Source organism: Heteronotia binoei, chromosome 13, assembly GCF_032191835.1.
Source record: "Heteronotia binoei isolate CCM8104 ecotype False Entrance Well chromosome 13, APGP_CSIRO_Hbin_v1, whole genome shotgun sequence".
Taxonomy (NCBI): domain Eukaryota; kingdom Metazoa; phylum Chordata; class Lepidosauria; order Squamata; family Gekkonidae; genus Heteronotia; species Heteronotia binoei.
In genome coordinates, this window is record NC_083235.1 from 34456125 (window position 1) to 34527970 (window position 71846).

Below are 71846 nucleotides of genomic sequence, written 5' to 3' on the forward strand. Positions count from 1 at the left end.
ACAGGTTTTGGAAAGACTGAAGGAAAGGCAGGAAAACCCAGCAGGTACATGGAAGCATCACAATGCTGTGAGGAAGTGGGGAAAACAATCTTGGTTGCCAACCTCCAGTCGGGGCAGGGGATTCTCTGATTTGAAGGCCCTCCCTCTGCTTCAGGGTTATAAGAAAGGGAGGGGGGGTTGAATGTCCACTTGGTAGGCCATAGGACATAGTGGAGAATTGATCCATGGGTATCTGGGGCTCTGTGGGGCTGTTTTTTGAGGCAGATGCACCAAATTTTCAGCATAGCACCAGATGCCTCTCCTAAAAAAACAAGACAAAAAAACCCCTGAGTTTCAAATAGTTTGGATCAGAGGGTCCAATTCTATTAGCCCCAAAGAAAGGTGCCCTCATCCTCCATTATTTCCAATGAAGAGAAGGCATTTAAAAGGAGTGTGGTCTATTTAAATGTGATGGTCAAAACTCTCTTTGGAGAGTTGTCAAAACCTTGTTCCTGGCTCCACCCCCAAAGGCTCCTGACTGCATCCCCAAAGTCCCTAGTTATTTTTTGAGTTGGACCTGGCAACCCTATTAAAGGTCCCATTTTATTTTATTTTATTTTATTTTATTTTATTTTATTTTATTTTATTTTATTTTATTTTATTTTATTTTATTTTATTTTATTTTATTTTATTTTATTTTATTTTATTTTATTTTATTTTATTGTCTTGCTGTAGGAGGCACTTCAGAAATGAATTTTCAGTTGCATTATACACCAAGGCAGAAATTCTAATCTTACATTCTAATTGCCAAATTGGCCAGCTAGGGATACTTAGATCTGGTGACCGGAGCTGTGAACGGGCAAGACAGATCTTTCTAAAAACTTGAAAATGGCCCAAGGTTTGCAGAAAAATGTGAAATCTTTTTTTAAAAATACACTAGAGAGTTTTTTTTTCAAAATTCAAAATGATAAAAGGAGTACCTGTAGCTTTAAAAAATTATTCCCTCAGTGACTTTTGTTAGGCAACCAAAGCATTCCAGGGTTCACTTTCTATGAATAAAAGGGAGGAGGGGAGGGAAGGGACCTTTATCCTGAGGTGGAATTTATGGCATTATACCCTGTTGGTTTTGCTTCCTTCCCCAAACCTCACTGTCATGAGGCTTCACCCCAAATCTCCAGGAATTTTCCAACCTGCAGCTGGTGACCCTAAGGGAATTGATCTCTGTAGTTGGGAGATCCACTGTGATTCCTGGAGAGCTATCACCACTACTGCTGCTGTGGTGGGGGAGCAGGTGGGTGGCTGGGAGCACCACTGCCGTCACTGCTGATGTGCAGGGAGGAGGCAGCAGGCGGGAGGCCAGGGGAGTGACGGGGAGCAGAAAGAGAAAGAGTAAAGGTGTGGGGGGCAGAAAGAGAAAGAGCAATGGCATGGGGAAGCAGGGGAAAAAGAGAGTGATGGGGTGGGGGTCAGAAAGACAAAGAAAGTGACAGGCATGGAGAAGAGAGAGAATGAGAAAAAAGGGCAGAAGGCGGGAAAGAATGAGAGACTGGGAGAGGGGAGGAAGCATAAGTAGGGGGAATGGGCTAGCCACTCTCACAAATTTTTTCAGTCCTCCTTTGTCAAGAGTTCTAATTCTGCTTGGAATAATTTTCATGTTCAGCCACTTCTGGATCTACTTTTTTTTAAAAAAAAATCCAGATGACACAGAGAGAGAGAGAATAATTGGGAGTCTCACCTTGTCAATAAAGCAGGCAAACTGATTGTTGAGGGCCTTTATCTGCTCCATTTCATGTGCTTTGATACGATGGTCATTTGGGTCGACCCCCAGAAAAAGAGGTTGCAAGAGATGCTTGTTAACACAAACCTCACGGATGCCGCCGTTGGATCTGCAGCTGCAGTCAGAACCTTGGAAATGGTGACCGGCACAGCAGGAAATTCTTTGCCTCTCACCAAAGTTATGGAAACTCTGGCTGGTGTTGTTTCCTCTGACCGTGCACGTGGCTCCCATTGGCTGACACATCGGGGGCTGGCTGATTCTGAATCCTCTGCTGCCATCAGTGGCTGATGCTGAAGTAAATGATCTTCTGTTACTGGGGCAATTGAAGATTTGTTGGCTCATTGTGTTCTGTTGGGCAGCTTGGCAGTGCTAAAAGAACCAAGTGACTCGAGAGGAGAGGAGAAGGAAGGAGCTTCTTCGAGGCCAGACCTGGAGCTCCTCCTTATATGCAGTAGGGCAGGCAGGCTGGCAGTTTGAAACCGACAATGTTAATTTTGGATATTACTAGGTTTGCTTTGCCTGGCAGCAAGACATTGACCTCCTATGGTTGAGTGAGGAAGAAAATAGTCCCAGACAAGGACAGGATCATACAGGAAACATTATTTTTAAATCACCATTTGCAAAATTCACTCAGAAGATTTTAGGTTCCATTAACTAAATTGGCAGCTCTTTAGCTGGGTAGCAAAAATCTAAAATATTTGCTCCTTCCTTGTGCATGCAACTTTCCAGTCTCTCTTTCCCTGTTGCTGATGCCAACAAGAAGCCATTATAAGTGTGTGGATTTTTAACATGGATGGCTAGGGTTGCCAGCTCCCCTCCACACCGGCCACTGGCTGGAGATGATGGTTGCCATATCCAGACTGGGAAGCTCTGGAGATTTGGGGATGGAGCCTGGGGAGGACAGGGTACAATGGTACAATGCGGTATAATGCCATAGAGCCCACCATTCTATGGACCAGGAGCCGAACCACAACCCATACAAACTGGGAGATTGGTTCGCAAACTGACCCAGTTTGGGCCATTCAAAGTATAAATCTCTGCTTTCTGGTCCCTATAGCTTTTCATGGGGAGTAGAAAGTAGAGTTTTCCAAACAACTCCAAGCTATGAGCCATTTAAACCAAACCCTGAGCAGCTGAGAGCTACCTACTGCTCAGCTGTTTTTTGTGAAGAGCAGAAAGCAGGGGTAAATTCCTGCTTTCTGCTCTTCACAAACCACCAAAATTTATGGAAGTTCATGGCTGTTCTTTAGTTTGCAAATATTGCTTCATGAACCACAAACTAGCCAAAATTCATAATGCAGTTTTGTTTGTCAGCTGATTTGTGCCCATCCCTAGATAGCTTCCATCACATTCTTTTCTCTCCACGGTCATGAGGCTGGCAATATGCCTACGTGGCCGTCATTCTCTTTGCTTGGTGGAAGAACTGGCACATATGCTCCTCTCCATCATGCAGAGAATGTAAGCTAGGGAGACCTACACATGTGATGTCCCCAGGTGAGGTGAAGTGATACGTGTCTCCACTTTTCTGGCATGAGAAGAAGTTCATTGGGTGAAGTAAGCATGCAGTCTGGCCCATTAGAATGTTTGGATTGTTATGAATGGAAGACTTGGCAAATACAAAGTGAAATCCATGACTAATATGCAAATACTCCTAGCTGATTGTTTTATATAGTGCTTGGAAGAATACATTCAGTGTCCCCAGTTTTGTGAGGTCCATGGTTGGAGCAATTGAGAACAGGAATTATGACAATCAGAAGTTTAGAAGGCAAGAAGAAAGAAGGAGGCGATTGGGCCCATCACTCCTACCATTTCCTCGCTAGCAATTGCTCCTGTCCTGGGTTCTGCTTTCCCCAGCTCTAGCAATCGATCCCCCACCAGTTGCTGTGTGGGTGCATTTTGACCCTCAGCTCCCTTCAATTTCCCTTGCAAAGGAGCTGTGGGTCAAAATGTGCCCATGCAGCAACTTGTGGGGAATCGATCACTTGAGTTGGGGAAAGCAGAAGCCTGGGAGCAGAGCAACTGCTAGTGAGGAATCGGTCTCACTGTTCCAACCATCAGTGCTATTGCCTTTTCCAAAAACAGGGCTAGTTAGATTGAGAATAGGGGTAAATGAACTCAGACCTTTTATTTCTGTGGCATTTCCTGTGTTTCTGCACCATCTTCCTTGACATCCAGAGAAAGGCCACAGACTGAAATATCTTTATTTTTCTGAACAAATGTTATGAATGTTACTTTTTTAAAAAAAAAATGTTCCCCAAAGATTTGTTGTGCAAACAAATAAGCCCAGTGAAGGGTCAGTTGCTGTGTGCTGGCCAGTTATCGGCGTTAATTCCTGCAATATCTTGAAGGCTGCTCATGCTCAGATGTATTTTTCAAGCACTGATTGTCCATCATTGGCCACAAAGGTATTATAGATGGGTGGCCAGGGCAGCTTGCTTGTTTATCAGCATTTCTGCATGATTTGTTGCAGAATTCAGCACCTCCAACCACATCTCCCCTCCCCCCCTTAGTTCTATGTGGCGAGTGCCAACTTCTTGTTGTTGTTTTTCCTGACAATTAAAATACAATTAGACAACTGGCATTTTGGTCCATTCTAGCCCAACAGCAATACCCATACTAGGAAACAGAACCTGTCAGGTTGCTGCATCATCCTTAGATTGCCACAAATGTTTCTGATATTTCCTTATCTGATTAACTACTGGCTTTTATATTCCCAAAAGGGGAGTAGCTTTTTTCCTTCTTCTCTGCCCTGATAGCCTTTGGTGCTCAAACTGGTTTTGCACCAGCACCATTTAATCCAATTAAGCATGCAACACATCCTGTTCTACAAACAACATTTCTGGGGCTTTTCCATCATGGTTTGTAATATTTCTAACACACTGCGGTTTTTTGTTTGTTCTCAGCATCCTGTCTGATGCAGAGTTCTGTTGAACTAGAAGGCTGGCTATTTTTTTTAATATTTTGTTTAGATTTAGTAAAATGGAATTACATTTGTTGATTTTGGAAATGTTCCCTGGACTGTCATTGGCTACCTGGCAATCTTTGTTTATTTCTATTTGTTTGTCATTTTAGTTTCATTTAAAAGCACATTCCCTTGTCTAATAATTCTACAACCAGTCAGTAAATTAACAAGTGCCAAACACATGTTACTGTGATTCCAAGAAATTGCTGATAGTTTACATTATTTTATTTTACAGTTATCCCTCCCATGAAACTTGTTACTATGATCATTGATTAACTAGGATTGGCAATGATCAAGTGGGGCTTGGAGATCCTCGCTTTTACAACTGGTCTCCAGACTACAGAGATCAGTTCCCTTGGAGAAAATAGCTGCTCTGGAGGGTGAACTGTATGGCATTGTACCATGTTGCCATCCATACCCTCCCCAAACCCTGCCCTATCCGGACTCCTCTCCCAAAATCTTCATGTATTTCTCAACCCAGAGCTGGCAACCTTACTGATTAACCGTGACTATTACCACTGGAGAGATTTGATAGTGATTGGCCATAAATTGAAATTTCTGTCATTTCTACCAGGACGCACCACTGGGAGGTGAATACTGGACCTAGCTCGGGAAGGCCATGGCACAGATTTTCATGCAAAAAGACCCAGTTTTGGTCTGAAGGCTCTTTGGTTAAAAAAAATAAATAATCAGGTGATGTGAAAGCCCTTTGCCTGACACTTTGTATAGCCACTGCCAATCAGAGCAGACAATACTGTGTTTGATAGACCAAAGCTCTGACTCAGCCAAAGTTTCATCTCTCCAAGCAATTGCAATTGCAGTTTTTGTTTTTCCTTTTTCCTAGGCTTTCACAGACATCACTTTTTTTTTTTTTTGCAATGCTATTTGTAGATTTTTTTAAGTGAATAAGAAGGTACAATCACCAAGCAGATGATACAGCAGGTGCAGGGAGAAAGGTGCAGGTGGTTAGAAAAAAGGGCATGTTCTGTGATTTATGCCCAGTAAATGCTAATTCTTGTAATGATACATTCCACTTGACACTTGCAAAAAAATCAGTCTTGGTTGTGCCCTTTTGAAGTGCTGTAAACATATATATGTAATTGACCCCTTGGTGGAGAGACCAAAATGATTAGTTAAAATGCTCTGGGGGGGAAAGCTGCTTTGTCACAGGCAGAATTTAGATGGTTCTTCACACAGATCTCACCCCCTCCTCAGGTCTCTTTTCTTCCTGGCACTCATTTCCTGCTGAGCTTCCTCAGGGTTCCTTTCTTCTTGCCATCCATTCAGAAATAATAACCATGTTATACCCTAGGCACAGGCAAACCCAGATTAGCTATTTTAAGGCACATTCAAATGGCAGCGAATACAGGCAGGCATTGCTCCCTTGCAAAGTACACATATATAAAAATACTTGCTATCACAATAGTTGTTGTAGTGAGTATGTACACACAGACGCGCGTGGAATTCTGGTGCACATCTAATGAAGAAGTGCACCTAGGATTGTTTGAGAAATATAAATGATAACCTAAACTGGCAACAGTAGCAAGGAAATGCCTTTGCACGCATTGTGACTGAGCCAATCCAGTTGCCAAGGTTGTGCTTGCATAATAATAAGTGCCATCAAGTTGCAATCAATTTATGACAACCCCCCCCCCACCCGCTCCCATATGGTTTTCCAGGAAAGACATGAGCACTGGTGGTTTGCCATTTTTGCCTTCCTCTGCAAAGCATGTCTCCCATCCAAGTTCTATCTATAGCCAGTCTTGTTTGCTTCCAGGCGCTGAGAAGTTTGGGCTGGGCTAGGCTAGTCAGGCCTTTATGGGGCAGACATAACCCTGTTCAAATAACAAAGATGAGACTGTGGCTCAGTGGTAGCAAAGGCACTTTATTTTTAGAAGGTCCTAAGATCAGTTCCCAGCATTTGATTTCTCAGTGGGATGACAAGGAAAAAACAAACAAACAAACTTGTTTGTCAGGTGAAATCTAAACTGTCTGGTATTAGGTATGAAGTTACTACATTCAGTGCTTTTTTTGCAGAAAATGCCCAGCAGGAACTCATTTGCATATTTGACCACACCCTCTGATGTCACTATTTTCCACACAGGGCTTTTTGTAGAAAAAGCCTAGCAGGGACTCATTTACATATTAGGTCACACCCCCTGACTCCAAGCCAGCTCAAACTGCATTCCTGTGAGTTCCTGCTCAAAAAAGCCCTGACTACATTCCAGAAATTTGTAAATGGAGGGAGAAAGTTTCTGTAACTATGAATTAAGTATGGAGAGAGGGTATATATATCTGGATGAGGTGGCATACTCCTGGTGTATGCCATTGGGGTCCCCACTGGGGAGAAAGGTGGGACATAAATGAAGCAAATTACATAAATTACATAAAATACCATGTAATTCTAAATTAATCAGTCTGCTGAGGTTGTCCTTTTGCTATTTTAAATAGAAATCCTCACAGATGACTTCCAGAGACACCTGGATTGAGGTGGGTTGGTGCTGCTGTTGCTTTTAAATCTTACAGCAGCATTCAACATGGTCAATTATGATCTCATGACCCACTTCCTCGACAACAGTGGAGTTCGTGGGATCATCTTACAGTGTTTTTTTCTGCTTTCTCCGTGATCAGGGAGTGCCACAGGGGATGATCCTTTCACCAATGTTGTTTAACATCTACATGTGTCCAGAGCTGGATTAAAAATTAGGCCAAGTAGGCACTGGCCTATGGGGCCCCATGACTTTAGGGGCCCCAGGCCGGCTTCCCCCCCAGTTTCTCTCCTGCTTGCAGGCCTTGGAGCCTGCACACACAGCCAGCAACTGAGCCACTCTTTGCCCAATTTACCTGGTGAGGCTGCTGCTAGCATCATTGTCAAGTTTGCCTCTCTCTGCCTCTGCCCCGCAGCTTTGTCAAGGGGCTTTTGAGAAGGTGCCTGCAGGCTGCAGCAGGGGCCACCGGTAGCACAGCGCGTTCTGACTTGGAGATAATTTGCAAGGCCCTTCTCCCCCAGATTTTGACTGACTAGGGGCCTCCACAGGATTTAATCTGGCACTGCATGCGCCCCCATACCACCTGGGTCCGGGGATTTGGGCTGGGTTGTCACCAATATGCAAATGATACCCAGCTCTATCTTTTGTTGGGCGGCTGCTCAGACTCTGCCTCAGAGAATTTGGCTGGGGCATTGGGGACTATGGCTGGGTGGCTGCAGCAGAGCCAGTTGCAGCTTAATTCAGTGAAGGACATTCGGGGTGGGGTGGGGTGGAGTTAGGTATCAGGCTTCCAACCTGGACGGTTCTTTACTTGTGGCAGCCCAGAAGGTGAAGAGCCTGGGAGTGATCCTGGATGGCTCACTTTCCATTGAGGCTCAGGTCACCACAGTTGCCAGGTCTGCCTTTTATCTTCTTCGGCATATCAGGCAGCTGGTACCCTACCTTTCTCCTCAAGGCTTGGCTACAGTGACCCATGCAATGGTCGCTTCCAAGTAGGACTACTGTAACTCGCTCTATGCAGGTTTGCCCTTGTGGTTGATCCAGAAACTCCATAGGCTTCCCAACCCTCCCGCTCTGGCGGGAGTCCCCTGGGTTTGCAGCCTCATCTCCCGGTCTTCAAGAAGTGAGAAGCGGGGGGTGGGGGGTGAAGGGGGGGGAGAACATACCTGTAGGCTTCATTATAGAGCTCCTGGGCCATTTGTAAAATATCTGCCGCTTTAAGGCTGGGCAGGGAGCAGGAAGGGCTTGGGAGAACAGCCCCGCCCTTTCTTTTGCTTTCACTTTCACAGCAAGAGTTCTCCGGAAGAAGATCTGGTAAGTGTGTGTGTGTGTGTGAGGGAGGGGGCAGGGGATTCCCTGGTTTGGAGGCCCTCCCCCCTTTTAGAAAGCGTGGGGGGTGTCAACCAGTTTTTGGGGCAATACCCCTTCTCCCAGATACCAATTACCAGGCTGGAGGCTTTGTTGTTCAGAGAAAACCATTTTATTTTCACTTCTGCAGAAGGAGAGAGACATAGAATCAAAGCTGCCTCTCTGCCAATTTGGCCAAGCCCTTTGCCTTATATAGGGTCCCCGAAGCGTCATCCCTCTCTTGCCCTGTGGCTGTTTGCCATTGGTCAGAGCTCACAGTCTAGCTTCAACGGCCGATTAGGCTGAGGGCTTTTAGCCAAATAAGGTAAAAGTTACAAATATCTCCGCCCAACAACACTTCCTCTTGTCAGAACTTGTAACTTCTTTATCTATATGCTTAGCTATAATGGTAGTTAGCACAACAGACTCCATATTGTGAATTTCACTAATCCTGTGATTCTGCATTTCAAACAACCACTAACCACTGAAAGGTGACAGATAACCACTCACAAACATCTGCAGATGCCCCTTTGAAATTTCCAGTTCTGACACCTCTTATAAAACCAATTTTGCCCTTGTGATTGATTGATTCTTTGTTGTGCACTCTACTCACTATTTATGCTGAATATTATAAATCACTATACTTATAACAGTTGTCTTGTTAGCATATAAAAAAAGAAAGAAAGAAGCATTTTACTTTTGCAGGCTTAAGAGGCTGATGTATAGGAAAATGGTGAGGGAGGGGGAGTGAGTATCTTACCCTAAAACTAGAGGCTTGCTAAGAACTTCAATAGGAAATGACTTAGCCGCAAACCCATGCTGAGGGAGGCAGGAAGTCAGTAGCAGCTTCAACTGTCAAGGAGAAGGTGGGGGCTCCTTGGATTTTGTCCTACCTGGCTAATCAAGTGTTTGTCTTATGCTCTATTCACCTATTTATGCTAAATATTGATTAACTATAAAAAGCCTGTATTTAAATCATAACAAACCTTAAAGAAAGCAAAAAGTATTTGTTTCAGAAACTAACAACCTGTTTGAGACGCTGCAATAGGAAATAGCTTGACCACAAACCATATCAGGAAGCAAGCACACGAAAATAGTTCATCTGCCAAAAGCTGGTGAAGGGGTGGGGAGGCCTTCAGGCTTTATATCTCCTTCTTCATTGAATTAATGAATCTTATATTTATTCTATCAGGGGGGAGGGAAATGTCTACTGGGCATTCTATTATTCCCTATGGAGAACGATTCCCATAGGGAATAATAGGGAATTCATCCGTTGGTATTGGGGGCTCTGGGGGAGCTATTTTTTGAGGTAGAGGCACCAAATTTTTCGTATAACATCTAGTGCCTCTCCCCAAAATACCCCCCAAGTTTCAAAATGATTGGACCAGAGGGTCCAATTCTATGAGCCCCAAAATATGGTGCCCCTATACTTCATTATTTCCTATGGAAGAAAGGAATTTTAAAAGGTGTGCTGTCCCTTTAAATGTGATGGCCAGAACTCCCTTGGAGTTCAATTATGCTTGTCACATCCTTGTTCTTGGCTCCACCCCCAATGTCTCCTGGCTCCACCCCCAAAGTCTCCTGGCTCCACCCCCAAAGTCCCCAGATTTTTCTTTAATTGGACTTGGCAACCCTAAAACTCCAGCTAGTGCAAAATGGGGTGGTGCACCTGATGACTGCATCACCTGTCCAGGCTTGCATTTACCCGGTGCTATGCCAACTGAACTGGCTACCAATTGAATACCAGATTCGCTTCAGGATGTTGGTACTGACCTTTAAAACCTTGCATGGTCTGGGACTGACATATCTCGCCATATGTGCTCCAAAGAGCTTTATGCTCAGCAAATCAACATCTGTTGGCTGTCACTGGCCCAAGGGATGTCTGCTTAGCCTTAACTAGGGTCAAAGCTTTTTCATCCCTGGCCTGGTGGAACATGCTTCTGCCTGAAATCAGGGCCCTGCCAGACCTTTTACTGTTCCACAGGGCCTACAAAATGGAGCTGTTCCACCAGGCCTTTGGATGTGTCCAAGCTCTCCATCTTTAGGCAGCCCATATTGACAACCCATGGTTCCCAACCTTTTTGGCATCAGGGACCGGTTTTGCTGCCACTGCTGCTGCCACGGCCCGCCCAAGAGCTGCCAAGTTCAATTCAAGAAATATCTGGGGACTTTGGGGGTGGAGCCAGGAGCAAAGGTGTGACAAGCATAATTGAACTCCAAAGGGAGTTCTGGCCATCACATTTAAAGGGACCACACACCTTTTTAAATGCCTTCCTTCCCTAGGAAATAATGAAGGATAGGGGCATCTTCTTTTGGGGCTCATAGAATTGGACCCCCTGGTCCAATCATTTTGAAACCTGGGGGGTACTTTGGGGAGAGGCATTGGATGCTATGGTGCAATTTTTGTGCCTCTACCTCAAAATACAGCTCCTCCGGAGCCCCAGATACCCATGGATCAATTCTCCATTATTCCTTATGGGAATAAGTCTCCATAGGGAATAACAGAGTTCCCAGCAGACATTTCCCTCCCCTCCTCGCTTTCTGAAGTGGGGGGAGGGCCTCCAATCTGGGGGATCCCCTGCCCTCACCTGGGGATTGGCAACCGTAGCCGGCTTCCTCCCCTCCCTTCCCCAGAGCCATGCTGTTTTTCTCCCCCACCCTCCCCCACCCTTGCGAGGAGTCAGTCCTATCTGCTTTGGCAGGAACCAGGCTGATTCAAAGGTTTTTAAAGTGCAGGCTGGAGGAGGAGTTTCACCCCTCCCCCACTTCTGGAAGCGAGGGAGTGGGGGAGAAGCCTCCTTCAGCACGCTATTGAAATAACTTAGAATTAGCCCGGGCCCTGCCGAAGCAGTAGAGCCGAGCCTCATCGCCCCCCCCCTCATCAGAGGGACGCTGCGACGAGGCTTGGGCAGCGTTGGCAGGGTGCCTGGGCTGATTCTAAGTTATTTCAATAGTGTGCTGAAGGAGGCTTCTCCCTCTCTGGCTTTCAACCTGCTCTTCAAGCAACTTAGTATCAGCCCAGGCCCTGATACTAAGCAGGTAGGGCTGACTCCAAGCCTCCTTACTCCTCTGCTCAAGGAGCAGAACGTGGTGCTGGGGAAGGGAGGGGGCGGCCCATGGTGCCTTGTTGTGTGCGGGGGAGGGAGCACAGTGCCGCTTTGTGGCGCTGCAACAGGCAAGTGGGGGGGGTGATGGTGGGGGGGGGAGGACAGGGAGTGGCGGCCCCGTTGCTAACAGGCCATGACCCAGTAGTGGGCCATGGCCCGGGGGTTGGGGACTCCTGGACTAAATCATATAGGCCCAGCAGCTCTAGCAAGTGACTCTGCTAGACCATGTTCCACGTTCGACACACCACAGCAAATTTTCTTAAGCATTTGTCTGCAGGACAAGGGATCTTGTGCATAGCTAGGAGATGGGCAAGTAGGGTTGTTGCATTCCCTGGTGAAGGTGGGAGTCCCCCACTCCCAGGCCCCACCTCCCTCTGCCAATCAGCTGGTCAGCAGAGGGGAACTTACCCCCCAAAAGAGAGAGATTCAGTGTCATTACCCATATGACCTGGAAGTAGTGTCATTACTCCTGGGGCATTGGGCACAACATTCTCATATGTGGGCAAAAACTCCACAGTAGATGCCAGATTTATCATAGAAGTTTGGAACAAATACCAGAGTGTCACCCCAGCATCCCAGAAATGGCATAATCACTTCTGTGACACATGGACAGTGATGTATGAAGGCTGGGCTTCCCTTCTGCTCCTGGTAAGTCCCCACCTCACCCCCCGCCGGTTGCCAAGAGGGAGCTGGCAAGCCTAATGGGCAAGCCAATCTGGTGAAGTGGTTAAGTGCATGGGCTCTAATCTGGGAGAACCAGGTTTGATTTCCCACCCTTCCACATGTACCTGTGAGTGACCTTGGGCCAGTCACAGTTCTTGTTAAGAACTGCTATCTCAAGAGCAGTTTCTCAAAAGCGCTCTCTTAGCCCTACCTACCTCACAAGGTAGAAGAAAGGAAAGAGATTGTAAGCCACTCTGAGACTCCAAGTGAAGGACAAGGTATAAATGCAATCTCTTATTCTCTCTTCTTCCTATGGACAACATAAGAAAGAAGAATACATATTCAGGGTGGTTTTATTAGATTTTTAAAAATCATTATTATTGGCTATTACATGCCCAATATTAGGGCCAAAGGGACCTTGTGTAGAAATGTGCAATGATCACATCACTCTTCCAGGAGACCTTCTGACACATTTGCACATTCGTGTGCTTGAAATGGCAGCACTTTTTCCCATGCATGGAATATTTTCCCCCCTTTCTTGTATAAACTGTTCAATTGGATATTGTTCCCACTATGTCACTACAGCAGGATGAAACTTTAGTGTTGGGAAGCAGAATTTTCATTCACCAGGGTACTTGCATGTATCCTGCTTCAGGCTGGAGGAAGTTCCTTCACTCTACTCCATTCCACTGAGCAAAGTTTGAAGCTTTCCTCCAATCAAAGGAGCCTTTCTCCAACTTAAGCACCATCTCCAATGGAGATGCCACTTAATTTGGAAGAAATCTCCTTCGACGGGAGAATAGCTTTAAACTTTGCTCAGTGGAATGCTAAGAGATACAGGCCACCATGTTCAAAATTCCAACACACTTCTCAATTACAGTGGTGAGTCTGAAGGTGAGGTGAGATCTTGTTTCTCCATGTGCTTTCTTAGATTCTAGTACTAGCAACACAGTAGAGGTCTAACTACTGTCTTCTTACCCATGAATCTTTGTTCAGATTTTGGTATGGTTGTCCTCTCATTTGTGTGTGAATCAGAGAGCTGGTTCTGCTGCTATAATTGAACTTGGGCTGAAATTATGACTGTGTTATATTTTGGTATGGAAAATGCTTCCTGTTTTTTTTTATTTTCCCCCACATTTGTTATCAACACATTTACATGGATCGCGTGCTATTCTCCTTGTTTCAGCCTTATCTGTCTCCACTGTAATTTCATCCCATTGGCTGCTGTGACAGTAGGCTCTTCTGAAGATCTCAGCTAGGAATGCCAGCCTTCTGGTAGGACCTGGGGATCCCCCAGCAAGTTCCTCTGGAGAAAATGGATGCTTTGCAGGGTAGACTCTATGACATTGAATTCCACTTAGGCCCTTGTCCTCCCCAGACTTTATCCTCAGACCTCCAGGAGTTTTCCAACCTGGATCTGGCAACCCTACCCTCCATCCTCCAGTGGCAATGGAGGCACCTGGCAACCCTAATCTCAGCCATCTCGCTGCAAGTAGACAATTCTCCTTTGGATTTCACAATTCCCCTAGTGCACGTCAAACCCGTGACTCTTTATTTTTCTGCCATTTTCCATTTCCTAAATAATAAATTCTGTGTCAGGCACTACTGTTGAGCAACTTTTTACTTGTGGAGTAGCAATGAGGAGGTGTTTTTGCCTTATTCAAGAAATAAATTTTCTTGTTTACCAAAGAAGAGCCAGTACTATCAAGGTACTAATCAAAAGAATCAACCAGAACAGTCCAAGTTCAAGATGAACCAACAAATGTATGAAATTCTGTATCCTCTCTTTTCTTAAAGTTTGAATGGCTCATCCATCTGCTCTGATTTGTGGAATCTACAATTACCCATCAGTCTTTTGGGTTCCACTCAAAGAAAGACATAGAAACCCCCCTCCCTTCCTGTGGAGTGATTTTCCAGAGTGCAAATTATTCTTCTGCCTAGTCCCCCCCCCCCTTTGTGTTATTTATTAACCACAACTTGTAGCTTCCATCATTTCATTCCAGATGAAATAGTTAACAAGTGCCTATCTCAGATGCAGCTGGGAAAGGACTTTCTTCCATGCTTACAAGTTCTATGGCAGAGCAACAAAAGGGTGACTGCTGATGCATTTTCCTTTGGGGCTAATTATGGTATAGACATATGTCATCTGCAGATGCTCCTGGTTCAGTACTGACACACACAGCTGAGGGCACAAGAGGAAGCTATTCTTTCCTGTGGAATAGTTGCATTTGTCAGGGTGACAGTCAATGATGCAGACTCAGCAGTTCATTTGCCCTCGTCACAGTCAGCCAATGTGGGTTGGAGTAAACTGCCCATGTAAACATTTGATGTTGATGATAAGTCAAAAGCCTTGGGGGTCATACTGGATCCAGCTTTATTATTGGAGAAACAAGTTAATGCAGGTTCCAAAAAGGCTTTCTTCCAACTCAGCCTAATCCTTAAAATGGCCCTATGCATTGATACACCTGACCTGGCCACCTGGATCCATGCCACAGTAGCATCAAGACTACTGTAATGCACTATATATTGGTATCCCCTCAGAATCAATTTGGACACTCTAGCTGGCCCAGAATGCTGCAGTTCAACTATTAGTGGAGGCTAGATGGAGCATGTAGATTATTCCCATTATGCAGACCTTCGATTGGTTGCCCATTTATTACTGAATTGAGCTACGGTCACATGATATAAAGCTCTACTTGGCCTTGGCCCCTCTTATTTATGGGACCACCTCTCTTCCTATGTTCCCCCATGACAACTCCGCTCATGCGAGCAGGAATTCTTGCAGGTGCCAATCTGCAAATGGGCAAAATCAACAATTGCCCATACATGTGCTTTCTCTGTTGTGGTTCCCATCTTATGGAATGGCCTGCCAAAAGTGGAGGCACAAAACTTCTACTGCACTAGCCTTCAGCTAACTGTACAAAGCAACTATTCAAAGAGGGATTTTCTGCACAAGAGAAAATGGTCTCACAAACTAACTTGGATACATGATTAGGACTTGTGGTCAATACTCCCTCTAAACTGTGGAGTCTTGTGAGCAAAAATACTACTTCATGAGCTACTGGCATTAAAGCTGTGAGCTACTGCATAAATTAGCTTGCTCTGGGGCCATTTTTTCTGAGCTATGACAAAAATGTGTGAGCCAGAGGCTAAAAAACTGTGAACTAGCTCACTCTAACCCAGTTTAGAGGAAAAACTGCTTATGGTCCATATTGCTGTGTATAGCATATCATAAGTCGGACCCTATTATGTAATTTCTGAACTGCTTAATGTTAACACTTATAGATAAGATAAGCTAAGATAAGATACATTTATTTTTATATCCCGCCCTCCCCCGCCGATGGCGGGCTCAGGGCGGCTCACAGACACGGAACACCGTGATATAAATAAAATACAATATAAAACAAACAATTTTAAAATACAATTCAGTTACAATTCAATTACATAGTTAATTAAATGGAAAAAACAGGTGCTATAAAGTGCTATAGATCACAATCATGCACAAGATGGCTGGATGGCTACAGATCCGTTTAGCCAGGTTCTGTCCCAAAAGCAAGCTGAAACAGAGAGGTTTTGCAAGCCCTGCGGAACTGGTTCAGGTCCCACAGGGCTCGCACCATCTCTGGAAGTTGATTCCACCACCGAGGGGCCATTGCTGAAAAGGCTTGCTCCCTGGTTGTCTTCAGTCTAGCCTCTCTTGGCCCAGGGATTTTTAAGAGGTTTTGAGAGCTAGATCTCAGTGCTCTCTGGGGAACATATGGGGAGAGGGGGTCCCTAAGGTAGGCAGGTCCTCGGCCATATAGGGCTTTAAAGGTAATAACCAGCACCTTATAGCGAACACGGTACACAACCGGCAGCCAGTGCAGGTCCCGCAGCCCAGGCTGCACGTGTTCCCACCGAGGTAGTCCCAGCAGCAGCCTGGCCGCCGCGTTCTGCACTACCTGAAGTTTCCGTGTTCGGCATAAGGGCAGCCCCATGTAGAGGGCATTGCAGTAGTCTAGTCTCGAGGTGACCGTTACGTGGATCACAGTTGCTAGGTCGCTGCGTTCCAAGAAGGGAGCCAACTGCCTCGCCCTCTTGAGGTGGAAGAAGGCGGATCTAGCAGTGGCAGCTATCTGGGCCTCCATTGATAAAGAAGATTCCAGTAGCACTCCCAGGCTCTTGACCCTGCTCACTGGTATCAGTGGCGCACCGTCAAAACCCGGTAGGGTGATCTCCCCTCCTTGTCCGCCCCGGCCCACGCAAAGGACCTCAGTCTTCGCCGGATTCAACTTCAGCCCACTCAGCCTGAGCCAGTCAGCCACAGCTTGTAACGCCTGGTCCAGATTTATAGGGACATTGCCAGTCTGGCCGTCCATCAATAGATAGAGCTGGGTATCATCACCTTACTGATGACAGCCAAGCCCGTACCTCCGTGCAATCTGGGCAAGGGGGAGCATGTAGATGTTAAACAACATCGGGGAGAGAACTGCCCCCTGAGGCACCCCACAGTAAAGTGACAGCTCCCCCCCAATTGCCACCCTTTGTCCCCGACCTTCAAGGAAGGAGGAGAGCCACTGTAAGGCTAGCCCCCGAATTCCTGCGTCGGCGAGGCGGCGGGTCAGCAGCCGATGATCGACCATATCGAATGCAGCCGACAGGTCTAGCAGCAGCAATACTGCCGAGCCGCCTCGGTCCAGTTGCCGCCGGAGGTCATCCATGAGGGCAACCAAGACTGTTTCTGTCCCATGGCCCGGGCGAAAGCTGGACTGGCATGGGTCCAGGGTGGAAGCGTCCTCCAAATGCTTTCTAGTGGTTCCAGTCTTCTAATATCCTAATGCATTAGTTATTGAATATCCCATTTTGTTGATTGTACTGACTCCCTCTGTGTTAATCTGCATAGGCACACTATAAATAATGCATATAAATAAAATAAATAATGTCCACCTCGCCCCACCCCCCCAAAAAAGTGATGGTCAACTTCTTAAGTCTGGAATAGGCTTCCTGTTTTTGTTGATCATCTGTAAATGGGGTTTACCAGTACTGTGCATAGATGTGCTGCCAGACATAAAATATTTTGATTTCATAGATCGTGGGGACTTCACCACCTCCCAGTTTAGCAAAGGACCATTGGAAATCAAATTATGGTACCATAGAATCTAGGAGCAGGGCCAGAGAGTGGGAATAGGCCAAGTAGGCGGCCACCTAGGGGCGCCACCTGGCCTAGGGGCACCACGAGGCACCCCCCCTCTCGCACCGGGCCACTAATTTCCCAACCTCACCAGCCTAGGGGAAGTGGAATTCCATTGACAGAAAAGTTAAAAAAATGCAATTCCCCCCTTGCCCTTCCCCACTTCAGTCTGCTGACCCACATGGCTATTTCCACATGTCATTCCCATGACTCTGGGAATATACTTTCCAGGGCTGGAAATGGCTGTTGGAGGAGTGGATAACTGAGGCATTCTGGGATTCTTCTGTGGATATTGCATGGTCCTTGTGTGATCCAACATAACACCTGGATGAGAGACCTCCTTGGAAATCTTATGCATGCTACTTTGAATGCCAAGACAGAAGAGAAGTGAGATGTAAATTAAATAAATGGTTGTAATCAATGCCCAGATGGCCATGAGCCATTATCTTTTCATGTCACCTTTGGGTATCACCTACCCTAAATAGAAAATGGTGACACTCCAATTCATTCATGGAATGGGACAGATGTCCGAAGGAGGCATGAATGAATTTTATTGGACAGGTGAGCTCTTCCCTGACATTGAGGTTTGTTTTGACTGAGCCAGGAGCCAAAATGACAGTTCATTACTGTAATCAATGCAATACTGGAAGCATCCCAACCCTCAAAATACATTGTCAGTGTTGGAGATCAAACAGGATCAACCTTCTATTTTCTGTTTCTTTGCTCTCTTAAGCAACATGAAAGCATGGTGGAGGCCCTGGTATGTCTTTTATGTGAGGTGTTCTCTTATGCCTCATGGAGAAGGACACCAGCCAATAGAGTTAATTCACTGTTCTTTTAATCACATTTTAACCACATTTTAAGAAGGATATAGACAAGCTGGAACAGGTCCAGAGGAGGGCGACAATGATGGTGAGGGGTCTGGAGACCAAGTCCTATGAGGAAAGGTTGAAGGAGCTGGGGATGTTTAGCCTGGAGAGGAGGCGGCTGAGAGGTGATATGATCACCATTTCAAGTACTTGAATGGTTATCATATAGAATATGGTGTGGAATTGTTTTCTGTGGCCCCAGAAAGTAGGACCAGAACCAATAGGTTGAAATTAAATCAAAAGAGTTTCTGGCTGAACATTAGGAAGAACTTCCTGACCGTTAGAGTGATTCCTCAGTGGAACAGGCTTCCTCGGGAGGTGGTGGGCTCTCCTACCTTGGAGATTTTTAAACAGAGGCTAGATGGCCATCTGACAGCCATGAAGATCCTGTGAATTTACGGGGAGGTGTTTGTGAGTTTCCTGCATTGTTCAGGGGGTTGGACTAGATGACCCTGGAGATCCCTTCCAACTCGATGATTCTTCTTTAAAAAAGCTAAAAATTCTCAGGAAGCTGAATTCTATATTAACTATTACATGCTGCACATATCTGTGTTTCCCAGGGCTTTTTTTGTAAAAAAAAAAACAAAAAACAGCAAGAACTCATTAGTATGCAAGGCCACATCTCTGACATCACCATAATTTGCATAATTTGCACCTCTGACATCACCATTATTTGTATAATGGGCCACACCTCTGACAACATCATCATTTGCATGCTAGGCCATGCCAGAAGTATGATCATCTAGCCACATCCACCTCTAAGATGAGTTTATGTGAGCTATCTCAGTTTTTTAGCTTCCGGCTCACACATTTTTGTCTTAGCTTGGAAAAATGGCCCCAGGGCACACTAATTTATGCAGTAGCTCAGAACTTTAATGCCAGTAGCTCACAAAATTGAATTCTAGCTCACAGGATTACACAGTTTAGAGGGAGTATTGCTTGGGAGATCCTCCCATCTAAATACTAATCAGGGCCACCATACAGAAGCACATGAAGCTGCTTTATACCGGTCCATCAAGGTCAGTATTGTCTACTCAGATTTGGCAGCAGCTCTCCAAGATCTCTTGTAGAGGTCTTTCTTATCACCTCCTACCTCATCCTTTTAACTGGCTATTGATGCTAGGACTTTCTGCATACCAAGAGGATGCTCTGCCACTGAGCCACAACGTTTTGTAGTTTATGAGATCAGGATAGTCTGGGCTATTAAGGTCATGGCTTTACAGGCATAAGGGCTAGAAAACTGCTTTTTGAATGAAAGTGGGAGATTCTAAGGAAACAGAATTTTTCAGTATTTCCATATTCTCTAGAACTGTGCCATATAAACATACACATCTACACAGTCCTCCCAGAAATTAACAAGTTATTTCAGGAGATTTCAGTGCAATCCACTGAAATAATTTCTCCATATTCCCCTCAGCCCAGCCAGCTAGCAGGGATCCGGAAAAATGCCGTGGAAATGTGGCTCAGCCCTCTGACTCCGACCAGTTGTCAGGGAGCTGGGAAAATGCCATGCAAGCTGTAATGTACTGGGATCGGCGCAGTAAGAGACCAGACTCGGAGAGTGATTTCAGCAAGCTTTACTTCAGGAACACACACACACAGACTGAGCTCTGTTCAAACTTCCCGCTCCTTTATACAATTCTTCCCCCCTTCTGATTGGTCCTTAACTATCTACATGGATTGGCTATTTACAGGGCCCTAAGGGCCTATCAGGGTACAGTATGAGCCTGGATGTTGATTGGCTACTTATGTTTCAATCCTTCCCCTGATTGCGCACGCTTAGGCCTTCTCTGGAACCCTGGTGTGGAGTTCAAGCTCTGGCTTGTTCGGCTTCCCTCCAAAAGTAACAGTTCCCTCCAAAAGTAACAGTTCTCCCATTTGAGCCTAGGACACAACAACCCATAGTTCCAGCTATCGGGTGACATAGTCCTGGAGATATGCTGGAGGGCCGCGGTCTCGTGTCGAGCGTCGGAGCTCCGAGGGGACTGGGCGTTCCGACTCGGTTGGTGGTTCCGTGGCTGCAGAGCTGGAGACATCTGGGACAGCGGACCCGGGAGACCTGGGTTCAGCTGCGCAGTCGGGGGTCTCCTCCTGCTGGGCTGAAGCGGGCTCCACGGAACCCTGTTCTTTGTCAGGCTCTCGGGGACTTACGTTGTCTGGATCTGGAGCCTCTGACCTTGGCTCCCCGGCAGGCAGGCAACCTCGGAGTTGGTCGATGTGTCGCCTCAGGAGATGTCCACCCTCCAAGGTCACTGCATAGGAGACCGGTCCGGTGACGTGGTCCACCTTTCCAGGGAGCCAGGCGGGGCCAGTGGTGACATAGTTTCGTGCCCACACTGTCTCACCTGGGTAGAACCCTCTGGGGGCTTTAAGGTGTTCCGGTGCTGGTCGCCTGTCTGGGGCTCGGTCAGGGTGCAGCTTGTCCAGCAGGGTGCTGATGCGGTGGCCCATGAGGAGTTCTGCTGGACTGCGACCTGTGGAGGCGGTGGGTGTGGTCCGGTAGGCCATTAGGAAACACGCCAAGTCTTTTGGCCAGTCTGAAGGGCCCAGACGGTTCAAGGCCTCCTTTGCCGTGCGCACCATCCGCTCTGCCTGGCCGTTGGTGGCTGGATGAAACGGGGCAGAGCAAATGTGCCTGATGAGGTTCCTGGCCAAGAAGTCCTGGAACACCGCGGACGTGAATGCTGTGCCGTTGTCGGTGACGATGGTCTCCGGCAAACCGTGGGTTGCAAAGATGGCCCTCAGAGCCCTGATGGTCGCCTGCGACAATGGCGAGGGCACCTGGACCACCTCCAACCACTTGGAGTATGAATCCACTAGTATGAATAGAGTCCGCCCATGGAAGGGGCCAGCAAAGTCCATATGCAGTCTTGACCAGGGGTTTTTGGTGGATTCCCATGATTGCACTGGGCCACGTGGGGGGTCAGGTTTTGACACCTGGCACGTCGGGCACCTTTTAACCCAAGCCTCAATTTCTGCATCGAGGCCGGGCCACCAGACATAGCTCTGTGCGAGAGCCTTCATGCGGACTATGCCCGGGTGTGCTTCGTGCAGGGCTCTCAGCACTTGGTCTTGCAAGGGTTTGGGGATGACGACTCTGTTGCCCCATGGTAGGCAGCCTTTGTGGGTGGATAGTTCGTCTTTCCGGGCTGCAAACAGAATAAATTCCAGCCCAGTCGAGCCCTTGGGCCACCCCCTCCCCACCCAGTCCAAGACACGGGAGAGGACTGGATCACAAGCGGAGCGGGCAGCAACGTCACGGGCGAGCAATGGCCTGTCCAGAAGCATGTCCATCAGCAGGATCTGATGAGCCGGGGCTGGATCGGGATCCACGTCAGGCAAGGGCAAGCGGCTCAGGGCGTCAGCATGGCCCATTGCCTTGCCCGGGCAATGCACTAGGGTGTAAGTATAGCCGGCTAAAAAAATGGACCAACGGAGGACCCGTGGGGACAACACCTGAGGGGTCTGCCAGTCCGATGCAAAGAGGCCCAAGAGGGGTTTGTGGTCCGTATAGAGGGTAAAGGGCCGGCCGTAGATGTAATCATGAAATTTTTTGACGCCGGCCACGACTGCCAACCCTTCTTTGTTGATTTGGGCATAGTTCCGCTCCGCCGACGAGAGGGTCCGCGAGTAATACGCGATAGGGACTTCGGTCCCATCAGGGAGTCGGTGGCCCAGAACTGCCCCCACGCCATAAGGGGATGCGTCGCATGCAAGGACCAAGGGCAGGGTCTCGTCGAAATGGGCAAGGACGGAGTTGGACATCAGGAGGCCCTTGATATCCTGGAAGGCTTTAGCGTGCTGGCGGCCCCACGCCCAGGGTCGGTTCTTGTCTAGAAGCCGGTGCAGGGGTTCGGCCACCGCTGCCTTGTGGGGGAGAAAAGCATGATAAAAGTTTAGGAGGCCGAGGAAGGCCTGGAGTTCTTGCTTGTTGGTGGGCGCTGGAGCATCTCTGATGGCACGCAGCTTGGCGTCGGAGGGGTGGACCTCCTGGGCATCGATGGAGAACCCCAGGAATTCCACCCGATCCACGCCCAGGAGGCACTTCTCCCATTTGACCTTGAGGCCGGCTGTTTCAAAACGTTGTAGGACTCCTCTAAGGTGGGCGGCGAATTCTTCCGGCGAGGCTGCCGCGATCAGCACATCATTGAAGAATGGAGTGACTCCGGGGAGTCCTTTTAAAAGAGAGTCCATTAATTCCTGGAACAACCCTGGAGCCACACTCACACCAAATTGCAACCTCTTTACTCTAAAGGCCCCCCGGTGGGTCACAATTGTTTGGGCGTTGGCCGTGGCCTCATCCACCGGCAGCTGTTGGTAAGCTTGGGCCAAGTCCAACTTGCCGAAAATTTTTGCGCCGGCTAGGGTGGCTAGAACGTGGCTGACGATGGGCACAGGATATGCATGGGCCTGAAGAGCCTTGTTGAGGGTGCACTTATAGTCTGCACAAATCCGCACCTCCCCACTGGGCTTGACTGGAGTCACGATGGGAGTTTCCCAGGTTGCGTGGGTGACAGGCTCTAGTATTCCCTGTGCAATCAGTTTATCCAGTTCCTCCTCAATTTTAGGCTTGAGCGCGAATGGAACTCGCCGTGCTTTAAGCCTAATAGGCCGCACTGTGGGGTCAAGGTGTATGAAACCGGGGGACCCGTGTAGCAGCCCAAGGTGCCATCGAAAACGGCCGGGAACTCTTTGCAAACCTTGTTAAAGTCCACTCTGCCAGTCTTATTGACCCCCCTGATCTCTAGTCCCAGGGGCTTGAACCAGTCGAGACCCAAAAGGTTTGTAAGGTGGTTCTTGACCACTAGCACTTGCAGCTGGCCCTTGAACCCCTTGTATTGGACTGGGACTGGGCCCACTCCCAAGATAGGCACCTTGTTCTTCTGGAAGTCCACTAAGGTAAACCCCGGGTCCCTGAGACGAGGCCTCAGCCTGGTGGGAATTTTAAAAAATGTCTCTGCCGCTATAATAGATGATGCTGACCCAGAGTCCACCTCCATTTGGCAGGGCACCCCCCCCCCCCGATCTCTACATTGACCTGGATTTTGGAGGGCCTGACTGGCGAGGGTAGGTACTGTACCAGGTATTGGTGGGCGTGGAGAGCGTCGATCTCGAAGTCTGGCTGGCCTTCGGAGCGCGCAGATCTTTGCGGGACGCGTGCTCTGGATTTGGATCTGCAGGCGCAGGCGATGTGGCCTTCCTTGTTGCAGAGTCGACAGGTGCCTTTCCGGAATCGGCAGGTCTTCCGCTCGTGCTGGCCCCCGCAACTTGCACATGCAGGTGGTGTCTTGTGTCTCATGCCTTGTGGGACGTGGGTGGTCTTCCTTCCTGCTGAACGATAGCCGGTTTGTAGAGCTCTGTCCTCGTCCAAGTCCTCAGTAGAGGGTTCAGGGTTGATCTGGTGTGCCGCAGCCTGTCTTGTCGGCCGTGGCTCTGCTGATCTGCCCTTCTCCCAGCTGGTGGCCACATCGATTGCCTTTGTTAGGTCGCAATCAGAGAGGGACAGGAGTTTCCGCACTAGTTTTTCATCCCTCAAGCCCCATACAAATTGGTCAAGAAGGGCTTCGTTGAGGTCTGCGAAACTGCATTGGCTTGCCACCCGGCGCAGGCTTGTTAAGAACACCATGGCGGTTTCGCCTGCCTTCTGTGTCCTTTGTTGGAAGTCCCAGTGCCGGATGAGCTTGGTTGGCTGGGGCTGGAAATACTTCTCCAGAGCGCTGATGATGTCGTCCACCGGCGTCTCTGAGAGCTTCCTGGGTTGGAGAAGAGCCCTGGCTAAGTCCACGGTCTCCATGCCACACATACTGATAAGCAGAGCTCTCTGCATGGTAGTCTCTGTAATCTTCCGGAAGGTCAGGTATGACTGGAATCCTTCAACCCACGAGTCCCACAGCTCGGGGCGATCGATGCTAAAGGGCGGTAGGAGGTTGGCTGGAGCCTCCATTCTTGGCAGCGCGTCTGGGCGGCTTGCGAGCTGGGGTGTGCGCAGAGCGGAGGTGCAGACCTAGATGGCTTGGATTTAGCCGCCTTTCCGTGTTCCTGGTTCTGTTGCTGGTTCTTACTGGCATCCCACCTTCGTCGCCAGTGTAATGTACTGGGATCGGCGCAGTAAGAGACCAGAGTTGGAGAGTGATTTCAGCAAGCTTTACTTCAGGAACACACACACACAGACTGAGCTCTGTTCAAACTTCCTGCTCCTTTATACAATTCTTCCCCCCTTCTGATTGGTCCTTAACTATCTACATGGATTGGCTATTTACAGGGCCCTAAGGGCCTATCAGGGTATAGTATGAGCCTGGATGTTGATTGGCTACTTATGTTTCAATCCTTCCCCTGATTGGGCACGCTTAGGCCGTCTCTGGAACCCTGGTGTGGAGTTCAAGCTCTGGCTTGTTCAGCTTCCCTCCAAAAGTAACAGTTCCCTCCAAAAGTAACAGTTCTCCCATTTGAGCCTAGGACACAACACAAGCGCAGTTGGATCCCCCAACCTCTGCCAGCTGTTGGGAAACCAGGAAAACATTGTGCAAGTACGGTTGGGCCCTCTGAACCTGGCCGGATGTTGGGGAGCCAGGAGGGCGCTGAACAAGTGTGGCTGGACCCCCTGACCCTGGCTGGATGTCGGGGAGCCAGGAAAATGCTGCGCAAGCGCGGCTCGGCCTCCTGACTCCGGCTGGACTTTGAGGAGCCAGGAGGACACCGCACAAGTGTGGCTCAGCCCCCTGACCCCCACTGGCCAGCCGGGAAGCTGGCTGGGCTGAACTGGAATGCTGGCATGGGCAGCCAGAATACTGCCCATGCCAGCCAGAATGGCATTCCAGTGTGTTCTGGCTCAAAAAAAGCCCTGGTGTTTCCTAAGTGTTCCAGCAGATGCAAACCCTGATCACAATCAAACAAAACGTCATTTATATGGAGTGAAATTTGCTGTGAGATATTTGCTTCTAGTGTAGCTTGGTAATCAAGGGGGGAAACCAGAAGTGGAACAGTTAGTGCCTGATTTCAGTCAGCCTGATATTTGGGTTTAATTCCAATCCTCTTTCACTGCACTTACTTGTGTGAAAAATGATTGGCTCTGAGCATGAGCCAGATACCTTTTACTCACCAATGAATAATCACTGTCCTGGCCTTAATCTCCCCCTCCCCCCCCCCAAAAAAAAATTGGGATTAGGGCTGAAGGACTGAGAAGGTATAATGCTCATAAAGGTTTAACTCTGAAGAATCTTCCATAATAAAGAAGTATTTTACCACAAAAGACCACAGGGCTTAATAACAAAGCAGTTTTTAGCATCAACTCTTCTCACTACAGAAGAATAAGGTCTTTGTGAAGATCTAAATACATTTGAGCCAAGAATAGCCTATTCTGAGACTGCAAACATTGCATAGGTGCAAAGGGCTTCCCCCTCATTCACGGGTGGAATTCTAGCAGCAGCTCCTTTGCATATCAGGCCACACACCCCTGATGTAGCCAGTCCTCCAAGAGCTTACAAGGTTCTTTTTTGTAAGCTCTTGCAGGATTAGCTACATCAGGGAGGTGTGGCCTAATATGCAAAGGAGCTCCTGCTAGAATTCTACCCCTGCCCTCACTGCATTAGTAACCACACACATCTAACTGTTATTAGGTGATAATTTTTAGGCTGGAAGAAAGAGTTTCACTGGCTGGTCCAACTTTGAAATCTCCAGTGTTATTAATTTGCAATGCAATTCTATGTGGAGGTCTGAAGCCCAAAGTGTCCTTACAGCAACTATTGCATCTGTAAATTGGAGATGGGCAGCAATAATTGGCACTAAAAGCTCAGCTACATTTTATATTAAGCACACAGATAATTTCAATGTTATTTTTATGTTTTTGTCTGATGAATAACCCATCTCTTGTGACTAGAGGTATACACAAAAATATTTTCTTTTCTTTTTTTCTATTGGGGTCTATTGGACCTGTACAAATATCAGTATTCCCCCCCCCCACAGTATTTCTTTATATTCCCAAATCCCAATAGTGGTATGGTTTTGGAATTTGGGTAGATATTCAGAAAACCCAAAATTTATTGGGCTACATTATACCCAATGGGGACTGTCTTCATAGGGTATAATGTCCCCATAGGGTAAAATGGAGAATTGATCTGGGAATATTTAAGAACATAAGAGAAGCCATGTTAGATCAGGCCAATGGCCCATCCAGTCCAACACTCTGTGTCACACAGTGGCAAAATTTTTATTTATATATATATATATATATACACACACACACACACACACTGTGCCTAATAGCCACTGATTTATGGCTCCAGGGGGGCTGCTTTTGGAGACAGAGGTACCAAGTTTGTAGCATAGCTGTTGGTGCCTCTCCTAAGACCCCCTGCCAAGTTTTAAAAAAGATTAGACCACGGGGTCCAATTCTATAGGCCCCCAAAGAAGGTGCCCATCTACAGAATTGCGTCTCTCCATATGTGCCCCAGAGAGACATGCACTCCGTAGATCAACTGGCCCAAAAGATGTCCCCTTAGCCTTTCTCAGCCCTGGCCTGGTGGAACATGCTCCCACTTGAGATCAGAGCCCTACAGGACCTATTACAGAATGTCAGGGCCTGTAAGTTGGAGGTGTTCCACCAGGCCCTTGGCTCAGGTGGTGGGTATCAAACCATCTCAGCCTCCCCTGCCTCTGGTACCTGTCTCTGGCACCCACCCAGTGCCTTCCAGATACTGTGTATGATCTATGGGGCACTGCTGTATATCAGGGTTCCTACAACCAACTTGCTTAAATATAGCACAAATTAGGTTATCTATTAATGTCTGTTTAAAATGCTATAGGAGACCGTTGGTGTTCTTACTTTCATCTTGTTTTGATTGTTTAAATTGTTTAATTGTTTATATTTTAGTGGTTTTATTGTTATTCCATCTGTTGTGAGCCACCCTGAGCCCACTCATTGGGTAGGACAGGAAATAATAAGGAAATAAAATAAACTAATGGAGGGGGGAAAGGGCATTTAAAGAGACTGTGTGAGAGACCCTTTAAATGCCTTCTAAGTTCATTTTGCATTTCTGAGTTGCACCACTGCAGTGGTGGTGGCACAGCTCAGAGAAGGCATTTAAAGAGACCACAGTCTCGTTAATTTTGGCTTTAGTTCAGTATCACAATATTGGTAAATGAATCAGATTAGAGAATCTGATTCAACTGAATAAATACTCTGAAAATACAGATAAGTTATTTTTCAGGTATTTATTTGGCTTGGTACACCTCTACTTGTGACTACATATTGATACCAACTGTTGCAGTCCCAGAAGTGTGTGTTTGGAAGAAGAAGAAGATATTGGATTTGTATCCCACCCTCCACTCCAAGTCTCAGAGCGACTCACAATCTCCTTTACCTTCCTCCCCCATAACAGACACCCTGTGAGGTGGGTGGGGCTGAGAGGACTCTCACAGCAGCTGCCCTTTCAAGGACAACCTCTGCCAGAGCTATGGCTGACCCAAGGCCATTCCAGCAGGTGCAAGTGGAGTGGGGAATCAAACCCAGTTCTCCCAGATAAGAAGTGCTACTATTAATACAGGTATTGATGGTGGCATCCTGAGGCCCCCACGATCACCTCATTACATCACTGGATATCATCAGTCCCGACCTATGTTATGATTTCATTCATGACATTATCAGGCTCTGCCCAATGAGTCCTAGGTTTTCAGAGGTTGGAAACATGGAACTTCCTCCTGCCCCAAGGTGTTTTCACCATCAAATTTCTAGCTATAGACCTGCTAATCCTGCAGATGAATTGGCAGTGAAGACAGGGTCAAGATCATATCGAAGTGTCACCTAACTTGAATTTTGGGACCAGCATCCAAGACAAGACATTTTTTTAAATACTGGAATGTGTCCTCCCCCCTTTAAAAGCATAGCAGCCCTAATCACTCCCATGATGTTATGTTGGCCAGCTGACTACAGGCTCATAGCCAGAAATTTTATGATGAGGCATAAGAAAACATGGGGGGGATAGAGTTGCCAGATCCCCAATATTGTAAAACTTAAAGATAGTTCACTAGGGTCTGCTATGCCCAGGGAGGGATCCAGTGATGTCATGGGGTGTGACCTGGTGGTGTCACATTGAACCACAGTAATGATGGTAATTCTTTCACATGCCACTAAGTATTGTATCATATAGTGTCTGTGAACACCTGTAGTCAAAATCAGGTGACTTTGAAGAGACAAGGTCTAAATAATAATCATGTAAGTTCACAAAGTAAGATGTAGATGCCCTGACCTGGATGGCCCAGGCGATCTCATTAGATTTTGGAAACTAAGCAGGTGCTTGGATGGGAGACCACCAAAGAAGTCCAGGGTTGTGACACAGAAACTGGCAATTGCAAACCACCTCTGCTCATCTCTTGCCTTAAAATTCAGTGGGGTTGCCATACGTCAGTGGCAACATGACAGCATGTTCCACCACCAAAACGTAGTTGGGTGACTTCCAAATCCTTCCATCTCGTTGCCAATAATATATGTGATAGTTACCACCAGGGCTTTTTTGGTAGGGAAAAGCCCAGCAGGAATTCATCTGCATATTAGGCCACACCCCCTGATACCAAGCCAGCCGAAACTGTGCTCCTGTGTGTACCTGCTCAAAAAAAGCCCCAGTTACTACACAAGCAGGAATCCATGGAAATCTTAGAAAAAGCCATCAAGAACAAGCTGGTATCTCTCTATTTCCACATATTTCCGTGAAAATTAGCATAAAAACCTAAATATCAGGACCAAAGCTGAAGTCCTGGCAGGTCTTTTGCAGTTTCCACTCTCCAGTTCCTCCTCAATCAAAACAGACAGAAAATGTTTCTCCACATTCCATTATCTCCACAACAAAGGCTACAACTATCACTTTTTTTTTAAAAAAAAGCTGGAAATTCAGGGAATGGGTGTTGCTCCCCTGTAGATATGGACCTGATTGACTAGCCATATGAAACTCATAGAGGATAATAAACCTACAGAGGTATCATGTCATTCAGCCAGGTAGTCAACTGTTCTACGCCAGACTTTCAGATTTATCTAGCCTGGAAGCATCATGCAAGTAGGCTACCCCTCCCCACCTGCTTCCATGTTGTCTCACCCTAACATTATTGCTGGCTAAATTACTCACATATCATGTACAGCATTAAACCCCATGTAGGTAAATATTTTTCCATCTTAGTGCAAAGTATGTTATCATATGATTGCTATTTTCTTTCCTTTTCTCACCCTTCCCAACGTGGGTGGCTGATTTGTATTACTGTTGTATTTCCCAGATGACCAGTATAATTTATTCTGCTTATCTTCACCAATTCATGTTGAAGAAATGGGTCTGGGAAGTTTCTGTTGTTTCTCTGATTTTTCATTTAGCTACAAAAAGCTAATGCTTTGTTCTGTCACTAGGTGTCAGTATTGCAGTTTCTTGTATAAGAATATGAATGCTATGTTGTGTAATTAGGTTTCAGTATTGCAGCTTCTTGTCTTCAGAAGATTAATATATGATCTGTCACTAGATGTCACTGTTTGTTGTTTTTGACTTCTTAACCTGTAATTCTCTGTAGCATTATGTTCTGTTAAAATCAAACCATTCCCCCAATTAAAAACAAAAAGCAAATAAACAAAAAAGCAAAATCCATCCCTCCTCGATGTCAGCTCTCAGATACAGAAAGATAAGCACATACTAGTTGTATAGATTTTTCCTTGAGGCATTCCTATAGTTTTGAAAAAATGCCTCTATTTGATTGCATAGACATAACAAATTTGTGACATGGTGCAATAAGCAATGCTGTTACAATGATAATATCCAATATTATCAGATTGTTGTGGCTTTATCCATGGACAGACTGTGTAAAATCCAACATCTTTGTTGGCATATGTATAACTGCGGAAAGCTGAAGCCACATTGTATGGAGACAATTTTGACTATCCTTAGATAATGTCCTTTGACTTGCAGTTCCAGAATGTCTTTTTCTCTCAATGGAATGTAGCAATAGCTACAGCAACTTTAATGTCATACAGTATGACACTGTAGTGTTTTCCAGCATAGCCTACTTATGAAGCGAAACTGAGAGGAGTGGGTTGATAGAGTCTTGAGGTGACAGGACAGATTACACCATTTCAGGCTGCAGATATCATTTTGCATATTCTACTATGTTAACAAAAATATGCATCCCAGTAAATCCCTAGTGCATCAGAGGGAGAGCTGAGCTGGGAATTTTGCCCCTTTTGTACTAGTTTTCTTCCTACAGGGAATTTCATGTACAGGAATGCTGGAGATATGATTCTGGATTGGGGTGGCTCGGCAGTGCTGATGTTGTTAGACCTGTCGGCTGCGTTCGACACGGTCGACCATCAGCTACTGACGTGCTGCCTCACCGACGCGGGGATTCAGGGGTTGGCCTTACAGTGGCTTTCCTCTTTCCTGGAAGGTCGGGGACAAAAGGTCGCAATTGGGGGGGAGCTATCCCGGAGGCGCACACTCGACTGTGGTGTGCCCCAAGGGGCGGTTCTCTCCCCGATGTTATTTAACATCTACATGCGGCCTCTTGCCCAGATTGCCCGAAGGTATGGGCTGGGGTGTCACCAGTATGCTGATGACACCCAGCTCTATCTACTGATGGACGACCGGCCGGTCTGCGCCCCGGAAAATCTTGACCGGGCACTACGGGCCGTGGCTGAGTGGCTCAGACTGAGTGGGCTGAAGCTAAATCCTATGAAGACAGAGGTCCTTTGCTTGGGTCGCCGTGGCCCAGGAAGGGGGATCCCCCTGCCAGTTTTTGATGGTGCGCCGCTGACGGCGGCGGACAGGGTCAGGAGCTTGGGGGTGCTGTTGGAGCCTTCCTTGAAGATGGAGGCTCAGATAGCAGCCGCTGCCAAGTCCGCATTTTTTCATCTTAGGCGGGCAAGGCAGCTGGCCCCCTTCCTTGAGCACGACGACCTAGCAACAGTGATCCATGCTATGGTCACCTCGAGGTTGGACTACTGCAATGCCCTCTACATGGGGCTGCCCCTGTCCCGGACTCGGAAATTGCAGCTGGTGCAGAATGCCATGGCCCGGCTGTTATTGGGTCTCCCAAAGTGGGGACACATTCGGCCGGGTCTTCGGACTCTGCACTGGCTTCCAGTGATATACCGAGTCCAGTACAAGGTGCTGGTTATTACCTTTAAAGCCCTATATGGCCTGGGACCTGCCTACCTGAAGGACCGTCTCTCCCCACATGTTCCCCAGAGAGCACTGAGGTCAGGAACACAAAATCTCCTCACTATCCCCGGGCCAAAAGAAGCCCGCTTGAAATCCACCAGAGAAAGGGCTTTCTCCGTTATGGCCCCCACATGGTGGAATCAGCTGCCGGAGGAGGTGAGGGCCCTGCGGGACCTGGTTCAGTTCCGCAGGGCCTGTAAGACGACCCTCTTCCTGCTAGCTTACACCTAGCTAGGATGAAAACTCGATGTAACTTGGCCAGACGTCTGTTTATATGTAATCGAAATGTTAACTGGTTTTTATGGTTTTAAATGTTTTAAATATTTAATTGTTTATATACTTAAATTGTTTAATTTTTATGTTTGACCAATTTTTGGAAGCCGCCCTGAGCCACTCGTGGGAAGGGCGGGATATAAATCACGAATAAATAAATAAATAAATAAATAAATGATTCCCGTGCCTGCAGTCTAAAGTGTTACAGTCCATTTTCCTACTTCAGGACCTCTCAGGGCTGTCTCTGTAGGCCAGGCCTCACACACACAGCTATGCCAATATATATAGATTATAACTGGGCAATTTGCTGTAATCTCACAGGAGCAGAGAGAAGGGAGAAACATTTATGCGAGACCAGAGGCTAAGTGCATGCATGCAGTTTATTAGAAATACAGAAGAGGGCTTGGAGGTCTTGATAAGAAGCAAAACTGAGGCACTGACATTATACCTGTGTAGCTATAGAAAAGCACACAAGGATTGCAACCCGAACTCACATGGAGCAGTAATGCACACATTGAATTGCGAGCAAAACACATAAAATGCTCAGATTATTGCAATTTACGCAGAAACAGAATTTTTAAAAAAGATTTCGAATGTGTTGTTTGAATTTCAGCACTCAGCTGAAATGCCCTTCTTGCCACCAAAATCTGAGCATTAATACATGCATACAGACATAACACTGATACACCCCCATAGATTTCCCTCCTCCCCAGAATCTTAAAAAAATTTCTGTGGACTCAAAATATGGATTTTCAACCTGTTTTGCCATGTGGGACCAGGAGTGCCAAATCCCTCCTAAGTTTTTTTGCAGGTCTAGTTGTAACAACACAATTTTTTAGTATGCTTTGGTAGGAGGCATAAGCATTGGTTGACAATAGCCAAACATTAAAATCTATATGCAGATTTAATTCTGGGTGCAAAGAGAGCAGGAGAGAAATGTCTTTCTCACTCTATTTTTGCAATCCCATCCTGGGCCATTAATGAATTGCTTCCCTTTCTGAAATGCTTTGCTGGGCACTGGGGAACAAGGAAGTAGGAATCTGGATTCAAATGCTGTAGGTCTTAATAGAGACAGTTGCAAGAAAACCCAGGGTGAAAACGGGTAAATAAGAAAATGGGTGGGGATCTGGCTTGAATCCCCAAGCTTATTCCTAAAGACAACTACCGAACCATTTGAACTGAAGCTACACCAACCCACAAGAAACTGTTGTAGGAAAAAACCATAACATGGCTGTTTGGCATGGCTGTTTCTCTAGCACATGGCTGCTACCAGCTGTGAATTGAATGATTCGTGCAGCTATCATACAGGTGGGGATCATTCCTCCCACCACCTAACTAGGCCTTAATATTTCCTGGATGTGGAACTGACTGATGAGGCATGCGCACTCCTGAAACCACCAGTGCTGCCTTCACCTCGGGAACTGAGCACAGCTCCTACCATACCTCCGTGTCCAGACCCTCCAGAGCCATGCCTTCCAACTCCCGATTTTCCAGTACTTCCAGATGCTGCCACTGCATGGTGCATTCCACCTACACTGTGGTGTGCATTCCCACTACTGCTGTCTCCAGACTTGCCTGAGCTGTGTCTTCCACCTCCAGAGGTTACCACATGCTTGTTGGACACGCTGGAGGAATAGCCACCACTTGTGGGACTAAAACCACCGCTCGCTACTCCAGAGCCATGTCCCATTCCATACCCCACTGATGCTGCCCTGCCTACTGAGTTAACTGACGCTCTGGATCCCATAGTGTGGACACATCCTGCACTTGCATTGGTGAACCCTTCAGCCATACCACCATAGACCCCAATGCCATGGTCTACTCCTCTCCCTATAGCACCATATGTCATTCCGGCTCCCATTCCAGGTCCGCATTCGCCAACTGGGTATCCTCCACTCACCATAGCTGCAAAGGAAATAAAATCGAATAGGTTTTGTAACTTTGGTAGCAGATTTACAAAAAAAACACAGACATAAAAACTTCTTCCCAATTCCAACCATCATGATCAGGGCTTTTTTTTTTAGCAGGAACGTACAGGAACACAGTTCTTACTGGCTTGGCACTGGGGGTGTGGCCTAATATGCAAATGAATTCCTGCTAAGCTTTTTTCTACAAAAAAGTCCTATGTGAAATGATGGTGTCATCAGAGGGTGTAGCCTTGTATGCAAATGAGTTCCTGCTGGTTTTGTTGTTGTTTTTTACAAAAAAAGACCCAATCATGATGCTTAGTTTTAGAAGGGGGTTGGGGGAGAGAATGGTAAATCTTTGAGATACTTACCAACGCTAACAGGGTTTCCTGTGCATATCCTGTTAGGAAGGCAAAAGCAAAACAGGTCTGTTTTTACACAATGACATGTAATTTATATGAACTTTTGATAATAAAAAAAGGCAATTTAGATAGCTAGTGCGGATGAGATGCCAGATCTGGCCCATTCCATATGAAATATCTCTAATGCTAAATGACAGAAGCAGCCTCTTGTAACTATCTAGATTCAAGAACTGGGGACAGGCCATTGGTTTGATTCTAGCTACAGCCAAGCCTAAGAATCTGACAGATTTGTGGCTTCTTGTAAGTTATGGTGCATTATTCGATAGTGAGATGAGATGGGTCCTATCAGGAGCCAATTACCTCTTGGCAATTCCTCCCTACACAGTTCCACTACAAAATTTCATTTAATCATGAACAGATTGGTACCTTGACAGAGCAATGCAAAGTTACTGCAGGCCGACCTCATTAATTTAACGGCCTTAGGGTGAAGCAGCTGCATAGAATAGCACTGTGTATTGCTTATTTTCCCCTTCTTTTTCATGGTGTTTCTCTGAGTTTCCTTCTGCATTGCAAATCATTATATTAAATTACAAACTGTTTTGACGTTGAGGCCAAAAGAAGATCTCTGCATGTAATGAAACACATCAGTCAAATTCTGTCTTGCACCAATTCTGCTTTAAGGTGAATTCTGGAACAGAATTGTACATTAAGCAGACCGGCATGGTTCATGAGCTCCCCCACCCATCCACCCACAGTGTTGCTTCTCTGACTTCTAAAGATTTCCCTGAGATTTCTTACAATCCTCTCTTCGCATTCATAAGGGCTAGACATTTTGAAAGCAGAGTTGTTTTTCATGATGCTGAATGCTGCACCTAGGACGAATATATTTTAAATTTGTGTGGAATACATCTAGGCAGGGCTTTTTTTTCTGGAAAAAGAGGTGTTGGAGCTCTCAAGAGGGAAATGAGGGAGAAACACACAGTTGTCCCTCATGAACTTAAACAAAATTTTTTTTGAGAATTATGTTTCCATGAAGAGGTTCTAGAACTCTGTTCCACCACGTTTCCCCAAAAATCTAGTCTCAGAATAGAATACATCCAGGCTTAAATCAAGAAACAGCAAAAGCAGAATTATGCTAGATCAAGGTAACTTTCCTTCTCCAACCTGACTGCACCATCCCAAAACTGTGTTACTGTGGGTCACAGGCCCTGAGGCAACAGAATGGGGAGCAAATTGGGGACCTGCAGCAGGAAAGAGAAGTGGGCAAAAAATCTCTCTCCCCTCCACCAGTGGAAAAACCATTCTGTCAGAGGAGCTGACTCCTGCACTGATGGAGCAACAGCACAAGAGCCAAGACATAGTCTCACAGTGCAATCTGAAACAGAGTTAAAAAGGTAAAGGTAGTCCCCTGTGCAAGCACCAGTCATTTCCAGCTCTGGGGTGACGTTGCTTTCACAACATTTTTACGGCAGACTTTTTACGGGGTGGTTTGCCATTGCCTTCCCCAGTCATCTACGCTTTCCCCCCAGCAAGCTGGGTACTCATTTTACCGACCTTGGAAGAATGGAAGGCTGAGTCAACCTGGAGCCAGCTACCTGAAAACCAGCTTCTGCCGGGATCGAACTCAGGTCATGAGCAGAGCTCAGGACTGCAGTACTGCAGCTTTACCACTCTGCGCAACAGGGCTTTTCTCGGAGCCCTGTGGCACAGAGTGGTAAACAGAGTTACATCCTTCTAAACTCACTGATTTCAGTGCACTGAGAAGGGTGTAACTCTGTTCAGGATTGCCTTGATAGTGTCAATGATTCTCCATTTTTCCTCTAAAACTACCATTTCAGATTTCACTATTTCTTTGCCCTTTTTTGTAGTGAAGATCTTTGAACATCCCTTTTCAACTTTAGCTTTTGTTACAATGTTTGTGTATTTTCACATGGACCCCACCTGCTCTCCTCTCCTTCCAGCAATGCCCTGTAGGTAGCAATCTCAATATCCAGGGCCATCTTGGTGTTTAGCAGTTCCTGGCAATCACGGAGCAGGCCGGCTAACTTATCCTTGGCCTGCTGGTAGGCATTCTGCAGTTCGGCATGCTTGCTTCGGGCATCTTTCAGGGCAACGTCACCACGGTGTTCAGCATCACAGATTGCTGACTGCAAACTGGCAACCTTGAAACAAGGAGAAAGCCAAAGAGAGAGCTTGTCATGAAGATGCACAGCTAAAAGAGGAGGCAAATGGAGCAAAGGGGTAGGTTCTTAAGAGACCAATGGAACATCATGTTATGATATAAATGGAACTGATGCCCAATAAAAAGGCAGTTGCTGGCGTGGTGGGGTTAGGAAGGCTCCTATGCTTTTATCCTTCTACAGTGTTTGTAAAATGCAATTATTTTTAAATAAAGGGAATAGGTCCAATCTAATTAATGTCTATGGAATTTTCAGGTATTTTTGCTGCTTTGTTCATTGTACCCATTATGCTGTTGCACTGTTTCGCCAACTTTTGTGATCCAGTTTTGTTTCAGTGGGTTGGATTTGGTCTAAATTGGCAGTTTCCACTGACCCCTCCTGCCCACTGCTGACCCCTCTTATGTCATTCCTCCAAGTCCACCAGGAGCAGCATTTTGTGGAAATCAGTGGGAAGTTCCTTTCTACAGTTGGAAAATTTAGTCTGGACCCAACCTATCGTTTGGATTATGTATTGTACTGTTTTTATTTATGTATTATATTGTTTACTAGCTGTAATATATGTAGCATAGTTGGTATGCTCACTAATTTTGTAATCCCATGCCATTACATTGTTGATTGTTTGCAATATACATTGTGAACAGCACAACTAAAAACAGTGCTCTGATTGCACTGTTTGTAGTTGTGTTGTCCACCTTGAGTCTCAATGCGATAAAGTCTCCTTCTTATTATCTACTGGTCTTCTGCTTTCTGAACATTGTACACTTTCTTCTTCTGCCTAGATCAGAAGCCAGTGGTGTGGACAGTGGAGGAGGCCTCAAGGAAATGGAATCTCGGAGATTCCAGGGGGAATAGGGTTGCCAGATCTTATCTGGCTCTGGGCAGGGGGAAGTTCTTTATGCATGCTTTGTGATGTCATCATGCAGGGGTGCTCTAGCAATTTGGATAAAAACTCTATGGTGCCATGGAGTTTTTACTCAAATTGGTAGAGCGTCCCCTGCGTGAAGTACCCAGTGCAGTGATGTTACCCATAAGTGACTTCATTGCACCAGCCACATTGGACATGACAGAGATCTTTGGGGGCAGGGATGCCCCAGCCAGCCAGCTTCGTGCTGGTGGATTGGGGCTGGGATGCTGGGAACCCTAAGGGGGAAGCTAGAGACAGCACTGTTGTGCTGAGTCTTGATTTTGCAGTAGAAATGCAAAGTTATTGAACAGCACACTCAAGTCTTGAGCCCACAGTGAATATTTGCAAACATTCTGTTCTGTTGGACTTTCCGTTTATGACATTAGATTCAGCATAATATTTCTACATGCGTGAGAGTTCTTGGGCAAGTGGAAGTGTTTAAAAAAATTGTTAGATCTAAACCACTCTGTGTGAATGCAAGATATTTCATGAAGTAACCCTCTGGGGCTCATTTGGGAAGCTTCATAGTGGGCTTAAGCTATGGATAGTATCATGTTGCACTATCTCTTGCACAAATGGAATAGTGCTGAGTGACTTTTTTGCTCATACATCGTTAGATCCAACTCATGGTCTCCTGTTAGGATCCTATCTCTGCACCTTTGCATTTATCTGTGATATTTAAGGAATCCTATTGCAATGGTGTTCCAGTACATAAGATAAACTGATTCCAGAAACAGAGGCAAGCATCACTCTTACATAGTCTAAACATCAACCTTGTTTGGGCATAAGAGACTGCCCTTGTGGTTTGGCACAATTCACTGGAAACACATACAGGCACAACAGGCAAATTTCTCCGGGGGTGGGTGTACTTTTAGCGTATTAGAGCAACTTAATGATCTAATTCAGGGGTGGCCAACAGTAGCTCTCCAGGTGTTTTTTACCTACAACTCCCATCAGCCCCAGCCATTGGCCATGCTGGCTGGGGCTGATGGGAGTTGTAGGCAAAAAAAACATTTGGAGAGCTACCGTTGGCCACCCCTGATTTCTAATCACATTAAAACCAGGCAGAAATTTACAGAATTACCTGTGCCCAGCAGAAGCATGTAAAAGGAAGCCAGGCCAGAATAGTAAATCATGCAGAGTTGTAGCATGCACTAGAGTTGCCAAGTCCCATCATCACTGCGGGGGGGACTTGTTCCTTGCGCGCGCTTTGCATGTGTGGCGTGATGACGCCCTAGCCCACTGGCAGGGAGCAGGCCACCGGGGGGATCCCCGCCCCCAAAGAGCTCTGTCAGCGCACACCATCCCTGGCACGATGACATTACCCAGAAGTGACGTCATCACGCTGGAGACTGCACACTGCAAACACTCTAGGACTCACAATAAAACCACAGAGTTGTACTGCGAGTCCTAGAGCATCCCAGTGCAATGTCCTCAGCACAATGATGTCACTTCTGGGTGATGTCATCGCGCCTGGGACAGTGCGTGCCAGCGGGGCTCTTTGGGGCAGGGATCCCCACAGTGGTCTGCTCCCTGCTGGTGGGCTGGGGCTCTCCCAGGTGGGGGATCCCCTGCCCCTGGCGGGAGCTTGGCAGCTCTAGCATGTACCCTTCTCTGAGTGGGTCCTTGGGCTAACTGGGGCCTTAACTATTTATCTCTTGTGGCACAGTAGCCATTCTCTTGTATATTGGCAATTTACTGTGTTAAACCTTTGTCTACCATAGCTTATGAACTACACTTTCGCCATGAGAGGAGACAATTCCAGGGATGGGGTGTGGGGTTAGGAAAACAATATATGTCTCACCTGCTTTTTAGCAGATTCAGTATCACAGTGCAACCTCTGGATTACTCGGTTGAGCTCCATAATCTCATGCTGGTTGCATTTAAGCTCTTCATTGTATTTACCCCGATGGTTCTGAATTTCTGCAATCTATTAAGAAGGGGGGAAAATGAAATCGTGTTGTTATAATCAGGTAATGTCACACTCACGGGGCCACCCAGGGCCAACCCTGTCACTAGGCAAACTAGGGGACTGCCTAGGGGACCAGCCTTCTGGGGGTGCCAAACTGGGTTTCCCATGTGACTTGGTGACATTATCAGTGGGAGGGGGCACCAGAAGTTAGCCTTGCCTAGGGTGCCAGCCAGTCTAGGGCTGGCCCTGATGACACCCCTAATTCAATGGCCTACCAATCCATTGAGAAAAGTATGAAGACTTTGTCCAGCCCAAGGAGGCTTCCTCCAGTTTAAGTGACTCTTCCAGTGGCAGACTTCTCTTTTCATTGGACAGGGAGCCACTTAAATTGGAAGAAATTAGAGTTCCTAGGCATTTGTAGTGAAGAAATCACACTATTTCAACAGCAATATCCTGAATGCTACAAAAACATGACCCCCCCCCCCAACAGAGTTCTGTGGATCCCACCCAACAAAGTACAACTGTATATTTTTGCCATATAAACTAAACGTCTGGAGAAGATCAAAAGGGTGGGTCATTCCTACATAAAAACAGGCATTCTGGATATCAATCTAAATACCTTGTTGTGGTAAAAGGCTTCGGCTTCTTGCTTGCTTGTTTGAGCAATATTCTGATACCAGGCTTCTACATTATTCAGGATAAGGTCCATGTCCAGGTCTCGGGTGTTGTCCATTTTCAGAACCACTGAAGTGTCACAGATTTGCTGATCTAACTGAGTTAACTCCTGCAGAACACAGTAAGTCTTTGTTGTTAGATCCTACATTGCTAATATGTCTCTCTGAACAAATGTGAGTGTAATTTCTTGCAGCAAATTTTGTAGATTGGATTCAAATGAAAGGTCAGCTCAAAAGGGCAAATGATTGGGCTACTCAATTTAGTATTCTATTTCTAGCCCTTATTGTGATAAATTTTGTGGCAGTGCATTGGATAACTAAGAACAGGTGCTTGCAAGACACCTCCAAAGACATTGTTGTAGGGAATTTTCAACCTAAATTAACACATCCTAACACTCTGCATGGGACATGGAGTTTTCCTGTGCTCCTCTCTGTTCCTGCACACCCTTCTGACACCTGAAGAGATAATTCCCAAAACTGAGGGACCCCCATGGAGGGAAGGCCATGTTAGCAGAGGGAGAAGAGGGTGAAATTGCTCTTCCACAAGCCCAGCTCTGGTGAAGGAAGTAGTAAATTCAACCCCTAAGTCCAGCCCACTGACCCATCCACAACTGTTTCTCCACATGGATCCTTCAGCTCCAGTAATGGTCTTTCTGGGTAGTCAGAAAGTACTGCAGGAATGGAGAGGAATAAAGAAAACTCTGCACATCTCCCATGTGTGGATGGCTGGATATATGCCATGCCTTTAGATGGCGTCAGCTAACAGCAGGACCATGGAGGTACAATGAGCTGGGAAAAACAACAAAATACTCTCGTCATTTACAAAACTATTTCTCAGTGTAATATATAGCCACAACAATTCATAACAATTTTACAATACAAATATGCAGTTAGAAAACCATCCTGTGCATGACATAGCTACTGCCCATAAATAATAATATTTTCTGAATCCAGTCCAACGATAAAAAGAATCAATCTAATTTTGTTTTGGGTGTGAGCCATCCTTCTTCTAAGGACCATCTTCCACATTCATAGGTTCAGAAGATTTGTGGTGCTACAACAATTCCTAACTTCCTCTGGTTTTTTATTTTTTGTTTTTTGTTCATGTGGAGCACCACTGCCAGTTTCTATCTATCAGTGTAATACATTGATAGATAGAAATTGGCAGTGGTGTTCCACATGAGCAAAAAAACCCAGAGGAAGCCAGGAATTGTTGTAGCACCACAAGTCTACTGAACCTCTGAATATGGAAGACGGTCCCTAGAAGAAGAGTGGCTCACACCCAAAACGAAATTGGACCTATTCTTTTTATCGTCAGACTGGATTCAGAAAATATTATTTATGGACAGTAGCTATGTCGTGCACAGTATGGTTATCTAACTGTATATTTGTATTGTAAAATTGTTATATATTACACTGAGAAATAGTTTTGTAAACCGAGAGAGTGTTTTGTTGTTTTTCCCATGTCTTGAGATGTAACATCATTATTCTGATTGAACAACTAAGGAAACCAAGGTGCAGATGTTACATGAGCCCATAGTTATTCAACAAATCTATATGGTAATGGTGGGACATGACCACACACACCAATATGGAACTTTTTTAAAAAAAACAACAATATTTCTTGTTTCCTTTAGGGCAAATTTTCTGCATGGTTCATAGGATGTGAAATTTTACCTGTGAAAAGACACATCTCAGGGCTTCCAATTCCTGTGCCAGCACATCTACTTTAGCTTCCAGCTCTTCCTTGGTGAGGAAGACAGAATCCACATCCTAGGGACGGAGAGTGTGAGAGAGTACATTAGAAACTGGATTTTAACAGTCTGACACAGTTTTTTTTTTTTTAAGTTTGTCTATATCAGTTTACTATTTCTGGCACCTTTGTAAACTTTCCTTAAAGATCTTTTCTTGATGGACCTGACAGCCATTTGTCAGTTGTACTGAATGTACTGTAACTGATGTAAGGTATCATCTTTCTTGATTGTACAATAAGATTGAAAAGGCAATCTGATGCTCACAAGGTAAGCAAGCTGGTGGCACCTCCATTTACTTCAGTCAAGAAGGGTGGTTTTACAAATGCATTTGTTTGTCTACAACATTATGCCCTCTCCATTGAAGCACATGAGGGAACCATCGCACATGAAGAATTCCCATTCTACCAATGCATTTGCCCTGGTTTTATTTCTATATTTTCCAGACCAGAGCCTCACCTTTTTGAGCACCACAAACTCATTCTCTGCAGCTGTCCGCCTGTTGACTTCATCTTCATATCTGTTCCAACAAAAAAAAAGGAAACCCAAAATCAATAGGCTGCTCATAATGTCAGAAGAAACAAAACAGAAAGCAGCTCCTTTTGACATGCTTTGACCAAGCCATTGGTCTTACCGTAAACATGTGCCTGTATAAAAAAAAACAGAAATGGCAACCTTGGATTGAGTTTATGGGATGAATGTCACTTTTAACAAATGGTTTTCATAGCGACACAAGGCACCTTCCTCCATCTAATGATTTTTTTTCCAAGATTTGCTTTGAAATGAACTGAAAACCACTGCAGCACAAGTCTGGGAAATTACTTATATAATTGGATGAATGTAATAAGTTGCCCATGTGAATAACTGTCCTCACTTTCAGTAGTTTTCAGTGATGGGAGGCTGGACTATTCCACCCCACAAATGGCTGCTGAATGAGCCTTTAAATGGTGAAAGATTCACTGAGCAACATAATGGGTGGCAAAAGAACTCATAGTGAAAATAGCTTTCCATCTAGCTTTAAGGCATTGGAGGCTGGGGGTGGATGGTTAGGCCAACTGCCAAGCCCTTTTCCCTTGATTGGTTTTACTTACTTTGACCGGTACTCCTCTACTAGTTCCTGCATGTTCTTCTGTTCATGTTCCAGTTTCCCTCTCTCGTTCAAGACACACTCCAGCTGTTTCTTAAGGGTGGCGAGGAAATTCTCATAGTAGGCTTCAATGTTTTTCCTTGTAGGTTGGACACATTGTTGAAGCAGATCCCATTTGGTTGCTAGCACCTTGTTCTGTTGCTCCAGAGATCGAACCTGAAAGGCAAACACTATGCCAGGGATGCTTTTCTGATGACAAGTCTGTCAACATAGACCAGGGTTTTTTTTATTGCCCCATGCATAGTACAGTTCAGTGTATCTGAAATCTAACTCTAGCACTCATTTCAAATATCCAGATGCAAGCTCTAAAATCTACATTTTGTTGAAACTCAGCTTGGCTGTTATCTTGGGTTTGTAATATTTCTCAAGGAGGTCTCCAGTTCTCATAACGGTCATATCTTAGGGCAAAACATCAGCATATTGCTTGCCCTGCAGTCAAGCCACCCAGAGATGCATGTAAATATGTAAGTTTCTTTCTCTCCCCCACCCCCGGTGTAGATTTAGCTGTGCAGCTGATAATTAATAATTAAGCTTCTAGTGAGTATGTGTATCATGATACAATATGAGGTGCAAGTTAAGCAAAATGGCTGCCAAGTAGGGATGCCAGCCTCCATGTGGGCCCTGGAGATCTTCTGGAATTACAGCTCACCTCCAGGCTACAGTGGTCAGTTTTCTTGGAGAAAATGAATGCTTTGGAGGGTGGACTCTATATGGCATTGTGCCCCACTAGAGTGCTCTTCCTCCCCAGGCTCCATTTCCAAATATCCAGGAATTTCCCAGCCTGGATCTGGCAAGCCTATCCTCCAATCCCCTGCCAGTGCCCCTGAAACCTGTGGATTCAAAGCTGCCTAATGCTGAATCACACCATCGTCCCCTCAAGGTCAGTATTGTCTACTCCAACTGGCATGACTCACCATGATTTTCAGCAGAGGTCTTTCATATCACCTGCTACCTGATCCTTTTAATTGGAGATGCTAGGGATTGAACCTGGGGCCTTGTGCATGTGAAGTGGATGCTCTGCCACTGAGCAATATTTGTCCTTACAGCCTGAAGGCAGTAGCCTCTTTCCTCCAGTACTCTGTAATAAGCCAGAAGTTGGTTTGTGCTAAGCTACAACTATAAAAATTGTAGCCTTGTTAAACCTAAGGTAATGTGTCATGTAGCCCTTCTGGGGCTCCAGGACAAATGGCTTTTCTAAGAATACTTTTGATTAACTGAGTCATAGACCTCAAATTGTTCAGAAATTGGGAAAACCAAGAGCAAACCTCTCTTGAAAGTTAACTTATGTGTCAGATAAGGCTGTCTCCTATTTCTCTCTGGGAAACAAATGAACTGTTAACAGAAGTCCAGACACAGAAGGACTGTGAGGCCTAGTCTGTCCTTGCAGTAGAATGAGATGATGGAATCCTGAGTTGAAAAAGTGAACTGGTCAAGTTGAAGATAGGATTGCTAACCTCCAGGCTGCCGGCTCTGGGCTCAGAAATACCTGATTTTTTTTTTTGGGGGGGGGGTGGATTCTGGGGGAGATTAGAAAGGGAAGGGACCTCATTGGGGTAAAATGGTATAGAATCTACCCTCCAAAACAGCCATTTTCTCCAGTAGTGATCTCTGTGGATTTTTATAGGCCCATATGGAGGCTGGAAAACCCACTGATATAGAGATTCCCATACCCAAAACACCCATCTTACGGAGTTTCATGATACACTTTTTGTGTTTTAATGGCTATTTTGCAAGTTATTTTGTTGTTGACGTTTAGAAGTGTGTCTCATTTGAGAGACAGTAGTCTGTTGCTGGTGAACTTGGTCTCTCTATACTGCAGGAGAAAGAATTGTAAGGGGAAAAGATGGAAGAGAAAGGAAGAGCAGGGGCTGTAAGAGGGACAGAAGAATAAAATCTAATGTTAAGAATCCTGCCTTATGTTGTCTCCTTGCCTGCATTAAACTTCAAAAACACCTTTGATCCAAAACATTTTGTCATATTTTCTTCACATGTGGGCTAAAACTGCAGTTCCAGGCACTGCATTGAATTGCTGGATTTGGTTGAAAATTGCCATGGGAAAAGTACTGCTGACTGATCTTGATTTGAGTTTTGTACAATGTTAAGGTGTGGGGGCTTAGATGGGGATTGTAATGTGGGAATTTTATTTATTTAATTGTAAATCCCTTTGAGCAGCAGAAAATATGGTATAATATATTTAAACAAATAGTCGCAAAGAAGGGATGTAAAATGGCCTAAAATGGGGCAAAATAGCCGACAAGTGTGAAAAATGGCATAAAATTATATTTACGAAAAACTGGTATTAAAATGCTGTCTTAGAAAACAGGGATGCCAGCAGTGACAAACAGGTGAAACAAAAAGGCTAGTAAAAAATGGAAGCAGAGGAAGGGGTTGCAGCAAGGTACTCCTCATTTGGAGTGAATGAAAAACTGCTTATAAGGGTGGGAATATTTGCTAAGAGCTCCTGTACCCATGAGGAATCATTGACTTGATGTAAACCATTTTCATTTTGCAGGTTACAGTCAATGAATTTATTGTCTTCTACAGGGGGCAAACGGTAAATGACTGGGGAAGGCAATGGCAAACCACCCCATTAAAAGGTCTGCCATGAAAACATTGTGAAAGCAATTTAAGAACATAAGAACATAAGAGAAGCCATGTTGGATCAGGCCAACGGCCCATCCAGTCCAACACACTGTGTCACACAGTGGCAAAAAAAATTTTATATACACACACACTGTGGCTAATAGCCACTGATGGACCTGTGCTCCATATTTTTATGTAAACCCCTCTTGAAGGAGGCTATACTTGTGGCCGCCACCACCTCCTGTGGCAGTGAATTCCACATGTTAATCACCCTTTGGGTGAAGAAGTACTTCCTTTTTTCCATTTTAACCTGTCTGCTCAGCAATTTCATCGAATGCCCACGAGTTCTTGTATTGTGAGAAAGGGAGAAAAGTACTTCTTACTCAACTTTCTCCATCCCATTTCACCCCAGAGTTGGAAACGACTGGTGCTTGTACAGGGGGATTACCTTTACCTTTTTTTACAGTCTCCCAAATAAACATACAGCATTTCATTATACATTGGCATATTAAGATATAGTCTCTGCTCCCAGAAGCTTACGATTTATGTAAAATAGATTGGAGGGACTCAACTGAAGAGAGGGAATAGGGTTTGAAGAGCATAGAGTTTGGAGGGGAGGGAGACCAAAGAATAGACCAATCACTGAAGAAACAAGCACCTGGTTCAAATCCTGCCTGTCAGTGGAAGACCTTATGCTATCATCTTTTTCTCACCCTCTGTTCCTATCTGCAATATAGGCATGATAATCTGGATGCCCTTCAAAGTGCAGTGGAAATATTTGGAAAGAGGAAAAGCGCTCTGAACCTTACAGTTATGTAAATGTTAAGGACAAGGTTGCAGGAAAGGTTTTCAGAGGCAAATTAATGTGGTGTTTAAGCCCCAGGAGAGTTGTGACTCGAAATACATCTGGGTATTGGTTGGTTTAGGGATGTTAGGGAGGTTTAGGGGATGGCAGGATGAGAGAGCAGCACAGCAGATGCAAAAAGACCTTAGAGAGAGAAAGAGAGAAAGGAGCAACAGAGGAATGAAGAGCACAAAAAGTAAATTGGAAGGAAGTGCATTCCACATGCGTGCCTTCTACAATTGTAGCAAATAGGAGAAGAACAATGAGTAATGTCCATGCACTCTCACCTTATCAATGAAGCAAGCAAACTGGTTGTTAAGTGTCTTCATCTCTTCTTTCTCGTGCGCTCGTGCTTTCTGCTCCTCTGGATCAACTCCAACAGAAATGGGCCTCAAGAGACGCTCATCAATACTGACTCGTCGGATCCCTTTGCCTCTGCCTGGTATACCACCCATCCCACCAAAACCTCCAAACTGGCCCTGAGCATCACCATAGCCTCCGCCAAAGCCTCCATAGCCCATGCCACCCACCATCCCCATGCTCTGCCCACCCATGCCACCGTACATTTGTCCTCCATAGCCCGAACCGTAAGCGATTCTTCGGCCTCCGCTACCGTAGTTATTGAGGCTCATGCTGGTGTAGCCGCCACATGGTGCTGCAACTGGCTGGCACACAGTGGCACAGCCTCCATGACCACCACCAAGGCCACCAATGACAGAAACAGAAGAAAAGGCCCTTTGTCCACCCAGGTACCGCGGACCGGCACACACGTTCATGGTAGCTTTGGGAAAGTTAAGCAAGCTGTGTTAGTGAAGTGGCTGGAATGTGGGAAGAGCAGAGGGGTGAAGGAAAAAGAAATCCCTTTGATTTGAAATTAGGTGCTTCTCTCTTATATATGGTCTGAGAGCTGCGTGGAGTGCAGAAAAATTAAATGAAACAGCATGGGTTTGGTCTGCCTGGCAGCTAGAAATGGTTTCTCCAGAGCAGCCTGTGCTCCAGAGCAAACACTTATCATACACAAAATAACATTAAATTAAAAAAATTGCTTTGCTTGCAAGCTTCGCTCAAACAGAGGCCTTTGTGTTTGTCTTAATTAATCCGCTTCCTCAATGTGTAATTAACTCTGCAAAATGCTTTGAATGGCTTTGTCACAAGTGAGTTTCACTTACAGCTTCAACCCATTCTTATTTTTAATTACGGCAAGAAAAATACCAAAGAGACCTATTGTTAATGAGGAATTGTTTTTTCAGGATCTCATTGTTGCTGCCTGAGTCTAGGGGTGGACAGAGCGCAGACTGCTTGGAGAACTGTCATTGAAATTCAGCTCAAAGCAAAATTGGAAATGAATTGACGGGCACCTCCCTGAGCTTGAAACCACCCAGGAAAACCAACAGTCTTGGAATTGCTGGGGGAAAAAAGGCAAAATCTATTGCAGGAGAGAGCATTTCTAATCCTAATTGATTCTGAATGGTTGAATAAACACACATAATATTCGTAAACCATTGAAGGTGGGGTGCTGAGTGAAGTGAACTTAGCCCAACAAGTAGCGTTGCCAGCCCTGGGTTGGGAAATTCCTGGAGATTTGGGTAGTGGAGCCAGGAAAGTGCAGGTTTTGGGAAGGGGAAGAACCTCAGCAGGGTAGTCCACCCTCCAAAGCTGCCATTTTCTCCAGGGGAATTGATCTTGGCAAAAATCAACTGTAATAGTGGGAGATCTCCAGTCAACACCTGTAGATTGGCAACCCTACCAAAAGGTCAAAAAATGAAATGTTGTTTTTTGGAAGGAGTGTTGCAGGAAATGGATCTTGTTTCCTACCCAGAGTATAGCTGGATAGCAGTTTTGAAGCATCAGCAAAATGGCTACTGCGCATGTTGATATTACAGCCTACATGTATCCTAAGCCTATATGCTCCACATATCAACTGGTATAGAGTGTTGGCCTAGCAATGGGTCATGTAGTGCATGGTATTTGCTGTGCTTCAAGTTGTCAAGCAAGATCACATGCTTAATACTGACATCTACTACCTCCTGTGCTTCTGAATTCGTAGACATAATTCCACAAAATGCAGTGAAATATCCCTTGGATGTGAGCTGGATCTCCATATTCAGTGGATATAATTTTCTTCAAAGGCAGGCTGGATAGCAACCAGACATGTGCCAGACCTCTTGAGAATTTTTGTTGAAGATTTGAAACAGTGTACCTGGATCAACCCACCATTGTCCGTATTTTATGTTGGGGATTTGTATGTTGTGTATTTGTAAACAAATGACTGGCTGTTACTAAATTGTTTCTTGTCGTGCCTGGAGCAGTGTATTTTTTTATTTGTAACTTTCAGCTGGTGGCTGGAGATCTCCTGGGATTACAACTGATCTCCAGATAACAGAGATCAGTTCACTTGGAGAAAACAGTCACTTTGGAAGGTGGGCTCTATGGCATTATATCCCACTGAATTCTCTCCCCTCCTCAAACCTTGTCTTCCTCAGGCTCCATCCCCCAAAATCTCCAGGTATTTTCCCACCCAGTGTTGGTAACATTTTAATTGATTTTTACTAAAGGCTAAATTTTAGTAGGTATGGGCCACTGCATTTGTTTATTCGATGACTTAGGTGGTGGAATCACAGAAATATATCGTGAACATGATTGTGATTTACAGCTACTGCACGTACGAAGCTTTATGTCTCAAAATGCATATCTCAAGATTCTATATTTGTGTGCATGAGCTGGGGTAAACATTTGTGTAAATTGCTCCATTTTTGGTCACAAGGTTTTAATTTCGGTGCCACACTGGTAGTTGCTGCTGGTTCTAAGCAAGGAAGCATTGGGAGGGCATAGTCAATGAGATGGGCACAAGAAGACTGCTTAGTCCTTGTCCTGATCACTACTTTCCCCCTACAGTTCCCCCCTCACATCCATTTCTCCCCAGCACAGGTTCTAAACTCTCTGCACAGGTCTGAAACACCTAATGAGGATGATGGGTCGGAATTGCAGAGATCAGAGGGAAAGAGATGGAATGGATAATTATTCTCCTCCGTCGCACCATTTCTCCGTTGCAAATTACTGCTGATCCAGCTACGCTTTACCGAGAGGAAGCAGTGAGCAGGGCTTCCATACCAAAGGTGTCGGGGACTTTGTAGTTCCAGCTTTAGATATTCCTGGAATGTATATTTTTGCCATTTTGGGGGCCCTTATTCCCGAGACACAGGCATCTGTGTGAACCTGATCCATGATAATGAGGAATGGGGAAATCCCAATACTAAAAAATTCATGTTAAATCCCCACACGTGGAATTATTTATTACAAGCTTAAAAAAAACAACAACAACAAAACAGTTTCCTGTGAAACACCCATTTGAACTCTAGACCAGGGGTCCCCAACCCCTGGGCCATGGACTGGTCCCAGTCCATGGCCTGTTAACAACCGGGCCGAAGAGTGAGGCAAAGACCTTTGCGTACTCCTCATTTAAAGACCCCCATGGGGGGCAGGGACAGGGTGTGGGCATGGGGGCAGCCTGGGGCAGCAAAAACCCCAGCACCCCCACCGGTCCATGAAAAAATTGTCTTCCACAAAACCAGTCCCTGGTTCAAAAAGGTTGGGGGGGGGCACTGCTCTAGACCATCCAGTGTCCTTGACATTACCAGACAGTTGTGTCTATGGGGAAAGTGAACTCTTATTTAAGAGAAACTGGCTCATACCTCACAGAGTCATTCTAATCAGCATTCTATCCTTTTAGGTCCTCTGAATTCAATGGGCATAGAGGAGTGTAACTGCTTAGGATGGCACTGTTACAAACGACTCCTTTCTTTTAGTATATTGACTCATTTAGCCTTAGCCTTAGCTGAAAACTGGCTTCTCACCACCTAATTGCTTTGAAGTACCACATCTATGCAGTTCTTTTCTAAAAGCTTTGATCTGTAAATATTATGCAAAACCACAGCAAGCGTCATTACCACTTTGCATAGGTAACTGTCCCTAAAGCTGTTTCGGTGGGCAGGTTCTCTGGACTAAAAGGAAAACTTCGGTAAACTCAGCAGCTGATTTTTTTCCCTAAGAAATGGCTTTGTTGTCTGTTCTGGGAAAGACAATGCAAAATTTTCATTGAAAGAAATGAGGGAGGGAGAAATAAGAAAAAACCTCCCAAAATTCCATCCAGAGGATTATTTGAAGTAACATAGCTGTTTCCAGTTCTGCCTGGTTCTTCTAGCTTATTTCCAGGCCCCTGAAAAGCTGGCAGCAAGTGAAACAGTATGTTATTTGCTCGCAAATTTATCTTGTGTTTTGTTCTGAATTACCTGCTTTCTTTGCAGACAGGCACCAACGTATTAAGAATCTGCCACTCTGTTCCATTTTTATTTGTTTATATTAGGTAATAACTGTGCAGCATGCTCTGTGTGTGCAGCCCAGTGCAGTTTCAGTTCTCCAGTTCATATGCATACGCACACACACGCACAGTTACTGATATGCACGTGTGCACTGGTAAAACATTATTACCAGACATTTTTTTCCCCCTCAGCTGATGCTGAGCAATCAGATTGCCTGGAGCAGCCTGTCATTCATGGCTTTCGGGCTTTGTGAAGAAGAATTCAAAGAAGAAGAAGAAGAGGAGAAGCAGGAGATTGGATTTATACCCCACCCTTCACTTGAGTCTCAGAACTGCTTACTATCTCTTTTCTCTTTCTCTCCCTACAACAGACACCTTGTGCGGTAGGTGGGGCTGAGAGAACTCTTACAAGAACTGCTCTTGAGAGGAACAGCTCTGCTGAGAACTTGTGGCTGACCCAAAGTCACTCCAGTAGCTGCATGTGAGGAGTGGGGAATCAACCCCAGTTCTCCAAATTAGAGTCCATGCTCCTAACCACTACATGAAACTGGCTCTTAAAACATGCAGACCATCACAGATACAATTAGGGCTGCCAACCCTGCCCCCCCCCCATCCGGGCAGGGAATCTCCTGCCCGGTAGGTTCTCAACCCGTTGGCCCACATTAGGCCATTAGGCCCCCAGCGATGACATCACCCAGAAGTGACATCATCAAAATGGTGGCACCTGTGCAGGGCCGCTCTAGGCATTTCTGGGAAAACTCTATGGTTTTCCTGGATGCTCTAGCCATTTGGGAGGTTAAAACTTTATGATACTTTTGTGCCATAGAGTTTTAACCTCCCAAATGGCTAGAGCGACAAGGAAAACCATAGAGTTTTCCCAGAAATGCCTAGAGCGGCCCCACGTGGGTGCTGCCGTTTTGATGATGTCACTTCCAGGTGATGTCATTCATCATGTGTGTGAATGTCCCCCACCAGGGGATGAAGAGGACTTGGCAACCTTAGATACAATTTAGAAATTCATTTTAGAAATTCTTCTAGATCAGGGGTAGGGAACATTGGCTCTCCAGATGTTTTTTGCCTACAACTCCCATCAGCCCCAGCCAGCATGGCCAATGGCTGGGGCTGATGGGAGTTGTAGGCAAAAAACATCTGGAGAGCCAACGTTCCCTAACCCTGTAACTGGAATTAAGGAGAAGTGAAAGGAAACTGAAAATGAGAACTGAATAGAATTAACTTCTCTCACCCCTAGAGTATGGAAACTCCCTGGGAAATTTCTCCATTCTTAGGTCTGGTCTGTCCATTTAACAGAATGAGGTGGCAGAATTTTAAGGTGATGGTATGGGTTTCACCACATCAGACTGCAGATGCAAGGGGACTCACATTTTTAATACTTCTGCTATGCTAGTTTTCCATATATATGGTATTATAATGCAAACAATTTAGTTTCCCACTTATATGGCAGGGGTACTGCTTTGTGGCATTCCCAATTTTAACTAGAGCACAATGGCTCTTGCTGCCTCATGTGGAAAAGCCAATCAGGAAGCTTCTGAGTCCTGCCCTGTTCTTTGCAGCAAGTTCTTTTTTTAAAAAAAGAGTAGATAAAGGTTTATTTAAAAATTAACATACTTGATAGGAAAGAGGAGAGACAGAGTAAGAAGCTTCTGAGTCCTGCCCTGTTCTTTGCAGCAAGTTATTTTTTTAAAAAAAAAGAGTAGATAAAGGTTTATTTAAAAATTAACATACTTGATAGGAAAGAGGAGAGACAGAGAGGTTCCTAACTATGTCTCTAGCTGAGAGAGAGGGTAAGACTGAGTGTGGCACTTCCAAGAAAAAGAGGGAAATTGTCCTAAGGAGCAGCAGTAAGAGGACAAGACAAGAAATGACGCTTAACAGGAGAGAAGATTCTGACCTCACTATCTAACTGTCTTCTTCAGGGTCGTCTTCTCTCTGTCTTTGTACACCAGACATTGCCTTATCCAACACTCCTTCTCAAGGTCTAGTGTACAAAGTCCACAAGATTCATCTTCTTACATAGACTTTCTTGAGAAAGTGGCTGGTAAGTACATCTGCAATCATCTCATCTGTATGACAGTACTCCAACTCAACAAGCCCTTCTTCTTGCATGTTTCTTACTAGGTGATGCTTCACATTCAGGTGTTTACCTCTCAAGCTGATCATCTCCATCTGTGCAAATTTTATGTATCCTTGGTTCTCTTCAAAGAGGAAGCACACAAGAGGAAGCACACCAAGCAGTGCAAGTCTGGGGTAATGCAGAAGTGAGAGACCATGACAATGATTCAGGCAGTGCTGGTGCCGGGGTTTCTGGCTCCCTAAGCTCTTGCCCCCACACCTGCAGTGACAAGGGCTTGCACTAAGCACCTCCAAGCACACCCATTGACCCGTCAACCCCACTCACCCTCCTTGGGTCTGTGCTTCCATTGGAAAAGCAGAGTGGGGTCAGTGGAGTGGCACATACAGTCAGAGGCACTCAGAGCCTACGGTGGTGGCCACAGTATGATGTAGGATCTTGCAATAATTTGTGGAAGTTTAATTCATATTAAATAGCATATATATAGTTAACAAGAATACTGGTGTCTCATGTCTTTATTTAAAGATACTGGCACAAACTGTGAGCAATGGAATTTGTCCCCTGCAGTCTGATATGGAACAGTCGATTCTATCATCTCAGCCTTCAAACCATTTTTTATTACACATCTCTTCACTGCATCTCTTCATTAGGCCTCATCGCAATTCTCTTGGATTCCTTTGGATATTTCATCCAAATTACTCCAAATTTAATTTTCAACTAAATTTCAACAATGATTTTTTTTTTTTCCCATCAGAAAGCGTTTCCAAGACTAGTCTTTCTGTCAAACATTAATTGGAACACTCCGCCACTCCTTTTCATTCCTGAGATTTCCAGTGATTGTGTGTGGCATAGAATGCCTCTTCTCAAATCATGGTTTGAGGCATGGGAGTTAACTTGTAGGAACACTCAAAACATGATATTTAAATTCCGAGCAGGAACTGAAAACATCACATAGGAAACAGCCCTCAGATACTTACATGACAACAGAAGTGCCAATTTGGTGGGGTCTCTTGAAAGCAATGGCAAACCACCCCATAAAAAAAAGTCTGCCGTGAAAACATGAAAGCAACATCACCCCAGAGTCGGAAACAACTGGTGCTTGCACAGGGGACCTTTCCTTTTTTCCTTGTTCTACGGCATCCTAATGGTTATTCTAGTCCTGAAGATAATTTTCTCATTCAAGGTGAATGTAACTACCTGAAAATCAGGGCTGTCGTGAATCAAACAGATTAAGTAATTGCTAAGCAAGCAAAGGTCCTTCTGGTACACTACAATTAGCAAAATGTAGTTAAGTAGTGTGCTTACTGGTTGGGGGCTGGGAAAGAGGGAAGAAGAAAAACAATCTCAGACTCTTTAGGAGGGATATGAGGGAGAGGAGTTAAGTCTGAAATCAGGTTAAAATGATAGATATATCGAATTAAATTTGTGTAGTTTTTAAACATTTTTAAAGAAGGGGCGGGAGGATAGAAAAATGTTTCAGCATTACTGAGAAATGTGGATGTAAAATGGATGTAAAAGAATATTGACGAATATTCAACATTTCAAATGTACCTAGGTGCCTACCATACTTTCCTTTGAAAGTCAGGCCAAAACATTTGTCTTTTCTCAGGCTTGTAACCAGGGCTTTTTTATTTTTCTGGAAAAAGAGGTGTCTCTCAAGAAGGAAATGAAGGAGAAACACATGGGATTTTTTGAAAAAATATCATTTTCATATACTACAGACTTTGCTTAGATTAGAAATCAGTTACTAAACTTTTGACATGCCACCAGCTTCATCAGTTCTTTTTGGGTCTTGCTTTTAGTGCCTAATGCTGAATGATGACCTTGAAGCAACCATGTTTTAACAGGCTTTGTTGGATCAAAGACCTTTAAGGGAGGTCCAGATTTTTTTAAAAAACAATATAGTTTTGACTGATAAAGAGGACCTTTCTGGAGTGACAATCAGGTTCATCTGGAAAAATCCCCTTTCACACTCACTGAAAGAAACAGCTATTATATTGAGATGAAGCTGGTGCCCCCATGAACTTTTAATTTTTTAATTTTTAGAATTTTGTTTCCTCAAAGAAGTTCTGGAACTCCATTCTGGCATGTTCCCCAGGGGAAAAAATCCTGCTTGCGTCCCCACCCTTTTTGAGTATGTGAGCACCTTAGAATTCTTATGGAGGGTGGTGGACACGACCACAAAATGGCTATCATGGGAGATGGGTCCAATCACCAAGTGTCAGGGAGTGCAGTTATGTATAATTCTTCAACATTGCAGGCAAAAATTGTGTTTAACAGTGTCTTTTAAGATGAATATATTGTTTAACATATTTTCTTGCATAAACATGGTTTACCTTCAGTCACATAGTGAAGATCCTTGTGCTTTGGTGGCAGGTACTGCTGAAGGAGTGTTTTAAAAATCTGCACAGCCAGTCAGAAGCTTTGCTGAGCAAACCCCCCACCAACTCCTGGAAAACGCTTGGCTGACACCAGGAAAGGTGTTGAAGGACTCCTGACCTAAGAGAATCAATCTTGGTTTTAGTTTTATGGTTGGTTTTGAGCCTATCTGTTTTATCAATATTATTTCAGACAGCTGTTTGTTTTATGCTGTTTTTATGTCCTGGAATTTTTATGGACCTATTTTTATCAGTTGAATTTGTTTTTATTGGCATGATGAGTTATTCATTTATTTATCATCTGATAGAGTTACATAAAGGAAGTTTATAATACTATCTGTAACCAAGTTGATATAACATGTTGTATTAGGCAATCCCCATAAATACTAATATCTAAAATTTCAGTCTACTCAATTGCAGCTGCAGAGAGTTCAAAGAGCTCTAGCACATCATCCTGGAAAAATAGGATGCTTACATTCCTGGGAACTCTAGCACCTCATTTCTTTTTCATTTCTTCTTGGATTTCATCTGCATTTATTGTAACCTTTAACACCTTGGGTTGGTTCAAATCACATTTGGGTCTTGGTATTTTGCCCCATTTAAACAACAGGTCTGCATAACTATCAAAGTCTGGGCGTTTTCGCACTGACCTTAATCGGCAGCGACGTCCCTCTTCACCGCGCAGGATCTGCGCGGATTTCGCACCAATTGCTGCGGAGCACCCGTAAGAGCCACAAAGTCCCGCAGCTTTTGCGGCGCAAATGGAAACTGGTTTTTAGCGGTTTCCATTTGCGCCGCAAAAGACGCAGGACTTTGCGGCTCTTCCGGGTGCTCCGCAGCAATTAGTGCGAAATCCGCGCAGATCCTGCGCGGTGAAGAGGGACGTCGCTGCCGATTAAGGTCAGTGCGAAAACGCCCTCTGTTTGTATTCTATTAGCTGTCTTCCATACTTTATGTGGCAAGTCAGATCCTGCGGGCTTCTCACTGGCATTTATCAAGTTGTGGATATTGGGTGGAACTGATTGCATTCATGTTCACAACTGTTCATTCCCTAGATCAAAATTTTGTGATTGTAGGATTTGTACAGGTCTTACTGCTGGGTGTCAGGATTTTAGCTTGGATAGGCCTACATCAGCCATCTCTTTGTGGATAGGCAACTCTGTTTTCAGTGATTTTTCTATATTCACGAAGAAGAGCATCTTGTCTTTGGAGATGTGGGGGAGTGATGTGGCACAATGTGGGTAGCCAATAGGTTGGAGTGGGTTTAATACATCTGCTGATGGCTGTTGTTGTTAAATTGAGTTGGACATCAAGTTTGTGGACATGGGAGCAGTTGAGCCACACTGAAGCACTGTATTCTTCAGTACTTCACACCAACCCCAAAGCTGAGCCTCTGTGTATTGTAGCAGATGCACCCCAAGTTGTACCAGATAATTTTTGGAGAATGTTGTTTTGCTTGCATATTTCCGCTGCTACATTGGTAAGATGGTGTTTCCAGATCAAGGTCCTGTCCAGGGTAATGCCAAGATACTTAGGTATATGGTTATGTGTAAGTTGGGTGCCATTAAGGTATACATTCAGTTCATGGTTGGTAAGATTGTTACTGAGATGGAAACTGGAGCATTCTGTTCTTCCAAGTCCATTTCAAATAATACTGGAGTCTCCATTTACAGTAATAAATGGAGCTCCCTAGTCAGTATTTCCTTAGTTCTTTCAGCTGATCTGTGCCTTACTGTAATTGCCATGTCATTGGCATAAACAAATTTCCTGGATATCATCTTGGGAACATCAGAGATGTATATATTGAAAAGAACTGGAGTGAGCCCAGGGGTAGCCTGTTATTCAATTTCTTCTGCTTGCTAATTGACTGACCCATAATTACTTGGTAAGTTCTATGGCTCAACATATTATTTAGGAGTCAAAATAATGTTCTGCAGGGGAAAACTTGTAAAAAACTTATGCAGCAGACCATCCCTCCAGACTGTATCATAAGCGACAGTCAGATCAACAAAAACTGCTGACATCTTAAGACACTTTTGATACCCTGCCTCAATGAAGTCATTAAGCTGAGAACCTGGTCTTCACAATTACAACAGGGTCTAAATCCTGCTTGCTCTATACATGTTTGTTAATTCTTTCTTTGATTCTGTTCTAGATTAGTCTCTCGAGTTTATAACAGGAGCTCAGAAGCAAAATAGGTCTGTAATTTTCCAACAGAGGTCCAGGTCAGAATAGCAAATGACAGGGTGCAGTGGTGAATGCTTGCGCTACAACCCTATTCCTTCAAAATACAGCATTGAGCTACAAAAACACATACTAATGCTGATTTCTTTTCCTGCTGGGTGAAGGGGTATGTGATGGAACCAACCAGACACCTCCTGCCCTTGGAGGAGAAGTCTCTGAAGGGGAGTGAGCTGGAAAACACCAACAGCTGGAGAAAGGGCAGCCAGGTGGAGATGCAAGCTATTTAGAGCGGGAGAAGGACAAGGGGCGTCAGGAGAACTGAGGGAGAGATGACAGCTGGACAGAGAGATACAGCAGGAGGGGTTGGCATTGTGCGTAACTCGAGAGACATAGGAGGATTCCTCCACTGAGACTGTAAGACGTAACTGGGGCTTAAAGTGGGAACCATTCTGGCGCTGTGTTAAAGAACTGTTGTTGGTGTAAAGGAAAAGAAATAAACACTGGGGTTGCAAGCACTGGTGAGTGGGCTCTTTTAGTCATTTGCGATGCAACTAATTTTGCTTTCTTGAATTCCCTTGGGAGTCTTCCTGTCCTAACTAGTAGAGTTGACAGCTACCCACCCTGAGCTCCTGTTGCTCATTGCCACTCTGGCAGCCAGCAGGAGAAAAAACAAAGTGAAAAATAACTGTCATTGTGATAGTAATACATCACTTCTGGGGAAAACCTAGAAGTGATGTCACACTTTTTCAAGAAGTTTCCCATAGAGTAAACTTATAGAGTTTCTCACAACTCCCAGAGAGCCACAATATCATTTTCCAGTTTCCCTAAGAAGTGATGTAACTCCATCACATCACCAGCAGCTCCCTTGTCCTTGAATCCTGTTGATTACCAGCCACTGGCTAGTAACCCTAGTTGGTAGTGGTTTAGTAATGAGGTGCCTTGAGGTTTCTCTGGAGAGCCAGCATACAAATCCTCAAAATAATATTTAAAATATTTTCTAAAATGAATACTCCTGCATTTCAAATAATACCAGCAACATTCAAATAAAATGTCAGTGTGCAATGCAAAATCTTGGAAAACAAAATAATTAGTTGTCTAATATAGGTAGCAAATATTTGACAGATGTCCACCTTTTTTTTTTTGAGAATATCTGGTAAATATCTGGCTTTGAAGCAGGTAAAAATTTGGAGAGGATATTAATTACAGGTCTAATATTAGCTTTGACATTAGATTAAGGACATGTTGGTTGGACAAGCAGAACCACCCTTGTTTGAGCTTTAATGCCTAACAATCTTTTTTTTAATCAGGATATCAGATGTTTTCCTCGCCCTTTTAGAAACCACTTTTACGCATGTTCTTAAGAGGTATCCATCGTCTATATACTGTCAGCATTTCTCACCCTGAACTGAAAATTTCAAGAGTGTGGCTCATCAGTGGACTCCTATCTCCCATACTAACAGATAAATTTCCAGATTCAGACTGGGAAAGTTAGGGAGACTTTTGAAGTTCCTGTTTGTTGTCATACCTTTTGTCTGCTTTACTCAAAAGGTCATTTTGGCTGATTCCACATGAGGGAGATTTCCATGGTGGTCATGTGGCTTGAGCTGTTGTAGCTCAATTTACATTTGCAGCAGGGATTTCACATGGCACAGGATAACTGCTTTCCTTTTCATACCAGATTTGGATTGCATCATACACATACACCACAGTTTTCACACCACCATTATGATGATTCTTCTTTTTTGAAAAAATTAAATTTTCATAGCACTACTCCACACTATTGCAATACTCAAATCCTTTGTTTAATGTTAATTGCTAGAAGGTACAGGGTGTCCTATGCGGTCGTCTAGTTGTCCTCCAAGTGCTTGCAGGAAGGGGGAAGAGCACAACTTTTCCAATGCTAACTGTCAGAGCAGAAAAGTCACTTACCACTTGTATTGTCAAAATGTGGTAACCACACTTCAGTGTTGCCCAGATGCCTCCAGCCACCCAATAACATTCATTCATTCATTCATTCATTCATTCATTCATTCATTCATTTATTTATTTATTTATTCTATGACTTATATCCCGCCCTTCCCATAAAATGGCTCAGGGCGGCTCACAACAAACGATAAAACAATAAACAGAGTGCAAAGTTATTACATTTTAAAAAGTCGAAGCGTTTAAAACCTAAAAACCTTAAAATCTTAACGTTAAAACAATACAGTATATTTCACTGAAGTCTGATAAGCTACATTTATCTAGTCAGGCATAGGCTAACCGGAAGAGGCTTGTCTTACAGGCCCTGCGGTTTAAAAAAACCCCTCAGTTTCATAGGTGTCAGCAGCAATATCAGGGCAATTCACTGAAAGTGCAGAAGAAGGGAGCATTTCCTTTCATAAAAACACAAGGCTTCCTTGCCCTTCTGGACACATGAAAAAGATCATTCCAATAGTGTCATGCCAGGAAAGATGGGGGGGGGGGGCCGGGGATGGGTTGGATTTGTGAAGACAAGTGAAGGTCTTGCAGGATAAAATGGGCTATTCGAGATTTGTGCAGGAATAGATGGCAATGTCATATGGAAACAAACAAATAAAAGGCACACAGTTGCTGGAATGGAGAAAAAACTCTCCTGGCAGCAGCTCTCCAGGTTCAACTACTGAGCCGTAGCGCAGCTCATACGAAGCAATGCTGCAGTCTTAACTCCAAGTCAGACCCTTAACCATGTATCTTAATATGGTTTCTAATGCTAACAGTGATTCTCCAAATGACCTCTTTTTTGCCTCAAGATTTGCTACTTGAGGACTTTTCAGTGGAGATGCATGGGATTGGGACCTTTTGCAGGCAAGGTTGTGTTCTGCCTCAAAATCACGTTCATTCCACACGGCTCAAACACCACTGCTTGGGTTTGACAGATGAGATTATATCAAAAGCCTTTTCAAGCCAGGCATGTGACTGTAGTGCTACTTCGGTATCTCTGATATATTCATACAGTGCTCAGAAAATGGAACTGGAAGGTTTACTTTTAAAGAAACACATAATAACAGTGCTAGCATTTTTATTTTTAGTGCCAGACTACTGGTGTTCAAAACACTTTGCATGCATTTCCAATACAGTTTATAACAGCATTGTGAGATAGCCCCAGAAATAGCCTCATGTTGCAGATGGGAAGCTGAGGAAAAAGAAAATAGTGGTTTGCCTGAAGCAGACCAACAGCACCAAGTAGCAGAGTTACACCCTTCTAAGCCCATTGAAGTTAATGGGCTTAAAAGGGCGTAACTCTGCTTAGGATAGCACTATTAGTTTCTGGCTGGAATGAATCAGGGACAGAGTTTATAATAATATTTTTTTTGTATATTTTGGTAGTCCTTTCATTATGCAAAGCACTTCACACATATTACCACAGAAATTCTTATGAAACGTGCGCCAGCATCACTATCTGTGCCATCTTAAGAACACATTCCTGGGAGAAAGCACCATTGAATAGAGTTGAGTAGGGCTGTGAGTAGACTTGCTTGTGACTGATCTCTTGATCTCAATCCACATGTCACATGAAACCATAGTTTGATGGTACTCACTGTGGTTAGTAAGATTATTCCCACTAACTATGGTTAGTTAGGATACATCAAGCCAGGATATGAAACAATGGTTTGAAGCTAGTTTATTAACCACAGGTAGAGCTGATCTAGATGATATGCCCATGGAAGGGGCTGTGGCTCACTGGCAGAGCATTTGTCTGGCCTGTAGAAGATCCTGGTTTCAGTTCCAGAATCCCCAATTCACGAGATCAAATAGTAGATGATGTTCAATGACCTCTGCTTCAGACCCAGGAAATTAGTAGACAAAGCTAACCTTGATGTGACCCAACAGAAGGCAGTTCTATTTGTTCAATTGTTCATGATATACTTGTAATGGGGAGAGTTCCATTTCCATATGACATATTTGTTTAGAAGAGTAACCATGTGTATTTGACATGTTGAGAGGGCTGCCAAGCTCCTGCTGGGTCCTTTCAAAGGAAGCTAAGGACAAAGAGAAGCCTCGGCCCTTCCCAGCCAAGCCGCATCGCCGGCGTTCAGGCTGGGGGCCGCATTTGCCCGCCCGGAAGAAGGAGAACAGGCTATGTCAGAACCAGCCCATCCGGGGATTGTAAGTGGGGCGTGGCGACAGGGATATATAAGCCATCCAGCTCCATAGGGTTTTTTAAGTGCTTTCTTTGGCTTGAATCGGTCACTATGGCACCCAGGAAGGGTCAGGACAAAGGCAAGGGCAAACAGCCTGTGCGGCCACCTCGCGTGCGTCCAGGTGGTGAGTCAGGTCAGGGGGAACAGGTCCGTTTGGCCCTTCTTAGGCAGGTTGAGGCATTAGAACAGCAGAGGACGGCAGTGGGGGCTCCTATCTGGCAGGGGCGTCGCCGCGCTTCTGGGCGGTCGACGCGCCTTACATTTGAGGCGGAGATGCTGGCACGATTGTCTGCATTACAGGGCGGAGGATCAGCGCCTGAACAGCAGCCGGATCCGGAGGATGAGGAGGACCCTGGCGAGGGACCATCTGGTGGACAGCCGAGCGGAGGTGGAACCGGAGGCGGTCCTCTACAGACTCCCGAAGTGGGTGGAGCTTCTGGTGATGCTGGGGGTAAGTCTTTAGGTCAGCCAATGTCAGGGTGGCCTTGGGGACCCACCCAGAATCCAGTTCACCCCCCAAGTTTGGGGAGCGGGAATTTTGGCACAGGGCAGCCGGCGATACCTGCTATTCAGTGGAGGACGGGGCTTCCCTGGCCTTGGGCCACACAGAGCCCGGTTGTGCCTGGACCTATTGGAAGTAGTGCTGGTTTGCAGGCTGCTGTTTCGCAGGCTGCAGTGCCAACTCCGGTAGCGCCAACTGCAGCAGTTCCCGCTGCAACTCCCCCCCAGGGGGTGCTGCCTTGGGGGGGACTGCAAGCTGCTCAAATGTTTGGAATGAGTCCCACGGGTCTGGGAGGGGGGTGGTTTTATCCACCTAACCCTTATACGAATATCCCAATCCACGCGTTCCCATATGGGGACACCTCGTTGCCTTTGGGTGACCACTTAACAGCGGCTACCCGGGAAAAGATTTTACGCGGGGAGTACGTGGATGTTTTCGGCCTTCTATACAGAGAGCTCGAGAGGAAAAACAAAGACGAGCTTGATGAGAAGGACAAGGAGAAGCTGAAGCGCCGGAAGGTCGATAGGACCTGGGCAAATTGGCTGCCAGGCTTCTTGATCTATGCTGGGGTCATAGCCAGGGCACAGCCTGCACGGGCGGCTGCCCTCTTTCAATACATCGATATCATTTATAGAGCATATTCGGACTTCGTCGGGGCAGCATGGCTGCAATACGACGAAGCATTCCGAATGAGGGCAGCCGTTCATCCGGGGTTGCCTTGGGACCAGGTCAGCCAGCAGCTTTGGCTGCAGCTGATGTCCCCAGCAAAGCCCAATGCTGGAGATAGGTCAGACAGCGGGCATCTGGTGCAAAAGCATCAGCAGCAGCTCTCGACAGGTGCCCGCCAGTCGGCGGGCCAGCCGGTTCAATCCCGGCTGCTATGTTGGGAGTTTGCTTCCAAGGGGGTGTGCCCCAGGAAACAATGTAAGTTCAAGCACGAGTGCCCGCTGTGCAGCGGGCCTCATGCCCAATCCGCCTGCAGTAGGTCTAAGCCTAAACCATGGGGAAAACGCCCCGGGGGGGGGAGGCAGCGGTCAGCAGCCTCCTGGAAAAGGGGCCCAGCCCCATTCGGCTGAGGGTCCTCAATAATTTATTGAGGAATTACCCCCGCAAGGCCGACGGGCTGTATCTATGGGAAGGGTTTTCCGTGGGGTTTAGGATTCCTTACCAGGGGCCCAGGGGCCCTTGTTTGTCTCCTAACCTTAAATCAGTTGTGGGTCTCGAACATATTGTTCGAGCGAAGATCGCGAACGAGTGCCAGGAGGGCAGGGTCCTCGGGCCATTTGATGCGCCTCCGGTCCCAACGTTGAGGGTGTCCCCATTGGGGGACATTTTGTGTCTGTGTCTTATTTCGACTGGGTGGGAAAGCCTCGGCCCTTCCCAGCCAAGCCGCATCGCCGGCGTTCAGGCTGGGGGCCGCATTTGCCCGCCCGGAAGAAGGAGAACAGGCTATGTCAGAACCAGCCCATCCGGGGATTGTAAGTGGGGCGTGGCGACAGGGATATATAAGCCCTGGCCCCGCCCCACTCGGTGCGGCTGTCTTCTTTGGCTCTCTGCCCGCCCACCCTCCCTTGACAGTACAGGTTTCAACCGGTCGCCTTGTTGGGGGCCAGGTAGGAATTTTTTCAGCTCCACAGAATTGGCTCATGTGGAGTTGTTTTTCGCCTACCTTGTACTGCCTTATAGTGTTAGGTTGTTGGGGGGATTGTAGTTGGTCGCTGGCCGGGGATGGGTTGGCCACAGTGTTTCAGGGGAGCACCTATGGCCTAGCACCTTTGGTGCGTGTGGTCTGTATGAACCGCAGATGGGCTAGACGGCTCAGTGCGGGGAATGCAGATCACAGGGAGCCTCACCTGGGGCGGATCTTTCCATGGGGGATCGATGCTAGCCCAGGTGGAGAAAGGCTGGAGGCCTGGCCGCTCAGTTACAACCCGAATACGGCGGGTTTGTGCTGGGGGCAGGGTGGCTCGCCCTTTGACAAGGCGGGGTCCGTGGGTGACCCCAGGGGCTTGTCTGGTTAGGTCTTATCCCTGCCGAGTTCACAAGTTAATTGAGTTCAATAAAGCGGCCCGGTTTAAACCCAATATTTTGTGTCTGTGTCTTATTTCGACTGGGTGGGCAAATGTGGAGCCATGCTTGATCCCTGGAGATAAGCAGAGCAGAGCCAAATTGAAACTGTATCCCTTGGTGAGCTGCCTGAAGGAGGATTCTCTGAAAGTGAACAGAAGCAGCAGTCCAGTTGCAGCCACACCAGTTTGGGAACTACAATCACACCTGCATTGGTGAATTGGACTTCAGGAAGTCCTACAAATGAAGAAAAAACATTGTATATTGTAAAATGGACTGTGAAATAATTTCAAATTAATGTGGAAATATTGTGATTTAAAATATTGTTTAAAATATTGTTTTCAATATATATTAGTTAAAGCTCTCACGGAGTGTCCTCCTATATACCAAGCTCCTGCTGGGGGCAGGGTTTCCCTAGCTTGGAGGCCTCCAACCCAACAGCATGGAGCTGGCTGGTGGGGGGATCCCCACCCCCAAAGAGCTCCATCGGCGCCCAACATGCCTGGTGCAATGATGTCACCAGAAGTGACATCATCATATCTGGAACACTGAGCAGGGTGCTCTAGCATTTGGGTAAAAACTCTATGGCACCATAGAGTTTTTAACCCAAATGCTAGAGCGTCCTCCATGTGACATACCTGGCAAATGATGTCACTTCCAGGTGATGTTATCACACTGTTGTGTGCGTAAAGCAGGTGATGTTATCACACTGGTGATGTTATCACACTGTTGTGTGGGGGACATCCCCCGTCAGGAGCCAGGTAAAACTTGGCAACTCTACTTGTTGAATAGGTAGCTTGCCAACTCTGGAGACCACCTCTGTGATTAGTTCAAGTTCTCTGTGATAAGTTCAAGTTCCGTTTATAGTTTGTAGCATTCTGAGCCTCTGAGTTATGCTCCTAGTAAATGAGACATTTGGTATCTGCAGGCATATTTCTGATGTACACAGCAAGGAGACAAACTAGCTGCCTGTGTTCTATAATTCTCTTTTGGAAGTACTGACTGCTAAAACTTCCTGTAAGACATTTGAATGGGCCATGGAACCACTGGAGTTCTAGGGGAAGTTTGAAAATAAATCCTTTTTCATCACAAAACATTTTTTTAAAAAATCAGTTTACTTTGTCAAAATCTTTTTCCATGTCTGCAAAGTATAGCACTGCTGGTATTGTTTTTTCCTTCCAAGTCATATCTCTAAGCACTAATCACTCTCCTGGTATTCCAATCCACCTGCCTTTAATTAAACCAGACTGATCAAAGTGTATATAATGTCCTATAATCTTCTTCAATCTTTTTGCGATAACAATCATTAAGATTTTATAAGCTGTATTTAATAAATAGGTAGGTCGATAGAAAGAAACCAGTTGTTGATCTTTATTGGGTTTTGGTACAGTCACAGTTATCACATCAGCCCAGGCTGGTAATACTAGAGAATGAGGCTTTATTTGTTCAAACAGCCTAATTTAGAAGAAGAAGAAGATATTGGATTTATATCCCGCCCTCCACTCCGAAGAGTCTCAGAGCGGCTCACAATCTCCTTCACCTTCCTCCCCAATAGACACCCTGTGAGGTGGGTGGGGCTGGAGAGGGCTCTCACAGCAGCTGCCCTTTCAAGGACAACCTCTGCCAGAGCTATGGCTGACCAAAGGCCATGTTAGCAGGTGCAAGTGGAGGAGTGGGGAATCAAACCTGGTTCTCCCAGATAAGAGTCCGCATACTTAACCACTACACCAACCTGGCTCTCCCTTTAAAAGGGTACTAGTTCTATTTTGTAGTTCTGATAGACTTCTATTGGGGAACCATTATTTCTTTTAATTTCTTCTAATGCTTCTTGGATTTCATGTTCATTTATTGGGGCCTCTAACACCTTAAATTGGTCCAAATCTACCCATAAAAATTCACGTATTTTAGCCTCTTTCACTTGAGTCCCTCTATAACTCAGCATAATAGTTCTTAAATTCTCCCACTATGTTCACATATAAATAAACAATCCTTCTGTACTGGGTATTTATATTTTTTAACCATCTGCCATATTCTAATTTTTAATCCATTCCTGAAAAATAACTGGGATTTTTAAATGTTTGGCTTGATCTTTTAAATGTATCCAGATTAGAATAAAATATACAATTAAAGTAACTGACTACCATTTTCTTACCGTCAAACCAACCCCCAGTTGGGGGCAGGGGACCCCCTGGCTTGGAGGTCCTTCCCCCATTTCAGGGTTATCAGAAAGTGAGGAAGGGAGGGAAATGTCCACTGGGCACTCCTTTATACTCTATGAAGACTGGTTCCCATAGGGTATAAATGGAAAAACTATCTGTAGGTATCTGGGGCTCTGTGGGAACTGGTTTTTGAGGTAGAGGCATCAAGTTTGAGTTTTTGAGGTAGAGGCATCTGGTGCTTCTCCTCAAAAACCCCCCAAGTCTAAAAAAGATTGGACCAGGAGGTCCAGTTCTATGAGACTCAAAAGAAGGTGCCTCTATTATCCATTATTTCCAATAGAAGGAAGGCATTTAAATGGAACATGGTCCCTTTAGATATGATCGGGCCCGGCCCTGAGGTTTCCAGAGCCCAGGCCGAAATTTGCCCCCCACCCCTCCTTTTTTTTTAAACACACTTCCGTAAGCATAGCGTGCGGTGCCTGCGGGTCCCCCCTATTCTCGGCCCTCTCTCGCTTTGAAGCAGGAGAGAGCCCCCCCCCCCGATTGTGCTGAGGCTTGCAAAGCCTCAGCAAGAGCAAAAATACAGCAAGCGTGCTCAGAGCCACTGGCTCTGAGCGGGCTTGCTTCCCCCCCAATCTTGCCGAGGCTTGCTCCCCACCCCCCACCCCATCTTGCCGAGGCTTGCAAAGACAGCGGGCACGCTCAGAGCCACTGGCTTTGAGCGGGCTTGCTCCCCCCTGATTTTGCCAAGGCTTGCAAAGCCTCAGCAAGAGCAGGAAGACAGCGGGTGCCCTCCTCCCCTCTGTCACCCACTCACCCCTGGATGATCCTAACCCCCCCTCCTTCTGTTGTAATGCTGCAAGCCAGGACTCCCTCCCTCCTTCCTACCCCACCCTACTCTACTGCCGCCACCGCCGAGGCTGGTCCTTACCAGCGTCAATGTGGTAGCCCCCGGCTTCTAAGCCTTTGAAGGGCCCGCAGCAGGAGAGTTTGCTCCCCCTCCTTCCTGGAACCAGAAACGTCGACTGCGGGGTGACATGATAGAGGTTTACAAGGTAATGCATGGGATGGAGAAAGTAGAGAAAGAAGTACTTTTCTCCCTTTCTCACAATACAAGAACTCGTGGGCATTCGATGAAATTGCTGAGCAGACAGGTTAAAACGGATAAAAGGAAGTACTTCTTCACCCAAAGGGTGATTAACATGTGGAATTCACTGCCACAGGAGGTGGTGGCGGCCACAAGCATAGCCACCTTCAAGAGGGGTTTAGATAAAAATATGGAACACAGGTCCATCAGTGGCTATTAGCCACAGATATATATATATATATATATATATATATATATATATATATATATATATATATATATATATATATATATATATATATATATTTGGCCGCTGTGTGACACAGAATGTTGGACTGGATGGGCCATTGGCCTGATCTAACATGGCTTCTCTTATGTTCTGATGTTCTTACGTCCTTTTACTTTTCCTGATTTGGGTGGCTTGGATTTCTTGGGGTTAGGGTGAAGGATTTTTTTTGGGGGGGAGAGGTTGGTAAAGTTCCTGTATTGTTAAAAGTTAAGTTTTTTACTGTTTTAAAAGGATTGTGGTTGATTTGTTGCTGCTGTGTTGTGCTGCTGTTGTTCCTTTTCTCTTCTGGTTCTGGTTCTCGGGGGGGGGGTTCTGTTTGTTCTAATTTTGATTGTTTAAAAGGCCACTTTTTTAACAGTTGAGCTTGTGTTGGCCTTCTGTTTGGATCTATTCTCTATTGCTGCAGGTTTTGCATCCTCCTGTCCTGTTGTCCCCCTTTTCCTGGTTCTGTTTTTTTTTTTTTGGGGGGGGGTGTTGTTAACTGATTTGTCCTGAGGTTTCTTATTGGTGAAAAGACCACTTTTTTAACAGTTGAGTTTCTTGGCCTTTTCCTGTTGTCCCTTTTCCTGGTTCTGGTTTTGGTGGGGGGAAGCTGGCACCTGGGTGAGAGACCCAGAACCAGCAGGCTTGTTGTGCTTGGCCAGCTCTCCCCGTGTTGTTTGGGGCAGGGCTGGAGAGCTGGCATCTGTAGATTGTGTGTTCTGCGGCAGGGAAGCTGGCACCTGGGTGAGAGACCCAAAACCAGCAGGCTTGTTGTGCTTGGCCAGCTCTCCCCGCATTCTTTGGGGCAGGGCTGGAGAGCTGGCATCTGGGTTTGCTGCAGCCAGGTCTGCAGAGCAGACCTTGAGCAGGTTGTGTTTTGTGTTTCAGGGTTCATAGAGTAGATAGATGTATATAGTGCATTTGGGTCCTATAGAGTTTCTCCGGTGTGAAGTTAGGTTTGGCTTTGGGTGCCCCAGGAATTGGACCCCCTGGCCCAATCTTTTTGGGACTTCGGGGGTTTGTAGGGGAGAGTCCCCTGCAGGTCTCCTGCAAATTTGGGGGCTCTCCCTCAAACCCCCTCCCCTCCAGGCGGCTTCAAATATACCCTATTTGCCATTGATTTCAATGGCCCATAGGGTATAATGGGGCCGTATATTCGGAAATAGCCGCGCATCTACCGTATATGCAGCTATTCCGACTATGGAATTCAGACATATATGGGATTCTGTATTTTTTCCCCCGTATACTTCCGAATCCGTGTACTACCAATTTTTTTTTTTTTTTTTTTTGCACATCCCTACTTCCAAGTAGCTTCATGCAATTAGAATGGCTGGTTGCTGCTGAACTTTCACCTAAAGCAAAATGTGAATTTTTTTTTTTCCTAGCAAAACATCTGAGGAAGCGTGAGGGAAAGGGGGTGAAAAGGCTTGGTAAGAACAGCATATTCCCCCTCAGGCCACAAGGTATTATCTATTCAAAACATTTTTATACTGACTTTTTAAATATATAATATGGGCCTTTGAGGCAGTGAACAGTTTAAAAAAACATTAAAACCACTTTAAAAACAACACGCACATGCATGTATATATTAAACAGGAAGGAGGGAACACCAAAATAAATAAAAAAGAACTTTACCCATTGGTGGAAGGTAATGATAGAGGGGGATGATACTCCCAAAGGAGGGAATTTCCCAGGTGCTAAAACCGAGAAGGCCCTTTCTCAGGTTGCCACATGTTGCCCATCTCAGATGATGGGGCCCTCTAAAACGTCCATAATGGTTGGGTAGGTTTATATGGAAGTAGGTGGTCCTTAAGATATATTTGTTCCAAGCTGTAGAGGGCTTAAAGGTCAATACCAGCACCTTGGTCATACAAGCAAATTGGGAGCAACTGTAGACGGGAAAAGGCTAGATATGATCTCTACAACCAACTTCAGCCAGCATTCTGTCTGCTGCGTTCTGTACTGATTGCAGCTTCTAGATACTTTCCAAGGGCAGTATACAGGGTGTTATAGTGATCTAATCCAGAAGTTACCCGGGTATGCCCAAAGGGCCTCAGGAAAGGCCTCAGGTGGTTCACCATCCAATGTTGGTGGGAAGTTTTCCTGGTCACTGCTGCCACCTACTTATCCAACAGGAGGCCCAGGTCCAACAACTCCCCCAAGCTGCAAACCTGTTCTTTAGAGGAAATGCAAACCCATCCAGAACAGAAGGCACCTCAATACCTGGCTCAGTCTTTCTATAGCACCAGTTCAGATTGTCCATACCCTTCCTGGAATCTGCTAGAAGTCTGAAAGAGAGCTGAGTGTCATCTGCATATTGGTGACAACCCAGCCCTAATCTCCAGGAGACCTAATCTTGTGGTTTTTATATACATGTTAAAAGGCATGGGTGAACAAGATGGAATCTTGTGGGACTCCATAGGGCAGAGACCAAAAAGCCAAGCAGCAGTCCCCCAGCACCATTTTCTGATACCAGCTTTCCAGATAGGACTAAAACCACCACAAAACAGTTTCTCCCGGCCTCCCTACGAAAGGCAGTCCAGAAGGAAATCATGATTAATGGAATGGAAAACTGCAAAGAGGTCCAGGGGAATCAATGTGTTTGTACTCCTTTTAGGTATCTCTTGGCACATATTCACCACGGTGACCAAGGTCATTGAAATCCCATTCCAGATCTGAACCAGATTGGGAAGGATCCAAACAATCTGATTAATCCAGGAATCTTTAAAGTTGTTCAGCCACCAATTGTTCAATCACCTTGCTCAAAAATGGCGCATTTGAGACTGGAGCTAAGTCAAAATGGCAGAGCACATACTTTTGGGTCAAGAGGTTGCACATTCAATGCCCAGAATCTCCAATTAAAGGATATCAGGTTCAGGTGTTGTTTTCTGCTAAGGGTCAAACACAGAAAGAACTTGCCCCTTTCAGTCAAAGCGGACAATATTGGGCTGAGTGACTGATGTTTTTTGTCATTTTGTGTTGGGGCCATGACTCAACTGTAACATGCTCTGTACAAAGCATCCCTGGCATTTCCTGTATCAGCCAGTTTGGTGTAGTGGTTAAGTGTGCAGGCTCTTATCTGGGAGAACTGGGTTTGGTTCCCCACTCCTTTACTTACAGCTGTTGTAATGGCCTTGGGTTAGCCATAGCAGCTTCATATGTTTATGTGAGGCAGCTTCATATGTTTATGTGATTTTGCCCAAAGTGAAATTCAAAATGAGCTTGGAGGTTCTTCCTCAAGCAAAGCATCTGAGAAGTTCAAGCAAGCCAAGTGTTTATATCAGACTAGCTCCAATTTTTCTTTATACATAAATATAATATGTAATTGGCCCTTAAAATAGTCCATTCTGAATATCTGTACAAAATAAGTGAATCATATATGCTTCCTTAATTGTGTTTTTGAATATCTCATCTCTCGCAATCAGAACAGTAATCATGGGTTGTCATTTGATGACACAAACCATCATCCCAAGTGTGTAATTTGTTAAAAGTTCTTCAGATAAAAATCAATAACAAAAGTCCTGAAATGAATTACAAATGCATTTCATTGATGTATCCTGACAAAGTCATAACAAACAGCAGTTATTATTAAGTAGCTACAGTAAAGAAATAATTTACGTTTGCCTTTATCTTACGGCCAAAATTCCTGTGACATTTCTGGAATTGGAACTTGGGTGTGTAATTGTCCCCTAAAAACCAGCCAAAGGGTGGGGAGATTGGAGTAAGGCTGTGATGCAGGGTAGGGAAATTCATCTCTCCTCTGTCTTTGCCATTTTTCCAGATTGAAAACACTCCTTTCTGGTTTCTCCAATCAAAAATGGCTGTTAAAATGCCCTCATAAGAAAAAAAGACATATTTGCACCAAACCTGCCTTTTCCCACATTATGGCTTTTTAAGCAACCATCTTTAATTGGTGAAATGGAGCCCAGCAGGTCACTACTTTGTTTCAGATTTCTTTTTCTCCGGAATGTGGTAGTTCTTCATTGTTTCAAGTAGGGTAGTAATTAACTTAGAGTCAGGCAAAGGTAACGAATTCAGTTGTCAGATTGCCTTGACCATCCAGCAGGAGGATGGGGGGGATGCCAGGGGTGGGGGTGGGGACATTGCAAAATGTCCCTGTTTGGGGTGGGGTTTCCTCCACTGACCAGCTGGTTGGTGGTGGATTGACGATCGCAAAAGTGGGGAAACCCCACTGGGATCTGAGGGCTGGTAACCTTAAAAAGTCTTTATTAAATAAATTTGTTTGTAACTCCTGAACACTCTCTCCATCTGTCTCTGCTAAGTCACTTCCTGTAGCTATTTCCTGACACTCTATCTACCCTGTGTCCCTTAGTTATTTTTAGGAATGCCATGCCTTCTGGCTCTTTGCAAGGGTTGCCAAGTCCCCTGGTTCCCAAAGTGGGGAACTTTTGCGCACGCACCCAGAATTCCATCCCGGTAGCTGGCAATGTTGTGTGAGGCCGCTCTAGGCGTTTCTGGGAAAACTCTATGGTTTTCCTGGAAACTCTAGCCATTTGGGAGGGGGGACTATATGGTACCTATTG

The 71846-nt window shown here is 45.5% G+C and overlaps 2 protein-coding genes across 2 annotated transcripts in view; both read right to left on the minus strand.

Annotated features, from left to right (window-relative positions):
* Positions 1-1999, minus strand: part of LOC132581038 (keratin, type II cytoskeletal 1-like) — a 19371-nt gene extending 17372 nt beyond the window's left edge. Inside the window, exon 1 of the mRNA XM_060252075.1 lies at positions 1715-1999. Coding sequence (XP_060108058.1) covers positions 1715-1999 — 285 coding nt within the window. The remainder of the gene's footprint in view (positions 1-1714) is intronic.
* A 30770-nt stretch (positions 2000-32769) lies between these two features.
* Positions 32770-46930, minus strand: LOC132581759 (keratin, type II cytoskeletal cochleal-like). Its single transcript, XM_060253161.1, has 9 exons — positions 46372-46930; positions 42602-42813; positions 41970-42030; positions 41437-41532; positions 39705-39869; positions 38978-39103; positions 36031-36251; positions 34099-34127; positions 32770-33725 (listed from the first exon to the last, which is right to left on the minus strand). Exons 1-9 carry the CDS (start codon positions 46858-46860, stop codon positions 33163-33165), a joined length of 1962 nt encoding a protein of 653 aa, XP_060109144.1. The 5' UTR covers positions 46861-46930; the 3' UTR covers positions 32770-33162.
* Positions 46931-71846: the final 24916 nt, after the last annotated feature.

Bases quoted from the DNA above. Each gene is read 5' to 3' on its own strand.
- LOC132581759 (XM_060253161.1), bottom strand. From the start codon at position 46,860: ATGAACGTGTGTGCCGGTCCGCGGTACCTGGGTGGACAAAGGGCCTTT. The intron at 39,870-41,436 runs GTAAAATTTCAC...TGTGTTCTGCAG, and splicing joins TGAGATGTGTCTTTTCACAG to GAGTTAACTCAGTTAGATCA. The intron at 34,128-36,030 runs GTGGGGTCCATG...CCTTCCTAACAG, and splicing joins CTGGAAGGAGAGGAGAGCAG to GATATGCACAGGAAACCCTG.